The 72,089-nt window shown below is 45.6% G+C and overlaps 1 protein-coding gene across 1 annotated transcript; it reads left to right on the top strand.

The window, feature by feature from the left end:
- The first annotated feature begins 22,201 nt into the window (after positions 1 to 22,201).
- LOC141167591 (olfactory receptor 11L1-like) lies at positions 22,202 to 26,311 on the top strand. Its single transcript, XM_073654980.1, has 2 exons — positions 22,202 to 22,225; positions 25,364 to 26,311. The coding sequence occupies exons 1-2, from the start codon at positions 22,202 to 22,204 to the stop codon at positions 26,309 to 26,311; spliced, it is 972 nt and encodes a 323-aa protein (XP_073511081.1).
- Positions 26,312 to 72,089: the final 45,778 nt, after the last annotated feature.

Genomic DNA, 72,089 nt, shown 5'->3' on the forward strand with positions numbered 1-72,089 from the left:
TTTTCAGAGGTAGATGCAGAAAAAAGTATTTTCAGTTTGCAACCTGATGGAGGTCTGTATAGATGGATTAATAGAACAAGTCCCACACACAGCTAGAAGCCCAATATTTTTTCAGAGGTAGATGCAGAAAAAAATATATTCAGTTTGCAACCTGATGGAGGTCTGTATAGATGGATTAATAGAACAAGTCCCACACACAGCTAGAAGCCCAATATTTTTTCAGAGGTAGATGCAGAAAAAAATATATTCAGTTTGCAACCTGATGGAGGTCTGTATAGATGGATTAATAGAACAAGTCCCACACACAGCTAGAAGCCCAATATTTTTTCAGAGGTAGATGCAGAAAAAAATATATTCAGTTTGCAACCTGATGGAGGTCTGTATAGATGGAATAATAGAACAAGTCCCACACACAGCTAGAAGCCCAATATTTTTTCAGAGGTAGATGCAGAAAAAAATATATTCAGTTTGCAACCTGATGGAGGTCTGTATAGATGGATTAATAGAACAAGTCCCACACACAGGTAGAAGCCCAATATTTTTTCAGAGGTAGATGCAGAAAAAAATATATTCAGTTTGCAACCTGATGGAGGTCTGTATAGATGGATTAATAGAACAAGTCCCACACACAGCTAGAAGCACAATATTTTTTCAGAGGTAGATGCAGAAAAAAATATATTCAGTTTGCAACCTGATGGAGGTCTGTATAGATGGAATAATAGAACAAGTCCCACACACAGCTAGAAGCCAAATATTTTTTCAGAGGTAGATGCAGAAAAAAATATATTCAGTTTGCAACCTGATGGAGGTCTGTATAGATGGATTAATAGAACAAGTCCCACACACAGGTAGAAGCCCAATATTTTTTCAGAGGTAGATGCAGAAAAAAATATATTCAGTTTGCAACCTGATGGAGGTCTGTATAGATGGATTAATAGAACAAGTCCCACACACAGCTAAAAGCCCAATATTTTTTCAGAGGTAGATGCAGAAAAAAATATATTCAGTTTGCAACCTGATGGAGGTCTCTATAGATGGATTAATAGAACAAGTCCCACACACAGCTAGAAGCCCAATATTTTTTCAGAGGTAGATGTAGAAAAAAATATATTCAGTTTGCAACCTGATGGAGGTCTGTATAGATGGATTAATAGAACAAGTCCCACACACAGCTAGAAGCCCAATATTTTTTCAGAGGTAGATGCAGAAAAAAATATATTCAGTTTGCAACCTGATGGAGGTCTATATAGATGGATTAATAGAACAAGTCCCACACACAGCTAGAAGCCCAATATTTTTTCAGAGCTAGATGCAGAAAAAAATTATATTCAATTTGCAACCTGATGGAGGTCAGTTTATATGGACTAATAGAATGATGCTATGCCCAAAAGATTTTACTTCACTAGGTGCAGTAAAAAAATTGGCATTCTATACACAGTTGGTATATCTTGCAACACAGATAGGCTACTCCACTGACTAACACATTCTGCAATAGGCCAAAAAGGATTAGCTTTGCTAGATTCAGCCAAATGCTGTGAAAAAAACTTGCACAGCACTGGCACAGACCTGCCTGGCAAAAACTGATAGGAACTGATGTAACCTAGTCCTGAAAAGGACTCCAATTACAATTAGTCTTTACTCCCGCAATCTATCTATTTAAGAGCACAGACCTGCTTGATAAAAGTCGTAGGAAATGCTGTAACCTAGTCCTTAAAAGGACTGCAATCACAACTATTCCCTACTCCCAAGCTATCTGTAGATTTGTGCGAAAATTGGCTTGAAATTAACAAGGTATAGCGCACACAGCAACAGCGGTGCCGTCTAACACGCAGCTGCAGCAGTGAGAAAATGGTGGCGACGGGGAAAATGGCTTGGTCTTATAGGGCAAGGACATGTGACATACACTGCCAATGACACATGCCCTTGCTTGTGTGAAAAAACGCACTTCGCTCCGTGTGTGCGCTGCTGATAGGCTGACAGATTGCACCTCCCCACTGCAAATGCGGGAAAGAGAAAAAAAAATGGAGATCTTCATTGTTCCTGCAGTGATCCATCCCCTGCCCCTCCCCCCACCCCGCTGTACACTCAAACTGCGTATTAACATTAATTTTCATCATTACTGAGAAAAAATCCAGTTATGATTTTCGTGCACGAACAGTTATCGAACATAACCTCGAACAGCCGAATTTTTCTCAAATTGTTCGTGTTCGCCGAACGGCTCGAACACCGCCCAAAACAGCTCGAATTTGAGATTGGCGAACAGTTCGAGTAGAACAACGCTCATCTCTACCTGTGAGGTATTATAATCCGGGAGGTTGGCACAATCGGGGGCATCATAGTTAGTGGAAACTGTGGAGGCATCATAATGTGTGAAGCAGTTTTGGAACATTATTCTGTGTGTGAGGACATTATATCAAGAAGAAAGCACTTTTGGGTGGATTTAATGTGTGTGTTTGGAGGGCTTCTTTGTTCATCTCAGTGTGTGGAGGGGAATCATTGGATTATCATTCGGTATGGCAAGGCATATAGTAACACTATATTGGGGCCATGAAAGGGGTATTTTTAGGTACATACTATGCTGCTATGGGTCTCATGATATAGGGTAGCCGGTGCTAAGTGGTAATGCGCCCGCCCTTCTCCCCTCGTCTGTAGCCGCAATTTCAAGAGTATAGAATAGAATAATAGAATAGAACAATGCTCCCCGCTGCACCACTCTGCATGTGCATCTGAGTGACTCAGTACAGCATGTGCGATGATGTCATTACTCTGAATCTCCTATGTGGACAGAGCCTCAGTCGGACAATGCCCTGACCAGAGCAGACATAAGAGGATTGCCGGAAGATGAGAAGTTTGTATTTTTTTATTATTATTATTGTGAGTTCTTGTGGGGGCATCATGCTGTGTGTGTGTGGAGGGGCTGCAGGGCTATCAAATTGCTTGTGGGACTCCCCATACTGTCTTGGGGGCTGTGGGGGCACTCATACTAAGAGAGAAGGCTGCAGGGGTCATCATATTTTGCGTGGGTGCTATCATACTGTGTGGGGGCCCTCAAGCTGCAACTATGGGATGTTGGGGAAGTCAAATTGTATGTGAGGATATGGGGGTCCTTTATGTGGTGACATCAAAGTGTGTATGGGGACACAATCATATTGTGTGTAGAGGCCCTCATGCTTTGTGTGGGACTGTGGGTGACATTATCCTGTGTGCCCATGGCCCTATAACTGACTGTGGGATCTGTTGGACATTATTCTTCATGTCGGCGCTATGGAGCCATCATACATTGAGGTGGTCACTTTAGAAGCATCATGCTGGCTGAGGATTTATGCTGTGTTGGGATTTCTGTGGCAGCATCACACTTTTCTGGAAGCATTGTGGTGTCATCATAATATGCATAAGGGTGGGTTGACGAAGTAACTGTGGAGGTATCATGCAGTATTGGAGGGCCATTTTTTAGGACATTATACTCTATAAAGGCCATGAAAGGGGTATAGTAATAGGTGAGAACACTAAGGGGCTTCAGTATTATCATAATCACACTCTCTGATTTTAAAAGTTGGGAGATATTACCCCGCCTGATCAGCCTAACTTTTTTTTTCAGGGTTGTGTGTAGAGGGGGGGAGATGAGGGGGGCCCAATTTGGACTGTTGCTATGGGGCCCCATGCTTTGTATGTACACCACTGGATATTGTAGTGGGTGTGAAGATTAAAGGGCTTCACTAAGATAACTATTTCTGTGTGAGTACACAAAACGGACTGGGCAAATTTAGGGTTGTGGCTTAATGCACAAAAAAATTGAGTTAACTATCAAGCTTGCCTAGAATCTCCAAAGTTGTTAGATGTGACTAATGATATATGTGGCGTTATTGCAACGGGTAAACAATTTTGTTTCAAGCATGTGATGCTTGTTCACATTTACCTGTAGCAAGTAACAATTATGGCAATATGAAAATCACACCATTTGCCAGATAAAAAAAAAAGAGAAGTTTACTCATCTTTGCATTGTGTCTGTGTGTGTCACACTAAGCATGGAGAACAGAAAGAGGAGAAGAAAACTATCTGAGGACTTGAGAACCAAAATTGTTGAGCGATATCAACAATCTCAAAGTTACAACTCCATCTCTAGAGATATTGATGTACTTTTTTCCACGGAGCGCAACATAATCAAGAAGTTTGCAATCCATGGCACTGTAGCTGATTTCCCTGGACATGGACGGCAGAGGAAAATTTATGAAAGGTTGCAAAGTAGGATGGTCTGGATGGTGGCTAAGCAGCACCAATCAAGTTGAAAAGAAATTCAAGCTGTCCTGCAGGCTCAGGGTGCATCAGTGTCAGTGCAAGCTATCCGTCGACATTTGAATGAAACTAAATGCTACGGCAGGAGATCCAGGAGGACTCCACTGCTGATACAAAGACATAAAAAAGTTAGAGTGCAGTTTGCCAAAATGTACGTGAATAAGCCAAAATCCTTCTGAGAAAGTGTCGTGTGGACAGATGAGACCAAGATAAATATTTTTGGTAAAGCACATCATTCTACTGTCTACCAAAAATGGAATGCTCCCTACCAAGAAAAGAACACAGTACCCACAGTAAAATATGGTGGAGGCTCAAAGATATTTTTGGGTTGTTATGCTGCCTCTGGCACTGGGGGCCCTGACTATATGCAAGGCATCATGAAATCAAAGATTACCAAAAGATTTGGGGTCGAAATGTAGTGCCCAGTGTCAGAAAGCTGGGTTTATGTCCTAGGTCATGGGTCCAGTAGGACAATGCCCCCAACATAGTTCATGAAGCACCCAGAAATGGATGGAAACAAAGTGCTGGAGAGTTCCGAAGTGGCCAGAAAAACAGACCGGGCCTAAATCCCATTGGACACATGTAGAGAGATGTTAAAATTGATGTTGGGAGAAGGTGCTTTCACATATGAGAGACCGAGAGCAGTTTGCAAACGAAAATTGGTCCAAAATTCCAGTTGAAAGGTGTAAAAAGCTTGTTGATGATTATAGTAAGTGATTGATTGAGCAGTTATTTATTCCAAAGACTGTGCAACCAAATATTAAGTTGAGGGTGCCAACAATTTTGTCAGGCCCATTTTTGTGATTTTATGTGAAATTATGTCTAATTAGCTTTATTTCAGTTTTTTTTGTGTTGTTCCAATACACACAAAGGAAATAAACATGTATTACTGCAATAAAATTTTCAAAGAGATACTTCATTTTCTAGAACAAATTCAAGGGTGCCAGCACTTTCGATAATGACTGTATATGCTTCTGCCTAGGAAAAATATACAGTGCAATGCTCAGCGAATATTTTCAACTTTATTGAAATCCACAAATTGACAGATCACTGAAGTGATCACACAGCAACCTCGCTGATTCTTCTATGTAGCGCTGACACACTCAATCCTTGAATATGTTCTCTCCTAGTACCATCTCCCTCCTTCAAAGTGAAGTTGATTAAAGAGCTACCATGTTCTACCATGTCACTTGAGTGCCACCTAAATTGTATTCTTCTTTTCAGTTTATGCTTTTGGTGCAAGATCGTTCATGAAAGTCATATTCCATAAAGGGCCATCATTACGAAGGATTAGATGATGATTAGTGATGAGCGAATGTGCTCGCCACTGCTCGGTACTCGCCCGAGCATCACTGTGCTTGACAACATGAGTATTTCAAGGTTGCTCGGAGAACTCACCTCCTTGCATGTTTGGCGCTCTTTAGATAGCCAATGAACATGTAGTGATTGCCTGTCATGCACTGTAATGCCGTAGCCATGTTGGTTGTGGGCATTACAGTGATTGGCTGGCCGCACAGCATCATCAGGTGAATATAAGACGGGGCGCCACCATGCTCGTCACAGTCTACCCCGGAATCAGGCAGAGTAGGGAGAGCTGCTGCTGCGTCAGGCAGAAATTTGCTTGTTTAAAGTTAGTATAGGTATTCCACAAAATATATATATATATATATATATTTATATATATATATACATCTGATCTAACAGTCCTTCTGAGGACTAACCCAGCTGCATATATTCAGTGCTAGGCAGGAAGGCAGTGTATGTGGCAGACTGCAGTGTATGATACAGCACAACAGGGTCCATTGAACGTCCTGTCTGCTGCTGCTGTAATATTTATAGTTCTAGATAGTTCTAGACACAGAAAGGCAAATAATTTTTTGATCTTAATCCTGGTTATTTGCTAAAAAAGCAATCCAGAGTACACCATTTTTCTGCTCCATTTGCTTGTTCTCACAGCAGAATAAAGCCAGATCTGTTCCATATTTCAGCGATAAAAATGCAGAAATTTGAACTGAACGTGGAAAATATTGGCCTCCTTTTCCTTTCTGTTACAGTGTGTCGGTGAAGCTATTCACACTAGGTCTCTGTGTAGAATAATATTAGTAAATCACAGGCCTACTATTTAAAACTGTGGTTCTCTGTCAGACATATCACCTAAAAGACTGTTCAAAAATCATACATTTCTTCCATTTTCATTCCGTTGCAGTGTGTCGGTCAAGCTATTCACACTAGGTCTCTGTGTAGAATAATATTAGTAAATTATAGGCCTACTATTTATAACAGTGGTTCTCTGTCAGATATATCACATATAAGAAGGTTCAAAAACCGCTAGTGTTTTGGCAGTGAGAGTTTTTAGCGCCGCCGGTGGAATTACAACCGATAGGCGCATCTTGCTGTCAACTGAAAATGCTGACAAGCTGACTCTTATAAAAATGAACAAGGGATGGATTGGGCCAGACTTGTCAACACCACCAAATGATAGAAGTGCATGGAAATAGAGTTAGACCTCCCAAAAAAAGACATTGTATTTGAGTTTATGTTACGCTGCTGTCTTCACACCCAGACATGGGTATATGCTTCCAGATTTTGTCTATTTGCCCTTGTCCTCCTCCTTCTCCGCATCCACATCCTCAACCACCATATGTACCATATCAACATTAGTGTTGAGCCACCCCCGTAGTGTTCGAGTTCGGTTCGGTTCGTCGAACACCCGTGTGTTCGCAGAACTGTTCGTCGAACACCGTTAAAACCAATGGCAGGCAAACAAAAACACATAGAAACACATAGAAAATACCTTCAAAGGTGTCCAAAAGCTGACAAACTGCTCAGAAGACATAACTAACACATGGAAAAGTGACAAGTACATATAGTCATGCGAAAAGAAAAGAGGTGGAGGAGTAAAAGGAGGGGGAGACACAGATATAGGCATGTCATGCCCTTCTAAAATCAAAAAAGTGAGAAGCCGACACGGCCAGTCCGCTCCTGCCCGTGCCACCTCCGTGTCGCCGGGTTTGTGCCAGAGCCGCGGTGAACCCTGATGGCCAGCCCCCCTCTCCCAATACTGGTGCCTGTCCGCTAGTGGGTCGAGCGAGCCCCCCTGTGGTGGAGGCAGCTCTAAGCTTTTTAATTTAAATTGTCTCTCTAATTTGAATGAATACACTTTAAATCCATTTACAAGGATCTATTGGAGGGCAAGTCTCATGCCAGCAGCCGCGTAATTCCAGCTCCAGTAGCGTCCACTAAAGCTGCTGCAGTTAAAAAGCTTTTATAAGGATTGAGCTCGGCTGTCCACCGCAAGGCATCCTACTGCCAGTCCCAGCCCCTATGCCTTGGGGTGCCTCCTGATGCTCTTCACTGAGTATCCCGTGGTCCCGAAGCATTTCCTTTGAAAAAATTAAGTGTCCAAACTACAGGTGGTGTAGCTTGCTTAACAGCCGGGATAATCCGCTGACTAGCAGACACTGCTACTAGGCACAAAGTATTTCCTGGGCTAGATGCAGTTAAAAATTTGTAATTAGATACTCTCGTTGGATGCTGAGAAAGCATTCCATAGAGTCTCCTGGCACGCCATATATGATTCTCTTAAAAAGCTTGGGGTAGGGGTCTAGGGGACCCTTTTATAGCCAAAATCACGGCCCTGTATCGCAATACGTCACCTAGGCTGAAGATAAATGGAACTGTAGCACCCTGAGGGCTCGGTTGCTACAGAGGTATTGCACCTCACCCAGAGGTGTGATATCTCACTCTCAGGTAAGGATGTAGTGTGGATCAGGACCCGACACCTGCATGCATTACACCACATTGCCGTGGGGCAGGGCGACCAATATGCCCCTGAGATGGGCACGACAGTCCCTGTCCCTGGCTGGAGTGGGGGGAGGGAACACTGAGGAAGGGGAACCCTGTAGTGCAGGAGCAGGGAGGAAGCAGTTCCTGGGTGCATTGAGAAGGGAGTATAAAAGGTGGGCACCATCTTAGTTCAGTGCAGAGAAGTCTGAGCAGAAGTGGCAGGGAGCAGGGGCTCTGCATGAGCTCTGCTCCGGAGGCGGGCCTAGTAACAGAGGCCCAGGCCTGGAAGAGGGAGAAGGAAGGAAGAGGAGCGGAGAAGGGTTCAGGAACGAGGAACGAAGGGATCCCAGGGGTGCGGACGGGCGAGTCGCCACCGCACGCCCGAATCCACCTGCGTGGAGGGGTCAGGCCAAAGGGGGAGACCGGTCCACGAAACTAGTAGAGGCAGGAAACGACCCTCAGCTAGAAACAGGAGGCTGTGACATTTTATGTGGCGCAGCCCCTCGCTTCACCCGCTAGGAAGGCACCACATAGGGTCAGGGAAACTGGCGCCAAGTTTACCAAGAGGAGGCCCGAGGCAGCCGGACAGAAGGGTTGGTAAGAAAGGCCAGACAAAGGACACACAAAGGGGGTCCTGTGAAGCGCTCCAAAGTTATCTGGGAGTTGTCTGAGCCCCTCACCTGGTGAGCACAGTACAACGTGGGCAGCCGTTACCTCCAGACGTGGTCTGGATAATAAGAACTGTGAGTAAAGTCCCTGGACTGCATCACTGACTCCGTGTCGTTACTGCTGCTGCCCTGCACCATCACCCCCATCCTCCGCATACACTGCCCTGAGGCTATACTCCTCCCGTGGGGAGTTATGCTACGCTCTGCTGCACCCACAACACCAGCCTCAGCGGTCTGCCCTGGAGCGGCGGTTCACTCTGACCGCAATCCACGGGTGGCGTAGTCGGACATTTAAACATCAAAACCACATAAATAGTTCCGCCACTGGTTTGACCGCCCTGAGCCACGGAACCGGGTCGCCGCCACGGAGACTACAACCACCAGCATCCACCAAAAAGGGTCCGGCTCCGGGTGTCCCAAGGCCCAGGGGGCGCGTCAGAACATTTTCATCACCTTTCACAATCACCAATGGGACAAGGCAGGGATGTTCTCTGTCCCCTCTCTTATACATCCTAGTGACGGAGCACCTGCTCTCATCAATTCGCCATAACCCCAATATTAGGTGGATTGAGGTGGGAGGCACTGAGTACAAGTGCTCTCTATTTGCTGATGATGTCCTAGTATATATCACTCAATCACATATATCCATCCATGCTGTTATGGCTGAAATAGATCACTTTGTTACATGGTCAAATTTTAAAATCAATGCAGCGAAATCTGAGGCCCTCGATGTCTCCCTCCCCAAATCCATATAGGATTCCATCCAGTCCAACTTTCCCTTTGCCTGGCCCTCACAGGGTATCAAATACTTAGGAATTCCTATTCATAGAGACCTCTCCCATCTATGTTATCTTAATTTTGGGCCCTTTATTGAACAACTCCATACAGACCACGGTTGGCAAGTTAGAACTGTAAGATTCACTACGTGAACCACTGGTGTTTTGTGGAAAAGCACATGTACACTGTGTTCCAAATTATTATGCAAAAAGTGTTCAGGAGTGATAAGGGAAGAATTTGTTTGTTTGTCAGTTAAACTCATTGATGGTGATGTGTGTCAGGGCTCTTTATATCACTGTAAGCAATTGCAGACACCTGTGCTAATTAGTTTGGCAGGTGTGTCCAATGAAAGGCAAGACTACTTAAGAAGGCTGTCTCACATTATTAAGCAGCCTACATTTTCTGCCAAAATGGGAAAGAAAAAGGATGTGTCGGCTGCTGAGAAGCAACAAATTGTGGAGTGTTTAGGTCAAGGCATGACTACAATCAACATTGTGCGATGATCAGGATGAAGTGTCTTGGCAATCAAGAAGTATGTAGCTGATTCACAGTACACACGTGTGCGTGCTGATAAGGGCAAATTGAGGACTCTTTCCTACAGGCAATTACGTCAGGTTGAAAGAGCAGCGGCAAAAAAGCCTTGTCATAGCAGCAGACAAGTTTTTGAAGCTGCTGGTGCCTCCAACGTCCCCCGAACAACAAGATGCAGGGTCCTTCAGAGGTTTGCAGCTGTGCATACGCCATCCTGTCGACCTCCTCTATCCACTTCACACAAGCAGAAACGGCTCCAGTGGGCCAAACATTACATGAAGACTGATTTCAAAACTGTTTTGTTCACGGATGAGTGCCGTGCAGCGCTCGATGGTCCAGATGGATGGAGTGGAGGATGGCTGGTTGATGGACACCCCACGCAAACACGGCTACAGCGCCAACAAGGAGGAGGTGGAGTAATGTTTTGGGCTGGAATCATGGGGAGAGAGATTGTCGGCCCCTTTAGGATCACTGAAGGCGCTAAAGATGAACTCCATAATGTATGTGGATTTTCTCAAACAGCACTTCCTGCCATGGTTCAAGAAGAAGAACCGTGTATTTCACAGCAAGATCATTTTTCTGCATGATAATGCACCATCTCATGCTGCACATAAAACATCTGCATCTCTGGCTGATATGGGCATAAAAGGGGACAAACTTATGGTGTGACCCCCATGCTCCCCTGACCTCTACCCCATTCAGAACCTTTGGAGCATCATTAAAAGGAGTGTCTATGATGGCGGGAGGCAGTTCACATCTAAGCAACAGCTCTGGGAGGGTATTCTGTCCTCATGCAAAACAATTGAAGCAGAAACCATCCAAAACCTGACAAATTCAATGGACGAGAGAGTTCAGAAGCTCCTTTCGAACAAGGGGTCCTATGTGTAAATGTAACATCACCTAGAATAAAGTTTTGAGTTGAAAACTGTTTGATTTCAGTTTCTAACAACCTGCTAATGCTTATAATTTCAAAAATGACCATATTTTTGGTCTATATTAAAATGAAAAGGTTGATCGAAAAGTTTGGGGGATCTAAGAGTGTGGCAACCCAGTAGTCATGATTACTTCGAATTCTGACAATATGAGGGTCATGCTGCAGGTAATGCAGCAAGAAGGCACTTATGTGTCTTGCGCATCTCGGAGCCCCAAAATTATTTTCCGGGCTAGATGCAGCTAAAAATTATTATTAATTTTAAATCTGGTGAAGCTTTAGTATAGATGGCCTAATAGGATAGGTGCTGCACACTGCTACAAAGCCCAAATTATTTTCCAGTCAAGATACAGATAAACATGATTAGTAATTTTAAATCTGGTGGAGCTTATTATAGATGGCCTAACAGAATCAGTGCTGCACACTGCTACAAAGCCCAAATTATTTTCCAGCCAAGATACAGATAAACATGATTAGTAATTTGAAAGCTTAAAACGGTTGGTAGGGTGATTTTAACCAATCATCAAGCTTTTACTCTCCCCAGGATGACACAGGGGTAGAAAAGTCGTTTCGGATCCATGATTTGTTCATCTTTATGAACGTGAGTCTGTCTACATTATCAGTGGAGAGCAGCGTGCGCTTATCTGTCAGCACACCACCAGCAGCGCTGAACACAGGTTCAGACAGAACGCTGGCTGAGGGGCATGACAAGATCTCCAAGGCGTAAGTGGCTAGCTCCGGCCATTTATCCAGATTGGAAGCCCAAAAAGAGCAAGGGTCCAGTGACACAGTCATGGCTTCAATGTTTACTTGGAGATACTCCTGTACCATCGTCTCTAGGCGTTGACTATGTGTCAGACTTCTTGTCTCCTGTGGCCTTGCAAAGGATGGGCTAAAAAAGTGGTGAAATGATTCCGCAAAATTGATGTTACCAGCAGATACTGTGGTTCTGTTATGGTTTGAGTGCTGAACACTTGACGGTCCCATGGTTGGCAAGTTGGAACTGTGAGATTCACTACGTGCACCACTGGTATTTTGTGGAAAAGCACATGTAAGATTCTGCAACAGTCTCTGCTGATACTCCTGCATGCGTGCATCCCTTTCTATGGCAGGAATAATTTCTTCAAATTTACTTTTGTACCGGGGATCTAACAGTGTGGCAACCCAGTAGTCAGGATTATTTCTAACTCTCACAATTCGAGGGTCATGTTGCAGGTAGTGCAGCAAGAAGGCACTCATGTGTGTTGCGCATCCAGGAGCACCAAGTCCCTGTTGTGTTGGTGGCGAGGTAACAATCATGCTTCCTTCCTCTGTCCTCTCCCCCCAACCTCGCACAACAGAAATGTGATCAAGGTCTCCCTCATCTGATGAGTCTTCCATCAGTTCGTCCTCCACTTCTTCCTGGGCTCCTGCACCTTCCTCACTAGTTTGGCTGCTACCATGCGCCCTGGTAAAACCATCTCCCCACCCTCACATGCCTGCCGCCTTGGTGCTGCCGACCGTCTGGACCTTGCAGATGTTAGCCCTTCCGCATACAACTCCTCCTCCTCTACTTCCTCCACCTCCTCTTGTGCCACCACCTGACTCCGAATTCTGTTTAACATGTGCTCCAGCATGTAAATCACTGGAATAGTCATGCTGATAATGGCATCGTCAGCACTAAACATCTTCGTCGCCATTTCAAAACTGTGCAGAAGGGTGCATAGGTCCCTGATCTGAGACCACTCCTCCAGCGTGATTTGCCCCACCTCTGGATCTCGTTGGCCCAGGCTATATGTCAGAACGTATTGCACCAGGGCTTGTCGGTGCTGCCACAGTCGCTGAAACATGTGCAGAGTTGAATTCCACCGGGTAGGCACATTGCATTTTAGCCGGTGAAGTGGCAGTCCCAACGACTTCTGTAGAGATGTAAGTCGCTGAGCTGCGGGATGCGAACGGCGGAAGTGAGCACACAGCGACCGTGCCCTCTGCAGAAGGCCATCTAGTCTGGGATAGTGGGCTAAAAATTGCTGGACAACCAGGTTCAACACGTGAGCCATACAAGGCACGTGTGTGACATTGCCCCGGCGAAGGGCCGCACCCAGGTTTGCAGCATTGTCGCACATGGCCTTCCCTGGTTTCAGGTCCAGTGGAGACAACCATTCATGAAATTGGTTCTCCAGAGCTGACCACAACTCCTCAGCTGTGTGACTCACATTTCCCAGACATTTCAATGTAAAAACCGCCTGATGACGTTGAGCCCTACTGCCAGCATAGTAAGGAGGTGTGCAGGATCCCTTCTGCGCAGTTAGAAAGTTTGTGGCATGACCAGACAGGCTTTGGGTGCAGGTGGAAGACCGAGAGGAGGTTGAGGAGGCAGAAGCAGTGGAGGAACTTTGACATAAAGAGGATTGACGCACAACTCGTGGGGACGGCAAGACTTGGACAGCAGCCCCTTGTCCTGCTGTCACCATAGTTACCCAGTGCCCAGTCAGCGACATGTAACGCCCCTGTCCATGCCTACTCGTCCAAGTGTCTGTGGTGAAATGCACCCTGTCACACACAGAGTTTCTCAAAGAAGCGGTGATGTTGTGTGCGACATGCTGGTGGAGCGCAGGCACACCTTTCTTTGAGAAGTAGTGCCGACTGGGCATCTGGTACTGGGGCACTGCGACGGACATAAGGTCTCGAAAATCCTCTGTGTCCACCAGGCGGAAAGGCAGCATTTCTGTAGCCAAGAGCTTGCAGATGGTGAAATTCAACCTCTTAGCTTTCTCATGGCTGGGAAGAAATGGTCTTTTACTTGTCCACATCTGAGGGACCGAGGGCTGGCTATTGTGCTTAGACGGGGTTGATAAGGGTGCCCCCGGCAAACTTCCGATCTGTGAGGAAGATGCAGGCGGACATGTTAGGTTGCCTTGATCCAAAGGTGGTGCTATCGATGTCGGACAGCGCTCAACACCAGCTGGTGTTCCCACCTCCAAAGAAAATGATGACCTGCCAATCACGCTGGCTGTTGCGGGTAAAGAGGTGGCAGGTCTGCGCCCCAAAACAGGTGTGACTGCTGTCCCCCCAGTCACAGAGGATGAAGAGGCCGCGGATGCACAAGATATGGCAGACGGTGGTTGGCCCGGCCGGCTAGGCCGCATTGTAGCACACTGAGCTTCCCACTGCAACTTATGCTTCATGTCCATGTGCCGGTTCATTCATGAAGTACTCAAACTATGTATTTTTTGGCCTCTACTTAGCTTTTGCTGACAAATGTTACAGATAACACGAGTTGGGTCATCTTTATCGATCTGAAAAAATGCCCAGGCTATGCAAGGCTTAGCACCCATGCGACCTGAAGAGCCACCACGACTTGTGGTGAGAGGCAGAGTTGTGTTTGAGGATGCAGTTGTTGACGTGCTTCCAGTACTACGTCTCTGTCCAGGAAGGCGCAACCTGACCTCGTCGTCACTAGCATCTTCCTCCACCTCCTCTGCTGACCTCATCTCTTGGCTGACTGTGGGTTGACAGTAAGTGGGATCTCCGACCTCATCATCATCACCCTGTGCGTTATCACACCCGTCGTCCTCAGAGCCAACCTGCCCTGACAAAAAACTAAAGTTGTCGCTCCAATCAGGTATTTGAGTCTTTTCATCTTCTTCCTCATTGTCTCCACCAACAGGAGTTACAGTTTGGGAATGAGGGTCTACATTATGGTCAGAACCTTCTGCGTCTGGTCCTGGATCCGACTCATAAAGATTCTGGGCATCAGTGCAGATCATTTCCTCGTCTGGATTCACAGAAGCGCTGGAGTCGACCTCTGATTCCCAGGCTATAGTATGAGTAAACAGCTCTGCAGACTCAACCATCTGTTCTAACTCATACTCAGATGGGCAGCTGGAGATTTGGGAGCTGTGAGGAAGCAAGTGCGATTGGGGTGACACCTTTGAGGACTGGAGTATTTGTAATGTTGAAGTTGATGTGGATTAGAGCCCACTTAAAGGAGCACTTGATATCCGTTGAAGCACCTGCTGTTTTTGTGCCTCATCTGGAATTTGTAGCGATTGGTGTGGCCGTAAGAAAGGGATCTTATCACATTGTCCGCTAAAAGAAGTAGACATTTTAGTTTGGCTGGAAGATGGTCTTTCTTCTGCAGATGTTACTGTTGCTTTAACACCTACCCCACGGACACAACCTTTTTTCCCCTTCCCAACACGCCTATTCCCCTTTCCACCAGCAGCAGGCCTTTTTTCACTCATTTTGGTGGTTAACTAATTCACAACTCTGGAGTTGTTTGCACAAAAAAACAATAGATGGGAACCGAGCAGAGCTGAGTGGCCAAACTGTGGTATTAAGCCAAAACTATTGGCTGGGTTAGATGCAGAAAAAAATTATATTCAATTTGCAACCTGATGGAGGTCAGTATAGATGGACTAATAGAACAAGTCCCACACACAGCTAGAAGCCCAAATATTTTTTCAGAGGTAGATGCAGAAAAATTTTTTATTCAGTTTGCAACCTGATGGAGGTCTGTATAGATGGATTAATAGAACAAGTCCCACACACAGCTACAAGCCCAATATTTTTTCAGAGGTAGATGCAGAAAAAAAATATATTCAGTTTGCAACCTGATGGAGGTCAGTATAGATGGACTAATAGAGAAAGTCAAACACACTGCTAGAGGGCCAAATATTTTTTCAGAGGTAGATGCAGACAAAAAATTATTTTGAATTTGCAACCTGATGGAGGTCAGTATAGGTGGACTAATAGAACAAGTCCCACACACTGCTAGAAGGAAAAATATTTCTTCAGAGCTAGATGCAGAAAAAAATTATATTCCGTTTGCAACCTGATGGAGGTCTGTATAGATGGATTAATAGAACAAGTCCCACACACACCTAGAAGCCCAAATATTTTTTCAGAGGTAGATGCAGATAAAAATTATTTTTAATTTGCAACCTGATGGAGGTCAGTATAGATGGACTAATAGAGAAAGTCCCACACACTGCTAGAAGGCCAAATATTTTTTCAGAGCTAGATGCAGATAAAAATTATATTCAATTTGCAACCTGATGGAGGTCAGTATAGATGGACTAATAGAACAAGTCCCACACACAGCTAGAAGCCCAAATATTTTTTCAGAGGTACTGTAGATGCAGATAAAAATTATTTTTAATTTGCAACCTGATGGAGGTCAGTATAGATGGACTAATACAACAAGTCCCACACACAGCTAGAAGCCCAATATTTTTTCAGAGGTAGATGCAGAAAAAAATATATTCAGTTTGCAACCTGATGGAGGTCAGTATAGATGGAGTAATAGAACAAGTCCCACACACAGCTAGAAGCCCAAATATTTTTTCAGAGGTAGATGCAGATAAAAATTATTTTTAATTTGCAACCTGATGGAGGTCAGTATAGATGGACTAATAGAGAAAGTCCCACACACTGCTAGAAGGCCAAACATTTTTTCAGAGCTAGATGCAGATAAAAATTATATTCAATTTGCAACCTGATGGAGGTCAGTATAGATGGACTAATAGAACAAGTCCCACACACAGCTAGAAGCCCAAATATTTTTTCAGAGGTACTGTAGATGCAGATAAAAATTATTTTTAATTTGCAACCTGATGGAGGTCAGTATAGATGGACTAATAGAGAAAGTCCCACACACTGCTAGAAGGCCACATATTTTTTCAGAGGTAGATGCAGAAAAAAATATATTCAGTTTGCAACCTGATGGAGGTCTGTATAGATGGATTAATAAATAGAACAAGTCCCACACACAGCTAGAAGCCCAATATTTTTTCAGAGGTAGATGCAGAAAAACATATATTCAGTTTGCAACCTGATGGAGGTCAGTATATATGGACTAATACAACAAGTCCCACACACAGCTAGAAGCCCAATATTTTTTCAGATGTAGATGCAGAAAAAAATATATTCAGTTTGCAACCTGATGGAGGTCTGTATAGATGGACTAATAGAACAAGTCCCACACACAGCTAGAAGCCCAATATTTTTTCAGAGGAAGATGCAGAAAACAATATATTCAGTTTGCAACCTGATGGAGGTCAGTATAGATGAACTAATACAACAAGTCCCACACACAGCTAGAAGCCCAATATTTTTTCAGAGCTAGATGCAGAAAAAAATATATTCAATTTGCAACCTGATGGAGGTCAGTATAGATGGACTAATAGAATGATGCTATGCCCAAAAGATTTTACTTCACTAGGTGCAGTAAAAAAATTGGTATTCTATACACAGGTGGTATATCTTGCAACACAGATAGGCTACTCCACTGACTAACACACTCTGCAATAGGCCAAAAAGGATTAGCTTTGCTGGATTCAGCCAAATGCTGTGATAAAAACTTGCACAGCACTGGCACAGACCTGCCTGGCAAAAACTGATAGGAACTGATGTAACCTAGTCCTGAAAAGGACTCCAATTACAATTAGTCTTTACTCCCACAATCTATCTATTTAAGAGCACAGACCTGCCTGATAAAAGTCGTAGGAAATGCTGTAACCTAGTCCTTAAAAGGACTGCAATCACTACTATTCCCTACTCCCAAGCTATCTGTAGATTTGTGCGAAAATTGGCTTGAAATTAACAAGGTATAGCGCACACAGCAACCATCTAATACGCAGCTGCAGCAGTGAGAAAATGGTGGCGACGGGGAAAATGGCTTGGTCTTATAGGGCAAGGACATGTGACATACACTGCCAATGATACATGCCCTTGCTTGTGTGAAAAAAAGCACTTCGCTCCGTGTGTGCGCTGCTGATAGGCTGACAGATTGCACCTCCCCACTGTAAATGCGGGAAAGAGAAAAAAAAAATGGAGATCTTCATTGTTCCTGCAGAGATCCATCCCCTGCCCCTCCCCCCACCCCGCTGTACACTCAAACTGCGTATTAACATTAATTTTCATCATTACTGAGAAAAAATCCAGTTATGATTTTGGTGCACGAACAGTTATCGAACATAACCTCGAACAGCCGAATTTTTCTCAAATTGTTCGTGTTCGCCGAACGGCTCGAACACCGCCCAAAACAGCTCGAATTTGAGATTGGCGAACAGTTCGAGTAGAACAACGCTCATCTCTAATCAACATATCAACATCTCTTGGAGTTCCTCCAAATTTTTGCCAGCCAGTGCTTCACTGCATAGGCGAACAGTATGGGAGACAAAATTCCTAATAATCGGAGAATTTTTTGAAGGAGGTCCTCCGACCTCTACGTCTCTTACAAGCAACATTGGAGCTCCTCCAAATTTTGACAGCCTTTGCTTCACTGCACAGGCAAACAGTATGGGAGACACAGTTCCTAATAATGGGAGCATTTTTTGTAGTAGACCCCCGACCTCTAGGTCTCTTACAAGGGGTATTGGAATTTCTCCAATTTTTGTGCAGCTGTTGCAGTCACTGCATAATCAATAACAGTATAGGAGACCCACTTGATAATAATGGGAATAACAAAGCATAGCCGGCTGATGGCTCTCTAACAATAGCGAGTGCCGACTGCTGGCCCTTTGAGAATAGTAAGGGCCACCTGATGGCCATATAAAAATAGGCTTCGTGACTTTCAGAGTCCCTCCATCATAAATAGAACAGGATGTGTCTGATGATGTGTCACACACCACATGGCCAGATAAGGTTGTAAAATGTTAAAATTACATTTCCTGGTGAATGCATTTGTCTTGGTTGAAAGCAATGCAAAAGTTCAAAAATGCATCAAAACTGCTACGTGTGAACATAGCCCAAGGTGTGAAGGAGCATTTTTGTTTTTGTATATTTATTTTGCCTTATTTACAAGTCATTAGCCTGGAAAGGATGTCCCTTAACATATTTCCCAGGAAAATCCATTTTGGTTTTGTTTTTGTATGTTTTTTTGTGAGTCCATAAAAGTGGTGTAATACCTCTGACAACGTTGTTGACAGCAGTGACCTGGGAATCAGAAATGCTTCCAGGGGTCTTCCCCATGCTGTTCCCATGTCATTTCAGCACTGTTCCCATCAATTTGGGCAATTTTTAGGCCCTCTGCAGACCGCCAGTGGGAGCCACCGGAAAAATGCTTGAGTTTCCCATAGACTTACATTGGGATCATTGTTCGGGTCGAGCACTTGAGCATTCCAATTTGCTTGACTCGAACAACGAGTACACGAGCATTTTAGTGCTCGCTCATCACTAGTAATGATATGAGGCCACAGAGAAATATTTTGCTCTTATCAAGCCAGGAGACAGTGATGGCATAAATTAAAAGTCCATAGATAGACCAAGTGACTAACTTGTCTCCTGAAAACAATGTTCCCATTATTAGAAACTGTTTCTCCCATACAGTTTGCCTATGCAGTGAAGCAACGGCTGCCAAACTTTTGGAGGAACTCCAATTTCCCTTGGAAGAGACCTAGAGGTCAGAGGGACTCCTGAAAACCATGTTTCCATTATTAGGAAGTGGGTCTCCCATACTGTTTGCCTATGCAATGAAGTAATGCCTGACAAAAATTTGGAGGAACTGCAAAGCCCCTTGCAAGAGATGTGGGGGTCGGAGGGCCTCCTGCAAAAAATGCTCCCATTATTAGGAAGTGTGTCTACCATACTGTTTGCCTATGAAGTGAAGCAACGACTGCCAAAATATTTGGAGGAACTCCAATGCCCCTTGCAAGAGACTTAGAGGTCGGGGGGCCTCCTAAAAACAATGTTTCCATTATTAGGAAGTGTGTCTTCCATACTGTTTGCCTATGCAGTGAAGTAGGCTGCCAAAAATTTGGAGTAACGCCAATGCCCCTTGCAGCAGTCGTAGATATGTCGATTTGGTACATATGGTAGGAGGAGGACAAGAGAAAATATACAAAATCAGGAAGAATATACCCATGTCTGGGTGTGAAGACAGAGGTGCATAGAGTTATACCTCTCCAAAAAAACACTGTATTTGAGTTTATGTTATGCTGCTATCATTCGGTGGTGTTGAGAAGTCTGGCCCAATCCAGCCCTTGTTCATTTTTATTAGAGTCAACCTGTCAGCATTTTCAGTTGACAGCCGGATGCACCTATCGGTTATAATTTCACCAGCGGAACTAAAATTCCACTCTGAAAAAACACTAGCGGCAGAGCAGGCCAGGACCTACAAGGCGTAGAGAGCCAGTTCATGCCACGCGTCCATCTTGGATACTCAGTAATTATAAGGCACAGAGGAATGATGGAGGATGTTAGTGCGGTTGGCAAGGTACTCCCTCACCATCTTCCGAAACTTTGCACTCCTTGGGAGAGTATTCTGTGCCTCAGGGTCTGTGCAATGGGAGGGTCTGAGAAAACTGTCCCAGAACTTTGACACTGTTCCCCTGCTTCTGCAGGATTGCATTTGTGGCTCTCTCACTGTACTCCTTGGCTGTCCAACTTGACCTCTGCTGCCAGAGTTTTCAGATGGGAATTTTTTTAATAACTCCGCAACAAGGGCCTTCTCATACTGCACCATTTTAATAGGCCTGTCCTGCAAGGGAATAAGAAACAGAAAGTTCTCCCTGTAGCGTGGGTCCAGAAGCATCACCAACCAGTAATGACTGTCACCCAAAATTTGGACAATGCGAGGGTCACGGGAAAGGCAGCGTAACATAAACCCAGCCATGTGTGCCAGACTGCAAAGAGGCAAGACTTTCATGTCCTCACCAAGAGGATGACTGACCATGCTCTCCTTCTCATCCTCCTCCTCTTTCTTCTCCTCCCTTTCCTCAGACCATCCACGCTGAACTGACGGTATGACAGTTGGGCAGGTAGTACCGTCTATAGAGCAGAAAACTATCTCCTCTTCTTCCTCCTCCTCTTCCTCATTGTCACCTAATCCACGTTGGGATGAGATGAGGCTTGGCTGTGTGTTACCACCCTGTATGCTTTCTTGTTCCATCTCATCATGCTGCGCCTGCAATTCATCCTCTTTTATTGAGAGAAGAAAGCGATCAGAAGACTGAGAAGCGGGAGGGATGGTGAAGCTAATTATGTCATCATCGCTGCTCACCATCTTGGTGGAGTCCTCAAAGTTTTGGAGGATGGTACAGATGCCTGACATCATGTCAACTACTGATGTTTTATGTGTGGAGTCTGACCTGAATACTGACGGCATTGTTGATGCTGGTAGTCAACAACTGCCCTCTTCTGCTCACAAATCCTTCCCAACATCTGCAGTGTAGAGTTACAATGCATGGAGACATCGCAGATCAGTCAGTGAGATGGAAGCTGCAAACGCGGCTGAAACACGACAAGGGACAAGCAAATCTGACAGATTCAGCTAGGTTTTGAGAAATCGCTGAACCATGAGGTTATGCACATAGGCCAGGCATGGTACGTGTGTGAGCTCGCCTCAGAGCCGCCACCACATTCCAGCCATTGTCACACATGACCATGCCTGGCTATAGGGTCAGAGGTATCAGCCACAGATCACTCTGCTTTTTCAGAGCTGTCCACAACTCTTCAGCGTTTTGTGGTTTGTCACCTAAGCATTTTAGCTTCAGCACAGCCTGTTTCCGTTTGGCAGAGGCAGTGCTGCAGTGCTTCCAGCTTTCGACTGATGTGGTCATTTCAGAGATGGATGTTGAAAAGGAGGAGGTGCAGGAGCTGTAGAATGTGGGAGGCAACCTGATTGACCCAGGGCCTGCAATCTTCGGCGTCGGGAGGACGTGTTATGTTCCACGGTCCTACTGGCTCCTGGCCTCCACTATATTTACCCAGTGTTCATTCAACGAGATGTACCATACCTGCCCTCAAGCTCTTGTCTACGTGTCCGTGGTTAGGTGGCCGTACACAGTAACTGCGTTGTTGAGGGTATGCCTAATATTGTGGGACACGTGCTTGTGTAATGCAGGTATGGCACATCGGGAGAAATAGTGGCGGCTGGGGAACAAGTACCGAGGGACGGCCACCGCCATCAGGTTGCGGAAAGCTTCCGTCTCCACGAGCCTAAAAGGCAACATTTCGAGCGGAAGCATTCACGAAATGTGTGAATTTAGTAGTTTGTCCTGTGGGGCGTTGGCTGTGTATTTGCACTTGCGTTCCAAGGACTTGGGTAGTGGCAACTGACCGCTGCACTGGGACAAGGACATGGACGTCCTTCCTGATGTGCTTCTTGAGAGTGTTCAACGACAGGTGCAGGGCAGGAGGCATCTTGGCATGCAATATGGACAGGGGATTGGCGTGGATGCACAACAGCGGAACAAGCAGTGGTGTCACCCACAGACACTGTTGTTGGACAATGGAGTTCAGCCCACTTAGTCGGGTGCTTTGCTGCCATGTGCCTGTTCATGCTGGTGGTGGTCAACCTGCTAATTTTACTACCCCTGTTGATGCTGGCCTGGCAGGTGGTGCAAATGGTGTTTTTGGGGTTATCTGCAGAGTCTTTAAAAAATAACCAGACTCGGGAAGACATAACAGTTGCACTGGCAACTTCCGTTTTGTTGGCATTACAAGGAACAACTTTCTTGCCTTGTGTCTGCGGCCCCCACAATGCTTATTCCTGCCAGTTGTTCTGCTCTGCCTCCCTCCCCTTGTGTGCTGCTGTCATCGCTCTGTATGTCCCCCTGTCAAGTTGGTTCAGTTACTATATCATCCACTATATCGTCCTCCACTTCCGCACCCTGGGCCTCCTCCTGACTTTTTGGCAATTGCGTCTCATCATCATCATCCACCTCTTGGGACAGCAATTGCACTTTACCACCATCGCCTTCGTGTGACCGTGGCTGCTCCAATATTTGGGCATTGCTACACGAGTTCTCGTCCACTTCCCCATCCCTTGCCACGAACCTTGCACATTTTAAATGGAGGACAATATTTTCCACGTTCACGAGAAATGGCTTATTTTGGAATGCAGTTATATGTGATACGTCTGAAAGAGAACCAAGATATAAAATGGCAGGCCTGTAATTTACTAATATTATTCTACAAGGAGATGTAGTGTGAATAGCTTCAACGACACACTGCAACGCAATGAAAATGGAAGAAATGTATGATTTTTGAATAGTCTTTTCGGTGATATGTCTGACAGAGAACCCCGGCTTTGAATTGTAGGCCTGTAATTTACTGAAATTATTCTACACGGAGAAGTAGTGTGAATAGCTTCACCAACACACTGCAACAGAATGAAAATGGAAGAAATGTATGATTTTTGAACAGTGTTTTAGGTGATATGTCTGACAGATAACCATGGCTTAAATTGTAGGCCTGTAATTTACTAATATTATTCAACAAGGAGAAGTAATGTGGATAGTTTCACCAACACACTGCAACGGAATGAAAATGGAAGAAATGTATGATTTTTGAACAGTCTTTTAGATGATATGTCTGACAGAGAACCACGGCTTTAAATTGCAGGCCTGTAACTGACTAATATTATTCTACACGGAGAAGTAGTGTGAATAGCTTCACCGACACACTGCAACAGGATTAAAATGGAAGAAATGTATGATTTTTTGACAGTTTTTTCGGTGTTATGTCTGACAGAGAACAACGGCTTTAAATTGTAGGCCTGTAATTTACTAATATTATTCTACACGGAGACCTAGTGTGAATAGCTTCACTGACACACTGCAACGGAATGAAAATGGAAGAAATGTATGATTTTTGAACAGTTTTTATGGTGATATGTCTGACAGAGAACCATGGTTTTAAATTGTAGGCCTGTAATATACTAATATTATTCTACACAAAAAAGTAGTCTGAATAGCTTCACCGACACACTGCAACGGAATGAAAATGGAAGAAATGTATGATTTTTGAACAGTTTTTTAGGTGATATGTCTGACAGAGAACAACGGCTTTAAATTGTAGGCCTGTAATTTACTAATATTATTCTACACGGAGACCTAATGTGAATAGCTTCACCGACACAATGCAACAGAATGGAAAAAGAGGCCAATATTTTCCACGATCAGTTCAAATTTCGGGATTTTTATCGCTGAAATATAGAACTGGCTTTATTCTGCAGTGAGCAGAAAAATTATGGACACTGGATTGCTTTTTAAGCAACTAACCAGGATTAAGATAAAAAAAAATCCTTTCTATGTCTTGAAATATCTGTAAGTATTAGAGCAGCAGCAGTACATTCAATGGACCCTCTTGTGTTGTATCATACACTGCAGTCTGCCACATACACTGCCTGCCTGCCTAGCACTGATTATATGCAGCTGGATTAGTCCTCAGAAGGACTGTTAGTTCAGATGGATATAAATATGTTGTGGAATACCTATACTAACTACAAACAAGCAAATCTCTCCCTGATGAAGCAGCACCTCTCCCTACTCTGCCTGATTCCGGGTTACACTGTGACGAGCATGGTGGTGCCAGGTCTTATATAGACCTAATGATGCTGTGCAGCCAACCAATCACTGTAATGCCCACAACCAACATGGCTACGTCATTACAGTGCATGGCAGGCAATCCCTGCAAGTTCATTGGCTCTCTAAAGAGCGCCAAACATGCAGGGAGGGGACCCGAGTTTCCGCCCCAACAACCTGGAAATACTCGTCGAGTGCCCGAGCTTGTCGAGCACCGTGATGCTCAGGTGAGTACTGAGCAGTGGCGAGCACATTCGCTCATCACTAATCATTACTCTTCCGCCAGTCCACTCTAACTTCACTGACTAAATATTCAGTGGTGGAATTTGAAGCTTGTGGGCTCCATTGCACTCCATAAACTTTTTCGAAAAACTAGTATTGAAACTCTGCTTGTTTTTTTGTTTTCATAAGAGGTGGTTTCTAGAAGTTGTTGAGGACTTCACCAGTGTTACTTAATCCCTAATAACCTTTTACTTTGAAGAAAAAATCCAGGAAGTTTTCTTTTTTCATTTTTCTGTTTCATATTCTTATATTCATAAAGACTGTTCACAGCAGAGACAATTAGTGAAATCTCCCCGGATTTCTTATGGCACTCTTATAATATTTTGTGTATATAAGGCATGCCAATAACAACCATATTTCAGATACTTTTTCTCAGAAAGGAAGAAATAAAGCTGCTAAACACAGAAACAGGATGATTATCTTCAGCTTCTTTCATCATCTACGTACTGAGAATTCTATGTTTTAAAAAGTAATGTTTTTAATATTAATTACATTTATAAAGCTCACAGCATTAGTCTTCTTAGGGGTCATTCAGGGACCATCATGATCTGTCATACCACCGGCTTTGGACTGAGGTGAGACAATGTATATATTACATTATGTAACTGTGCGTCATTCTACGTTTTATATACAAAATGACTATTGTTAGTGATATTTCTCTTCTTAAAGATCTGATAAATAAATTACATAATTCAATGTTATTTTGTACAGATGTTTTTCATCAGAATTTCCCTTTTAAAGAAGAAACCACATCAAGGTGAGAGACAAATTACCTCCTTGTTTTTGAAAAAATAATCTTCCAGAATATGCAATACAATAATTCCAACATGGTGACTGAATTTCTGCTTTTGGGATTTCAAAATTTACAAAGTTTTAAAATTTGTTTCTATCTTCTCCTCCTGGTGATCTACTGTGTGACTGTATGTGGAAACCTCCTGATCATTCTGGTGGTGTCCTCCAGCCGATCGCTCCACTCTCCCATGTACTTCTTCCTCACACAACTCTCCTTCTCAGATATTCTAATCTCCACCACCATCGTACCCAACATGCTCCACATTGTGTTATATGAAGGAAGTTCTTTGTCTTTTATCAGATGTTTGATGCAATTTTACTTTTTCTCAGCCTCAGAATCTCTAGAATGTTTTATCCTGAGTGTCATGTCTTATGACCGGTATCAGGCCATCTGTAATCCTCTACATTACTCCTCTGTCATGACTATCACATTTTGTCTAAAAGCTGTTCTCCTGTGTTGGGTGTTAATGTTTGCTGTAACGTTAAATCTACCAGTATCAATCAGTAGATTACAGTTCTGTGGCCCAAACCCAAACATCATTGACCATTTCTTCTGTGACTTAGACCCCATTCTTCAACTTTCCTGCTCAAGCACATTTTTTATTAAAATTGAAGACATGATATTGGCTGTACCTACAGTAATTTGTCCATTTCTTGTGATTGTGGTCTCATATGTCTGCATTATCATCACCATATTGAAGATTCCCTCTGTGACTGGACGTCAGAAGACCTTCTCCACCTGCAGCTCCCACCTGACCGTGGTGTCTTTATTCTACGTATCCATTATTTGTATTTATTTATTTCCAAATATGGAAAATATAAAGAAAACTATTTCTGTGTTCTACACTGTTATCACTCCACTTCTTAATCCTCTCATATATAGTCTACAGAACAGAGCTATTAAGCAAGCCTTCAAAAAACTGAAGAGAAAATCGTCTGCCGTCCTTCAGATGAGTTGATCTATGTGTCTATTATAAAGGGTTTAATACACATAGCAGCATGTGATATATAGAGTTATGTTGTTTTATTTACCTCTTTTAATATATAACATACAGTTAGGTCCAGAAATATTCGGCCACTGAGGAATCATCGTGATTTCAGCTCTGCAGGCCACTGTTTTCTATGTAAAAGAGATGCAATTGAAGTAAAGAATTTTCAGGTTTAATTAAAGGGGTTGAAAAAAATATCCTGTGAAAAGTTTAAGAATTGCAACCATTTTTCTTCAAAGCCTTCTTATTTCCATTGCTCAAAAGTAGTTGGACAAATTCTTTTTCTCATAAATAAAATGTTCATGTTCAATACTTTGTAGATAATCATTTACAAGCAATGACAACCTGAAGACTGGAAGCCATGGACTTCACCAAACATTCGGTTTTCTCCTTGTGAGGTTTTGCCGCCTATACTGCAGCTAACCTCAGTGGTTGCTTGTTTTTGGGTCTTCCTAACTTAAATATTGTTGTAAACCTATGAAATGTGGCTGAATGGGGTGAGAACTAGCGTTGACTCGGAAATGGCAGAACATTCCTCTTCTTCGCCTTAAACTCCTGAGTTGCATTCACAGTATGTTTTGTGTCAGTGTGATGGAGGTCATTCAAAATACTAGATGTAGTAGTTTTTGATGTGGGTGTACTCATTTTTGCATCAATTAACCTAAGTAACACTGAAAATTTTGCAATAAAAGTTATATTATTAACCATACTTTCATGGTATGAGTTAACAAAATGTGCTGTGAAATTGAGTCTTGTCAAAATTTAGGAAATAGTTCTTGCATTCAAAGTGACTTTTATTCCTATATAATGCTAAAGATTGATTTAATGATGGATAAATATATTTTTTTGTTAAAGAAAAACAACTTCTTCCTGAAGTCTAGCAGAGTTTTTACATGGATGCCGGAGTCATACTAAAAATGCGATCTCGGAAGCTGCTGACTTCCTTGAGGGCCAGCTCAGAGACAAAAGTCTATTACTCATTTTTGACAAAAGGCTCTGAATTCCAATAAATGAATAAAGCTGGTAAGTAGAGATGAGCGTTGTTCTACTCGAACTGTTCGCCAATCTCAAATTCGAGCTGTTTTGGGCGGTGTTCGAGCCGTTCGGCGAACACGAACAATTTGAGAAAAATTCGGCTGTTCGAGGTTATGTTCGATAACTGTTCGTGCACCAAAATCATAACTGGATTTTTTCTCAGTAATGATGAAAATTAATGTTAATACGCAGTTTGAGTGTACAGCGGGGTGGGGGGAGGGGCAGGGGATGGATCTCTGCAGGAACAATGAAGATCTCCATTTTTTTTTCTCTTTCCCGCATTTACAGTGGGGAGGTGCAATCTGTCAGCCTATCAGCAGCGCACACACGGAGCGAAGTGCTTTTTTTCACACAAGCAAGGGCATGTGTCATTGGCAGTGTATGTCACATGTCCTTGCCCTATAAGACCAAGCCATTTTCCCCGTCGCCACCATTTTCTCACTGCTGCAGCTGCGTGTTAGACGGCACCGCTGTTGCTGTGTGCGCTATACCTTGTTAATTTCAAGCCAATTTTCGCACAAATATACAGATAGCTTGGGAGTAGGGAATAGTTGTGATTGCAGTCCTTTTAAGGACTAGGTTACAGCATTTCCTACGACTTTTATCAGGCAGGTCTGTGCTCTTAAATAGATAGGTTGTGGGAGTAAAGACTAATTGTAATTGGAGTCCTTTTCAGGACTAGGTTACATCAGTTCCTATCAGTTTTTGCCAGGCAGGTCTGTGCCAGTGCTGTGCAAGTTTTTTTCACAGCATTTGGCTGAATCTAGCAAAGCTAATCCTTTTTGGCCTATTGCAGAGTGTGTTAGCCAGTGGAGTAGCCTATCTGTGTTGCAAGATATACCACCTGTGTACAGAATACTAATTTTTTTACTGCACCTAGTGAAGTAAAATCTTTTGGGCATAGCATCATTCTATTAGTCCATCTATACTGACCTCCATCAGGTTGCAAACTGAATCTAATTTTTTTCTGCATCTAGCTCTGAAAAAATATTGGGCTTCTAGCTGTGTGTGGGTCTTGTTCTATTAATCCATCTATACTGACCTCCATCAGGTTGCAAACTGAATATAATTTTTTTCTGCATCTAGCTCTGAAAAAATATTGGGCTTCTAGCTGTGTGTGGGTCTTGTTCTATTAATCCATCTATACTGACCTCCATCAGGTTGCAAACTGAATATAATTTTTTTCTGCATCTAGCTCTGAAAAAATATTGGGCTTCTAGCTGTGTGTGGGTCTTGTTCTATTAATCCATCTATACTGACCTCCATCAGGTTGCAAACTGAATATAATTTTTTTCTGCATCTAGCTCTGAAAAAATATTTGGCGTTCTAGCAGTGTGTGGGACTTGTTCTATTAGTCCACCTATACTGACCTCCATCAGGTTGCAAACTGAATATATTTTTTTCTGCATCTACCTCTGAAAAAATATTGGGCTTCTAGCTGTGTGTGGGACTTGTTGTATTAGTCCATCTATACTGACCTCCATCAGGTTGCAAACTGAATATATTTTTTTCTGCATCTAGCTCTGAAAAAATATTGGGCTTCTAGCTGTGTGTGGGTCTTGTTCTATTAATCCATCTATACTGACCTCCATCAGGTTGCAAACTGAATATAATTTTTTTCTGCATCTAGCTCTGAAAAAATATTGGGCTTGTAGCTGTGTGTGGGTCTTGTTCTATTAATCCATCTATACTGACCTCCATCAGGTTGCAAACTGAATATAATTTTTTTCTGCATCTAGCTCTGAAAAAATATTGGGCTTCTAGCTGTGTGTGGGTCTTGTTCTATTAATCCATCTATACTGACCTCCATCAGGTTGCAAACTGAATATAATTTTTTTCTGCATCTAGCTCTGAAAAAATATTTGGCCTTCTAGCAGTGTGTGGGACTTGTTCTATTAGTCCACCTATACTGACCTCCATCAGGTTGCAAACTGAATATATTTTTTTCTGCATCTACCTCTGAAAAAATATTGGGCTTCTAGCTGTGTGTGGGACTTGTTGTATTAGTCCATCTATACTGACCTCCATCAGGTTGCAAACTGAATATATTTTTTTCTGCATCTACCTCTGAAAAAATATTGGGCTTCTAGCTGTGTGTGGGTCTTGTTCTATTAATCCATATATACTGACCTCCATCAGGTTGCAAACTGAATATAATTTTTTTCTGCATCTAGCTCTGAAAAAATATTGGGCTTCTAGCTGTGTGTGGGTCTTGTTCTATTAATACATCTATACTGACCTCCATCAGGTTGCAAACTGAATATAATTTTTTTCTGCATCTAGCTCTGAAAAAATATTGGGCTTCTAGCTGTGTGTGGGTCTTGTTCTATTAATCCATCTATACTGACCTCCATCAGGTTGCAAACTGAATATAATTTTTTTCTGCATCTAACCCAGCCAATAGTTTTGGCCTAATACCACAGTTTGGCCACTCAGCTCTGCTCGGTTACCATCCATTGTTTTTTTGTGCAAACAACTCCAGAGTTGTGAATTAGTTAACCACCAAAATGAGTGGAAAAAGGCCTGCTGCTGGTGGAAAGGGGAATAGGCGTGTTGGGAAGGGGAAAAAAGGTTGTGTCCGTGGGGTAGGTGTTAAAGCAACAATAACATCTGCAGAAGAAAGACCATCTTCCAGCCAAACTAAAATGTCTACTTCTTTTAGCGGACAATGTGATAAGATCCTTTCTTACGGCCACGCCAATCGCTACAAATTCCAGATGAGGCACAAAAACAGCAGGTGCTTCAACGGATATCAAGTGCTCCTTTAAGTGGGCTCTCCTCCACATCAACTTCAACATCACAAATACTCCAGTCCTCAAAGGTGTCACCCAAATCGCACTTGCTTCCTCACAGCTCCCAAATCTCCAGCTGCCCGTCTGAGTATGAGGTAGAACAGATGGTTGAGTCTGCAGAGCTGTTTACTCATACTATAGCCTGGGAATCAGAGGTCGACTCCAGCGCTTCTGTGAATCCAGACGAGGAAATGATCTGCACTGATGCCCAGAATCTTTATGAGTCGGATCCAGGACCAGACGCAGAGGGTTCTGACCATAATGTAGACCCTCATTCCCAAACTGTAACTCCTGTTGGTGGAGACAATGAGGAAGACGATGATAAGACTCAAATACCTGATTGGAGCGACAACTTTAGTTTTTTGTCAGGGCAGGAACAGGTTGGCTCTGAGGACGACGGGTGTGATAACACACAGGGTGATGATGATGAGGTTGGAGATCCCACTTACTGTCAACCCACAGTCAGCCAAGAGATGAGGTCAGCAGAGGAGGTGGAGGAAGATGCTAGTGACGACGAGGTCAGGTTGCGCCTTCCTGGACAGAGACGTAGTACTGGAAGCACGTCAACAACTGCATCCTCAAACACAACTCTGCCTCTCACCACAAGTCGTGGTGGCTCTTCAGGTCGCATGGGTGCTAAGCCTTGCATAGCCTGGGCATTTTTTCAGATCGATAAAGATGACCCAACACGTGTTATCTGTAACATTTGTCAGCAAAAGCTAAGTAGAGGCCAAAAAATACATAGTTTGAGTACTTCATGCATGAACCGGCACATGGACATGAAGCATAAGTTGCAGTGGGAAGCTCAGTGTGCTACAATGCGGCCTAGCCGGCCGGGCCAACCACCGTCTGCCATATCTTGTGCATCCGCGGCCTCTTCATCCTCTGTGACTGGGGGGACAGCAGTCACACCTGTTTTGGGGCGCAGACCTGCCACCTCTTTACCCGCAACAGCCAGCGTGATTGGCAGGTCATCATTTTCTTTGGAGGTGGGAACACCAGCTGGTGTTGAGCGCTGTCCGACATCGATAGCACCACCTTTGGATCAAGGCAACCTAACATGTCCGCCTGCATCTTCCTCACAGACCGGCAGTTTGCCGGGGACACCCTTATCAACCCCGTCTAAGCACAATAGCCAGCCCTCGGTCCCTCAGATGTGGACAAGTAAAAGACCATTTCCTCCTAGCCATGAGAAAGCTAAGAGGTTGAATTTCACCATCTGCAAGCTCTTGGCTACAGAAATGCTGCCTTTCCGCCTGGTGGACACAGAGGATTTTCGAGACCTTATGTCCGTCGCAGTGCCCCAGTACCAGATGCCCAGTCGGCACTACTTCTCAAAGAAAGGTGTGCCTGTGCTCCACCAGCATGTCGCACACAACATCACCGCTTCTTTGAGAAACTCTGTGTGTGACAGGGTGCATTTCACCACAGACACTTGGACGAGTAGGCATGGACAGGGGCGTTACATGTCGCTGACTGGGCACTGGGTAACTATGGTGACAGCAGGACAAGGGGCTGCTGTCCAAGTCTTGCCGACCCCACGAGTTGTGCGTCAATCCTCTTTATGTCAAAGTTCCTCCACTGCTTCTGCCTCATCAACCTCCTCTCGGTCTTCCACCTGCTCCCAAAGCCTGTCTGTTCATGCCACAAGCTTTCTAACTGCGCAGAAGGGATCCTGCACACCTCCTTACTATGCTGGCAGTAGGGCTCAACGTCATCTGGCGGTTTTTACATTGAAATGTCTGGGAAATGTGAGTCACACAGCTGAGGAGTTGTGGTCAGCTCTGGAGAACCAATTTCATGAATGGTTGTCTCCACTGGACCTGAAACCAGGGAAGGCCGTGTGCGACAATGCTGCAAACCTGGGTGCGGCCCTTCGCCGGGGCAATGTCACACACGTGCCTTGTATGGCTCACGTGTTGAACCTGGTTGTCCAGCAATTTTTAGCCCACTATCCCAGACTAGATGGCCTTCTGCAGAGGGCACGGTCGCTGTGTGCTCACTTCCGCCGTTCGCATCCCGCAGCTCAGCGACTTACATCTCTACAGAAGTCGTTGGGCCTGCCACATCACCGGCTAAAATGCGATGTGCCTACCCGGTGGAATTCAACTCTGCACATGTTGCAGCGACTGTGGCAGCACCGACAAGCCCTGGTGCAATACGTTCTGACGTATAGCCTGGGCCAACGAGATTCAGAGGTGGGGCAAATCACGCTGGAGGAGTGGTCTCAGATCAGGGACCTATGCACCCTTCTGCACAGTTTTGAAATGGCGACGAAGATGTTTAGTGCTGACGATGCCATTATCAGCATGACTATTCCGGTGATTTACATGCTGAAGCACATGTTAAACAGAATTCGGAGTCAGGTGGTGGCACAAGAGGAGGTGGAGGAAGTAGAGGAGGAGGAGTTGTATGCGGAAGGGCTAACATCTGCAAGGTCCAGACGGTCGGCAGCACCAAGGCGGCAGGCATGTGAGGGTGGGGGAGATGGTTTTACCAGGGCACATGGTAGCAGCCAAACTAGTGAGGAAGGTGCAGGAGCCCAGGAAGAAGTGGAGGACGAACTGATGGAAGACTCATCAGATGAGGGAGACCTTGATCACATTTCTGTTGTGCGAGATTGGGGGGAGAGGACAGAGGAAGGAAGCATGATTGTTACCTTGCCACCAACACAACAGGGACTTGGTGCTCCTGGATGCGCAACACACATGAGTGCCTTCTTGCTGCACTACCTGCAACATGACCCTCGAATTGTGAGAATTAGAAATAATCCTGACTACTGGGTTGCCACACTGTTAGATCCCCGGTACAAAAGTAAATTTGCAGAAATTATTCCTGCCATAGAAAGGGATGCACGCATGCAGGAGTATCAGCAGAGTCTGTTGCAGAATCTTACATGTGCTTTTCCACAAAATACCAGTGGTGCACGTAGTGAATCTCACAGTTCCAACTTGCCAACCGTGGGACCGTCAAGTGTTCAGCACTCAAACCATAACAGAACCACAGTATCTGCTGGTAACATCAATTTTGCGGAATCATTTCACCACTTTTTTAGCCCATCCTTTGCAAGGCCACAGGAGACAAGAAGTCTGACACATAGTCAACGCCTAGAGACGATGGTACAGGAGTATCTCCAAGTAAACATTGAAGCCACGACTGTGTCACTGGACCCTTGCTCTTTTGGGCTTCCAATCTGGATAAATGGCCGGAGCTAGCCACTTACGCCTTGGAGATCTTGTCATGCCCCGCAGCCAGCGTTCTGTCTGAACGTGTGTTCAGCGCTGCTGGTGGTGTGCTGACAGATAAGCGCACGCGGCTCTCCACTGATAATGTAGACAGACTCACGTTCATAAAGATGAACAAATCATGGATCCGAAACGACTTTTCTACCCCTGTGTCATCCTGGGGAGAGTAAAAGCTTGATGATTGGTTAAAATCACCCTACCAACCGTTTTAAACTTTCAAATTACTAATCATGTTTATCTGTATCTTGACTGGAAAATAATTTGGGCTTTGTAGCAGTGTGCAGCACTGATCCTATTAGGCCATCTATACTAAACCTTCACCAGATTTAAAATTTAAAATAATTTTTAGCTGCATCTAGCCCGGAAAATAATTTTGGGGCTCCGAGATGCGCAAGACACATAAGTGCCTTCTTGCTGCACTACCTGCAGCATGACCCTCATATTGTCAGAATTCGAAGTAATCATGACTACTGGGTTGCCACACTCTTAGATCCCCCAAACTTTTCGATCAACCTTTTCATTTTAATAAAGACCAAAAAAATGGTCATTTTTGAAATTATAAGCATTAGCAGGTTGTTAGAAACTGAAATCAAACAGTTTTCAACTCAAAACTTTATTCTAGGTGATGTTACATTTTCACATAGGACCCCTTGTTCGAAAGGAGCTTCTGAACTCTCTCGTCCATTGAATTTGTCAGGTTTTGGATGGTTTCTGCTTCAATTGTTTTGCATGAGGACAGAATACCCTCCCAGAGCTGTTGCTTAGATGTGAACTGCCTCCCGCCATCATAGACACTCCTTTTAATGATGCTCCAAAGGTTCTGAATGGGGTAGAGGTCAGGGGAGTATGGGGGTCACACCATAAGTTTGTCCCCTTTTATGCCCATATCAGCCAGAGATGCAGATGTTTTATGTGCAGCATGAGATGGTGCATTATCATGCAGAAAAATGATCTTGCTGTGAAATACACGGTTCGTCTTCTTGAACCATGGCAGGAAGTGCTGTTTGAGAAAATCCACATACATTATGGAGTTCATCTTTAGCGCCTTCAGGGATCCTAAAGGGCCGACAATCTCTCTCCCCATGATTCCAGCCCAAAACATTACTCCCCCTCCTCCTTGTTGGTGCTGTAGCCGTGTTTGCGTGGGGTGTCCATCAACCAGCCATCCTCCACTCCATCCATCTGGACCATCGAGCGCTGCACGGCACTCATCCGTGAACAAAACTGTTTTGAAATCAGTCTTCATGTAATGTTTGGCCCACTGGAGCCGTTTCTGCTTGCGTGAAGTGGATAGAGGAGGTCGACAGGATGGCGTATGCACAGCTGCAAACCTCTGAAGGACCCTGCATCTTGTTGTTCGGGGGACGTTGGAGGCACAAGCAGCTTCAAAAATTTGTCTGCTGCTATGACAAGGCTTTTTGGCCGCTGCTCTTTCAACCTGACGTAATTGCCTGTAGGAAAGAGTCCTCAATTTGCCCTTATCAGCACGCACACGTGTGTACTGTGAATCAGCTACATACTTCTTGATTGCCAAGACACTTCATCCTGATCATCGCACAATGTTGATTGTAGTCATGCCTTGACCTAAACACTCCACAATTTGTTGCTTCTCAGCAGCCGACACATCCTTTTACTTTCCCATTTTGGCAGAAAATGTAGGCTGCTTAATAATGTGAGAGAGCCTTCTTAAGTAGTCTTGCCTTTCATTGGACACACCTGCCAAACTAATTAGCACAGGTGTCTGCAATTGCTTACAGTGATATAAAGAGCCCTGACACACATCACCATAAATGAGTTTAACTGACAAACAAATTCTTCCCTTATCACTCCTAAACACTTTTTGCATAATAATTTGGAACGCAGTGTACATGTGCTTTTCCACAAAACACCACCGGTTCACGTAGTGAATCTTACAGTTCTAACTTGCCAACCGTGGTCTGTATGGAGTTGTTCAATAAAGGGCCCAAAATTAAGATAACATAGATGGGAGAGGTCTCTATGAATAGGAATTCCTATGTATTTGATACCCTGTGAGGGACAGGCAAAGGGAAAGTTGGACTGGATGGAATCCTATATGGATTTGGGGAGGGAGACATCGAGGGCCTCAGACTTCGCTGCATTGATTTTAAAATTTGACCATGTAACAAAGTGATCTATTTCAGCCATAACAGCAGGGATGGATATATGTGATTGAGTGATATATACTAGGACATCATCAGCAAATAGAGAGCACTTGTACTCGGTGCCTCCCACCTCAATCCACCTAATATTGGGGTTATGGCGAATTGATGAGAGCAGGTGCTCAGTCACTAGGATGTATAAGAGAGGGGACAGAGAACATCCCTGCCTTGTCCCATTGGTGATTGTGAAAGGTGATGAAAATGTTCTGACGCGACCCCTGGGCCTTGGGACACCCGGAGCCGGACAGTTTTTGGTGGATGCTGATGGTTGTAGTCTCCGTGGCGGCAACCCGGTTCCGTGGCTCAGGGCGGTCAAACCAGTGGCGGAACTATTTATGTGGTATTGATGTTTAAATGTCCGACTACGCTCCCGTGGATTGCGGTCAGAGTGAACCGACGCTCCAGGGCAGACCGCTGAGGCTGGTGTTGTGGGTGCAGCAGAGCGTAGCATAACTCCCCACGGGAGGAGTATAGCCTCAGGGCAGTGTATGCGGAGGATGGGGGTGATGGTGCAGGGCAGCAGCAGTAACGACACGGAGTCAGTGATGCAGTCCAGGGCCTTTACTCACAGTTCTTATTATCCAGACCACGTCTGCAGGTAACGGCTGCCCACGTCGTACTGTGCTCACCAGGTGAGGGGCTCAGACAACTCCCAGATAACTTTGGAGCACTTCACAGGACCCCGTTTGTGTGTCCTTTGTCTGGCCTTTCTTACCAACACTTCTGTCCGGCTGCCTCGGGCCTCCTCTTGGTAAACTTGGCGCCAGTTTCCCTGACCCTATGTGGTGCCTTCCTAGCGGGTGTAGCGAGGGGCTGCGCCACATAAAATGTCAGAGCCTCCGGTTTCTAGCTGAGGGTCGTTTCCTGCCTCCACTGGTTCGGGGACCGGTCTCCCCCTTTGGCCTGACCCCTCCACGCAGGTGGATTCGGGCGTGCGGTGGCGACTCACCCGTCCGCACCCCTGGGATCCCTTCATTCCTCGTTCCTGGAGCCTTCTCCGCTCCTCTTCCTTCCTTCTCCCTCTTCCAGGCCTGGGCCTCTGTTACTAGGCCCGCCTCCGGAGCAAAGCTCATGCAGAGCCCCTGCTCCCTGCCACTTCTGCTCATACTTCTCTGCACTGAACTAAGATGGTGCCCACCTTTTATACTCCCTTCTCAATGCACCCAGGAACTGCTTCCTCCCTGCTCCTGCACTACAGGGTTCCCCTTCCTCAGTGTTCCCTCCCCCCACTCCAGCCAGGGACAGGGACTGTCGTGCCCATCTCAGGGGCATATTGGTCGCCCTGCCCCACGGCAACGTGGTGTAATGCATGCAGGTGTCGGGTCCTGATCCACACTCCATCCTTACCTGAGAGTGAGATATCACACCTCTGGGTGAGGTGCAATACGTCTGTAGCAACCGAGCCCTCAGGGTGCTACAGTTCCATTTATCTTCAGCCTAGGTGACGTATTGCGATACAGGGCCGTGATTTTGGCTATAAAAGGGTCCCCTAGACCCCTACCCCAAGCTTTTTAAGAGAATCATATCTGGCGTGCCAGGAGACTCTATGGAATGCTTTCTCAGCATCCAACGAGAGTATCTAATTACAAATTTTTAACTGCATCTAGCCCAGGAAATACTTTGTGCCTAGTAGCAGTGTCTGCTAGTCAGCGGATTATCCCGGCTGTTAAGCAAGCTACACCACCTGTAGCTTAGACACTTAATTTTTTCAAAGTAAATGCTTCGGGACCATGGGATACTCAGTGAAGAGCATCAGGAGGCACCCCAAGGCATAGGGGCTGGGACTGGCATTAGGATGCCTTGCGGTGGACAGCCGAGCTCGATCCTTATAAAAGCTTTTTAACTGCAGCAGCTTTAGTGGACGCTACTGGAGCTGGAATTACGCGGCTGCTGGCATGAGACTTGCCCTCCAATAGATCTTTGTAAATGGATTTAAAGTGTATTCATTCAAATTAGAGAGACAATTTAAATTAAAAAGCTTAGAGCTGCCTCCACCACAGGGGGGCTCGCTCGACCCACCAGCGGACAGGCACCAGTATTGGGAGAGGGGGGCTGGCCGTCAGGGTTCACCACGGCTCTGGCACAAACCCGGCGACACGGAGGTGGCACGGGCAGGAGCGGACTGGCCGTGTCGGCTTCTCACTTTTTGGATTTTAGAAGGGCATGACATGCCTATATCTGTGTCTCCCCCTCCTTTTACTCCTCCACCTCTTTTATTTTCGCATGACTATATGTACTTGTCACTTTTCCATGTGTTAGTTATGTCTTCTGAGCAGTTTGTCAGCTTTTGGACACCTTTGAAGGTGTTTTCTATGTGTTTCTATGTGTTTTTGTTTGCCTGCCATTGTTTTTAACGGTGTTCGAAGGTGTTCGACAAACAGTTCGACGAACAGTTCGGCAAACACACGGGTGTTCGACGAACCGAACCGAACTCGAACACTACGGGGGTGGCTCAACACTACTGGTAAGCACTTTCCTCCACTTAATACTACTTCTGATAGTTGACCTGTGAGCATGGCCGGCCTTAGCTATGAGCGACCAGTGCGGTCGCACCGGGCGCTGGCTGACAGACAGCAGAGGGGGCGCTCGCAGGGAGACAGCACTTTGATTTGCTGCTCCTGCTCCCCTCAATGCTCATTTACTCACTGTCTGCCCTCTCACTCTTTCTCGCTGCTGGCAGGACAGGATTGTGTGGGGAGGAAACACCGTCCTCTGACATGCTGTGGCCCGGTTGTACTGCTGCAGATGCAGTTTGCAGATTCCGCCTGCTGAGGCTGTGATTGTGCATGAGTGACACAGGCTACAATAGAAGGCCTCTAGGAGGTCAGATGTGTGATTATAAGCACACTGCTCAGTTGTGTGAAAGGTCACTAAGAAATAATAGGGGAGGGATGTGAGGGGTGTACAGGGGTTTCTTTACTCTCCAGGTAACAAGATGTGCACTTGTTACTAAGGGGTAGGAAATAACTGAGTATTCTTATACATGAACGGGGGAAAGAGGGGCATTTTACTTTAAGGGGTGCATATAATTATGTCCCTCATGTGAGAGGTGTGCATGAATCACATACATAGGAGTCACATAGCAGTATAATCACATATACCCATTGTTGTAAAATGACAGTCCCCTTAACCCTTATGTCATATGTTGTTTCCTTGCCGCTGATATGGGCTTATACGCTGAGCCCGCATCTTTCTCCACACAAGACGGCTCATTTAATCATGTGCCTTTAACAGCCAAGGATGGAGCAGTGCTCTGTCCACAACTGTTAAATAGGAAGATCTCGCTGTCAATCACTGACAGCAGGATTTATCATGCGCTGGTGCATTATTCCACACTCCCAAAAGCATGCCTGTGACATGTTCGCGGAGCCCTGATGGGTTGTAGTGGCAGCCTGTAATGATCATCCTCCTGTGAATGCCGGCTCGTTACCGGCATTCATAGGTGATTGTCATTTCGGACAGTGCTGATGCTCTGCTATACATAGCACAGGAGATTGGATGACCGCAGTGTCAAGTCTCCTAAAGCGACCATTAATTAAAGTTAAAAGTAAAAAAAAGTTTTGAATAATATGAAAAAAAAATAAAAAAAAACACCAAATTTCAAATCACCTCCCTTTTGCTCAATTGAAAATGAAACAATTAAAAAAACAACGACACATATTTGGTGTTGATGCATTCAGGAATGTCAGATATATCAAAATATAAAGTAACTTAATATGATTGGTAAATGGAGTAACGAGTAAAAAAATCAAAACCAAAATTGCATTTTTTTTACCTGCTCAACATTGCAATAAAATGCAATAAGAGGTGAAAAAACATTGAATGTACCCCAAAATGATATCAATAAAAATGTCAGCTCAGGGCACAAATAATAAGGTGTAGCGGTATATTACGGGCCTCAAAAAATGGCGGCTAAAGCAAAATCTTTTTTCCTTACGAATTTTGGAATTTTTTTCACCACTTAAATAAAAATAAACTATAGATGTTTGATATCTGCATACTCAAACTGACCTGGGGAATAATATTGCCAGCTCAATTTTAACGTGTAATGAACATAGTAAATAAAATAAAAGAATTGTTTAATTGCACTTTTTTTGCAATTTCACCGCAATTGGATTTTTTTTTTCCTTTTTCCAGTACATTATATGGTAACATTAATGGTGTAATTCAAAAGTACAAATCATCCTGCAAAATATAAGGGGTCTAGAATTATTTCACATGTATGGTTTATAGAATGTGGGTGATACTTGTTACGGACATTGTATTGAATAATGCTTGTTTCACATAGCGGAGAGCTGAGGGTTTAAGCAGACAGAATTGTTCTTCATTTTACGGTTGACACCGAACTCTTATTCTTATTAGAAGTTTTTTATTTTGCATGTTCTCATCCATAGCATGTAGTAATCAAGGAGTCTAAAGGGGTATTCTCATTTCATATGTTTTTGGCATATCCACAGGATAAACCAGAAATGTACAGTAAGTGCTGTTCTAGCAATACGATCTGCATCACTAGAACAATAGGGCCTCTATTATTTCAATGGAAATTCCATCCAACACCTCACTGACGTGTGACTGGTCGCTGACCTGTCTGGTGGGCTCCTTGGTTTTCATGATGCTATTTGATCCCTAATCTTCTCAAGCAAACCTCTTCCCAGTTAAACAAATCTCCTCCCAGATAAGCAGTTGGGGAGCTTATAATAGACCGGCGGACCCCTCATCATATGTTGATATTGAGAGACGTCTCCTGGATTCCGCTCTTAAATATTACCTATGGACTACTTTTCATCTCTCCTTCCTCCAAAGAGATATAAATCCCATTTTCAAGGGTACAATACTTGCCAACAGTACAAAACTTTCCTTCCAACACCTGCCAAGACACTTCTCCCGTCAGGCTCCCGTAAACATTATAAGAGCACTCCTCTATGCCTCTCACAGCTTAAAATTATTTTCTTTTCATTTAAAGAAGACCTTTCCCTCTTTTTTGCCTTTTAAAGCTTACATACCTGCACATAGTAGCAGAAATGTAATTATCATAGAAAAATGTAAATCCATAAAACATCTCCAGAAAGAATAAGGGCTGACAATTCAAACTTCTTTTAGAAGCAGGACCTCCCATTGAACATATAGGGAAGTGAGAACAACTAATTAAAACACAGTAAATGCAAGCTACAAGCTCCTTTCAAAGCAGCGGCCCCCTGTAGTGTCCAGGTAATTAAACATGTAAAAAAATTTTTTAGGAACCAGATATCAAAACGAGAGGTAACTTTGTTGTTATCAAAGCATATTTTGTAGACACTCTGTCTCCGGGATCCAGATAGGAATATTGGGGTTTGTGTCTATCCGATATTTATAGGATATAGATTTTCAGCGTCGTAGTGAAGGGATGAAAAGTAAGAATCTGGCACTCACAATTTCAGTGAAAAGATTTCAAAAACAATTTTTTATTATCATGATTCATTAGAGTTATCGTTTCGGCCTCATTTTGCCTTCATCAGAACTGTGAATACAATTGACAAGAAATACATATGAGTATAAATTCCATGTTTCAACATATGTAACAGACAGTTAATACATATATGAATCAAGTTTTAAAGGAAATAGTTACAAAGACAATATACCGAAAACAGAAAACAGAGAAATAATTAATCAAAACTAGTTCTTTGTATAGAGCGTAGGGGCTGCATTCAGTGATAGTGATTCACAGGCATAGAGTAAAGCAATAGACATTGCAGACAAACTAATAATAATGTATAGGACATTGGTTACCCAGGATCTGCCCAATGGATACAGGGGGAGTCAACCAGTGGCTGCAAGAAACAGAGTAAGATAACAAATTTCATTATACATGTATAAACAATCATATTGTAGTACTTCTATGCAGCCTCTGGAGCCAGGCATTACTCACCAGGGTTGTATGGAAGAGAAAAAAATATTGATGCTCAGCAAAAGCGCTTAGGGAAAATCACTACCGTGCTGTGTGTGATGCGCTATATGACCCAGGTGTCGGCTGTGTATATATACTCTCCCACACTTCCGGGATGCGGCGTTGATCCTGCATCGCGGGGTCACGTGGTGTATTGCAATCCGCATCACCGGAAGTCACGTGGTGTATTGCAATGCACGTCACCGGAAGTGACGCGTCAAGAGGAAACTGTCGCCGTGCGGCGCCATATTGGTGGGCTGTTAATCAGATCACATGATCTGAAATACGATACCTCCTCCGCAATACAGGGATGGATAGTGTATTGAGCAGAATGACAGGGAATATACACTATTGTATTAGTTTAAGGGATAATAACGGAATATGTACGCATTAACTACATAAAGGATTTTGTATAGAGAGCTTATTAGGTCGGGGATATATGAAAAGATGAGTATATAGAGAAATGCTATGCATGACGGATGGAGAGAAATATAACAACAGAAATAAAGAAAAAAATAGAGAAAAAAATAGAGGAGAAATTATGAAGAAAAACTGAGTACAAAAAAAGGGGGGGGAGGGCGGAAAAGGAAGAATAGGGAAAATAGAAATAAAAATAAAAATAAATAAAAATAAAAATGAAAAAAAAAATAAAAATAAAAATAAAAAATAATAATAAAAATAAAGTAAAAATAAAAAATAAAAAATTATTTTTAATCTTTCTGGATACACAAATTAGATACCTTAGAACCAAGGGGATTGAATAGGGATTATGACATTTTCAGCTTTATCTAACCCTTTTTCTTTGTTTCATTTTTACAACAAAGCCGTTTAAACTGAGCTCCATCATCAAACTGGTTGGTATGATGACGTCATAGATCTATAAGGGAAATTTTTATTTTTATTTATATTTATTTTTATTTATTTTTATTCTTATATTCTTTTTCATTTTCGTTTTCATTTTCATTTTTTTCTTAATTTTTTTATTTTTTGTTTTCACTTTATTTTTATTATTATTTTTTATTTTTTTTCATTTTTATTTTTATTTTTATTTATTTTTATTTTTATTTTTATTTTCCCTATTCTTCCTTTTCCCCCCTCCCCCCCTTTTTTGTACTCAGTTTTACTTCATAATTTCTCCTATATTTTTTTCTCTATTTTTTTCTTTATTTCTGTTGTTATATTTCTCTCCATCCGTCATGCATAGCATTTCTCTATATACTCATCTTTTCATATATCCCCGACCTAATCAGCTCTCTATACAAAATCCTTTATGTAGTTAATGCGTACATATTCCGTTATTATCCCTTAAACTAATACAATACTGTATATTCCCTGTCATTCTGCTCAATACACTATCCTTCCCTGTATTGCGGAGGAGGTATCGTATTTCAGATCATGTGATCTGACTAACAGCTCACCAATAAGGCACTGCACGGCGACAGTTTCCTCTTGACGCGTCACTTCCGGTGACGCGCATTGCAATACACCACGTGACCCCACGATGCAGGATCAACGCCGCATCCCGGAAGTGTGGGAGAGTATATATACACAGCCGACACCTGGGTCATATAGCGCATCACACACAGCACGGTAGTGATTTTCCCTAAGCGCTTTTGCTGAGTATCAATATTTTTTTCTCTTCCATACAACCCTGGTGAGTAATGCCTGGCTCCAGAGGCTGCATAGAAGTACTACAATATGATTGTTTATACATGTATAATGAAATTTGTTATCTTACTCTGTTTCTTGCAGCCACTGGTTGACTCCCCTTGTATCCATTGGGCAGATCCTGGGTAACCAATGTCCTATACATTATTATTAGTTTGTCTGCAATGTCTATTGCTTTACTCTATGCCTTTGAATCACTATCACTCAATGCAGCCCCTGCGCTCTATACTAAGAACTAGTTTTGATAAATTATTTCTCTGTTTTCTGTTTTCCGTATATTGTCTTTGTAACTATTTCCTTTAAAACTTGATTCATATATGTATTAACTGTCTGCTACATATGTTGAAGCATGGAATTTATACTCATATGTATTTCTTGTCAATTGTATTCACAGTTCTGATGAAAGCCGAATGAGGCCGAAACGATAACTCTAATGAATCATGATAATAAAAAATTGTTTTTGAAATATTTTCACTGAAATTGGGAGAGCCAGATTCTTACTTTTCATTAATTGGAGTGGAATCCTATCTGAGCACCCATAAGATTAAGGAGGGCCATGTATCCCTCTTTTTTGTAGTGAAGGGATGAACATAATGCACTTAATCACTGTAGCGCCGGCGTCCCTGCCCTCTGCTAGGCAGGGACGCTGTTCCCCTCACCTCCCTGCTCCGTGCCCGGCGTCCTCCTCCCGCTCTGCTGGCAGCGCGCGCCCCTTCCCGGCCACTGTGCTTAGGGCGCGCGCGCGCGCTCTCCCTCCCTCTTAAATGGGCCGCGCGCGCCGTCCTAAGGAGTCCCCGGCCAATGGCCGGAGGACTTCACCATATATAAGGCACCTCCTCCAAAATGGAGGTGCCCGAGCAATGTTGTTGCACTGTTCACTACTCTGCTTCAGCCCTCAGGTCCCGTTGCCAGTTACCTGCCAGATACCTGCCAGATTCCTGCCAGCTTGCTGTCTTATTCCTGCCTGATATTCCGCTACCTGCCTGCTAGCCTGAGGTCCGACGGTCTGCCTTACAACTCCTGTCAGTCTGTCTAAAGACCAGCTTGCCCGCTCACCTGGAAGCGCACTTCAGCTACCTGCCTGCTTGCCTGAGGTCCGACGGTCTGCCTTCCAACTCCTGTCAGTCTGTCTATGGACCAGCTTGCCCGCTCACCTGGGAGCGCACATCTGCTACCTGTCTGCTAGCCTACCTGGAGGCTCTGCCGTCACGTGCTGTGACCACCCGCTTATCCAGAGACTCTCGCCCGCTCACCTGGGAGCGCTCATCTGCTGCCTGTCTGTTGGTCTTCCTGGAGGCTCTGCCGTCACATGCTGTGACCACCCGTTTATCCAGAGACTCTCGCCTGCTCACCTGGGAGCTCAAGTCTACCATCAGCCGCCACAGGTCGTACCTACCCTTTACCCAGAGACTGCCTCGGTCACTTGCCGTGACCATCTGCCCGTTCTTCCAGAGACTGTCCCGGTCACTTGCCGTGACCATCTGCCCGTTCACCCAGAGACTGCCCCAGTCACTTGCCGTGATCTCCTGCCCGTTCTTCCAGAGACTGTCCCGGTCACTTGCCGTGACCATCTGCCCGTTCACCCAGAGACTGCCCCAGTCACTTGCCGTGATCTCCTGCCCGTTCTTCCAGAGACTGTCCCAGTCACCTGCTGTGACTGCCTGCCTGGTCGCCACCTGCTCCCTTACAAGGACCGCCCCCTTGTATAGTAGCTCAGAAGTTCCGCCTCCCAGACCCGTTACAGTTTGCTCGGGCCATGGAACCCGGTGGCACCCAAGCTCCCTCGCTCTCGGACCTCTGTCATGAACTGTCCCGTCAGAGGTCCCAACAGGAGTCCATCCTTGGTCACCTGCGGAATGTCAATTCTCGCCTGGACACTCTGACTGCTCCACCAGAAACCACCGCCAGTGCCATGACTCGCAACCCGGCTGCTCCGCTGCCCACCAATACCATGGTATCCTACCCCGGACCCCGGCTTTCTGCACCTCCCCGCTTCGGAGGCGACTCCGCCCAGGCTCGGGGCTTCATAAATCAGTGCACCCTGCACTTTGAACTATTGTCCCATCAGTTTAACTCCGATCGGGCCAAAATTACCTTCATCATGTCCCATCTCACCGGGGAGGCCCTGGCCTGGCTAAATCCTCTATGGGAGAGAGGAGACCCCCTGGTGTCCGACTTGCCTGCCTTCCTCACGGCTTTCCGGAAAGTCTTCGATGAACCCGGACGGAAGACCTCATCCGCATCTTCTCTGCTACGCCTCCGTCAGGGAGGTCTCACCGTGGGCCAATATGCCATACGGTTCCGTACCCTTGCCTCGGAGCTGGCCTGGGATAACGACGCTCTGGTAGCCGTCTTCTGGGAGGGTCTGTCCGGCCGTATTAAAGATGAACTCGCCGGTCGGGACATTCCTACCACTCTCGATGACCTAATTACTCTTGCCACCCGGATTGACCTACGGTTCCAGGAGCGTGCCAAAGAGGTCACCCGTGAGAGGAGGTTTCCACGTCTAGCTCCTACTTTTCAGAAACCCGTCACTCCCTCCGTCTCACCCAAGGTACACTCTCCTGAGCCTATGCAGGTCGACCAGACCAAGATGGTCAAAACCCGTCAGGACTTACGCCGTGCCGAGGGGAGCTGCTTCTACTGTGGCAGTAAGGAGCACCGGATCCGTGCCTGCCCAGAGAGGTCGGGAAACGCCTGTGTCTAGGTTCGCTCAGAGAGGTCGACCTAGACAAGAATAAATCCTCTCCATCTCTGCTGCTGTCAGTTTCAATCGTCTGCGGGGAGAACCGTTATTTCGAACTAGCCGAACTGGACTCTGGAGCAGCCGGGAATCTTATTTCACAGTCCCTGGTAGAGAAATACCGCATCCCCACCAAACCTCTGGCTGTACCCTTGTCTGTTGCTGCCGTGGATGGGGGTCTCTTACCACGCCTCATCCAACTCATCACCGAATCCATTACTCTGCAGGTGGGAATGCAGCATTCTGAGAGTATCTCCTTTCATGTTCTGCCTGGACTCTCTCACGACCTCTTGTTAGGTCTACCTTGGCTCCAGAGACATGCACCCGTGCTTGACTGGCAGACCGGAGAAGTCCTTCGCTGGGGACAGGACTGCCATAAGACCTGTCTGGTTCCCGTCCATCCCGTCCGTCCTTCTCCTACCCCAGCTAATCTACCTGGACTTCCGATTCCTTATTGGTCTTATGCTGATGTCTTTAATAAAAAGGAAGCAGAGACACTACCCCCTCATAGACCATACGACTGCCCTATCGACTTGTTACCCGGTACTACTCCTCCCCGTGGGCGTATTTATCCATTATCCGCTGCTGAGACCCGGTCGATGTCCGAATATATTGAGGAGAATCTGGCCAGGGGATTCATCCGGAAATCTACCTCCCCGGCGGGAGCAGGCTTCTTCTTCGTAAAAAAGAAGGACGGCTCTCTCCGTCCCTGTATAGACTATAGAGGCCTTAACCAGATCACGGTGAAGAATAAGTACCCCATTCCGCTCATTCCGGAGTTATTTGATCGTCTGAGAGGGGCTAGAATCTTCACCAAACTGGATCTCCGTGGGGCGTACAACCTGGTTCGTATCCGTCAGGGGGATGAATGGAAGACGGCATTCAACACCCGGGACGGCCACTATGAATATCTGGTAATGCCCTTTGGTCTCTGTAACGCTCCTGCCGTCTTTCAAGAGTTGGTCAATGACATCTTCCGGGACCTTCTCTACTCCTGCGTAGTGGTGTACCTGGACGACATCTTGGTCTTCTCTCCGGATCTCCAGACTCACCGGAGGGACGTTCGTCAGGTCCTGCTCAGGCTCAGGCAGAATCACCTCTTCGCTAAATACGAGAAGTGCCTCTTTGAGCAGACCTCGCTTCCGTTTTTGGGCTACATTATTTCTCAGACCGACCTACGAATGGATCCAGAGAAACTGTCTGCCATCGAGAAATGGCCTCGACCGGAGGGATTGAAGGCCATTCAGCGGTTCCTGGGCTTCGCCAACTACTACCGCCTCTTCATACCACACTTCTCTTCCCGGACTGCCCCAATTTCCGCGCTCACCCGTAAGGGTACTAATCCCAAAGAGTGGCCGCCCGAAGCTGAGGAGGCCTTTCTTTCCTTAAAACAGGCCTTCTCTTCCGCCCCGGTGCTGCATCGCCCGGACGGCAACGAGCAGTTCTTCCTGGAAGTTGACGCCTCCTCCTCTGGAGCCGGAGCGGTACTTACTCAAAAATCATCTTCCGGGATGATGGTAACTTGCGGCTTCTTCTCTAAACTCTTCTCCTCCTCAGAGCGCAATTATTCCATAGGAGACCGAGAGTTATTGGCCATCATATGGCATTGGAGGAGTGGCGTTACCTGCTCGAGGGGGCTCTTCACCCGGTAATAATTTACACTGACCACAAGAACTTGGCTTACCTCCAGCATGCCCAGAGACTTAACCCGCGCCAAGCCCGGTGGTCCTTGTTTTTTGCTCGCTTTGATTTTGTTCTTCATTTTCGCCCGGCTGACAAAAACGTCAAGGCGGACGCCTTGTCTCGATCCTTTCTGGTGTCTGATCTCGAGGAAGATCCGAAACACATCATCGATCCCGCCAGAGTAATGCAGGTGGCTTCCGTGAGTCTAAATCGTCTCCCTCCCGGAAAGACGTTCGTATCAGTACCTGATCGGGAGAAGATCCTTCACTGGGGTCACTCGTCTAAACTGGCTGGCCATGCCGGTCAGAAAAAGACCCTCCAGCTTATTACCCAGCACTACTGGTGGCCTACCCTGCACAAGGAGGTAATAGACTTTGTTTCTGCCTGTGTGTCCTGCGCCCGCAACAAGGTTCCGAGACATCTGCCAGCCGGTCGCCTCCTTCCGCTCCCAGTACCTGCTGGCCCCTGGCAGCATATAGCAATGGACTTTATAACAGACCTCCCAGTCTCTGCCGGTTGTACGGTCATTTGGGTGGTCGCTGACCGCTTCTCCTAGATGGCTCATTTCGTTCCCCTGCCAGGCCTCCCGTCTGCACCCGAGCTAGCTAAAGACTTTATTCGTCACATCTTCCATCTTCATGGCCTGCCCCTCCACATCGTGTCGGATCGTGGGGTACAGTTCACCTCACGCTTCTGGAGAGCCACTTGTAAACTGCTAGACGTCACCCTGGACTTCTCTTCCGCTTACCACCCACAGTCCAATGGTCAAGTGGAGCGGATCAATCAGAACCTGACCAGTTACCTCCAGCACTTCGTTAATGCCCATCATTCAGACTGGGGGGATCTCCTACCATGGGCCGAGTTCTCTTATAACAATCACGAGAGCGAATCCTCCTCCAAATCCCCGTTTTTTGTAGTCTTCGGTCAGCATCCTCGGATTCCTTTTCCTGTCTCCACCTCTGTGGACAACCCGGCTGCGGAATCTCTCGTTAGCAAATTTTCCTCCATTTGGGAGAGTACCCGATCCGCACTCCTTCAGTCGTCCGAACGGATGAAAAGACACGCTGACAAAAAACGCCTGGAACCTCCACAATTTCGTCCCGGAGATAAAGTCTGGCTCTCATCTAAATATGTCCGACTCAAGATACCTTCTTACAAGTTAGGGCCTCGGTTCATCGGTCCTCTGGAGGTCATCAGACAGATCAACCGGTGGCCTATAAATTGAAACTCCCGGCCAACTTACGGATCCCTAACTCCTTCCATGTATCTCTCCTCAAACCTGTGGTACTTAACTCTTTTTCCAAGTCTACAGGTACGCCTCCTGCTCCGGTTTCTGCTGAGGACGAGTTTGAGGTAGAGAACATTCTTGCCACCAAAAGGGTAAGAGGAAAGACCTTTTTTCTAGTAGATTGGAAGGGGTTTGGTCCTGAGGAGAGAACGTGGGAGCCCCGGGAGAACATCCATGCCCCTCTTATCCTTGCTAAATTTCTGTCTGGCCTAAAAAAGGGGGGGCCTAAAGGGGGGGGTACTGTAGCGCCGGCGTCCCTGCCCTCTGCTAGGCAGGGACGCTGTTCCCCTCACCTCCCTGCTCCGTGCCCGGCGTCCTCCTCCCGCTCTGCTGGCAGCGCGCGCTCCTTCCCGGCCACTGTGCTTAGGGCGCGCGCGCGCGCTCTCCCTCCCTCGTAAAGGGGCCGCGCGCGCAGTCCTAAGGAGTCCCCGGCCAATGGCCGGAGGACTTCACCATATATAAGGCACCTCCTCCAAAATGGAGGTGCCCGAGCAATGTTGTTGCACTGTTCACTACTCTGCTTCAGCCCTCAGGTCCCGTTGCCAGTTACCTGCCAGATACCTGCCAGATTCCTGCCAGCTTGCTGTCTTATTCCTGCCTGATATTCCGCTACCTGCCTGCTAGCCTGAGGTACAACTCCTGTCAGTCTGTCTAAAGACCAGCTTGCCCCCTCACCTGGGAGCGCACTTCAGCTACCTGCCTGCTTGCCTGAGGTCCGACGGTCTGCCTTCCAACTCCTGTCAGTCTGTCTATGGACCAGCTTGCCCGCTCACCTGGGAGCGCACATCTGCTACCTGTCTGCTAGCCTACCTGGAGGCTCTGCCATCACGTGCTGTGACCACCCGCTTATCCAGAGACTCTCGCCCGCTCACCTGGGAGCGCTCATCTGCCGCCTGTCTGTTGGTCTTCCTGGAGGCTCCGCCGTCACATGCTGTGACCACCCGTTTATCCAGAGACTCTCGCCTGCTCACCTGGGAGCTCAAGTCTACCATCAGCCGCCACAGGTCGTACCTACCCTTTAACCAGAGACTGCCCCGGTCACTTGCCGTGACCATCTGCCCGTTCTTCCAGAGACTGTCCCGGTCACTTGCCGTGACCATCTGCCCGTTCACCCAGAGACTGCCCCAGTCACTTGCCGTGATCTCCTGCCCGTTCTTCCAGAGACTGTCCCGGTCACTTGCCGTGACCATCTGCCCGTTCACCCAGAGACTGCCCCAGTCACTTGCCGTGATCTCCTGCCCGTTCTTCCAGAGACTGTCCCGGTCACCTGCTGTGACTGCCTGCCTGGTCGCCACCTGCTCCCTTACAAGGACCGCCCCCTTGTATAGTAGCTCAGAGGTTCCGCCTCCCAGACCCGTTACAATCACATTATCGCGGGGCCTCTATAGCTTCTGCAACTTAATATTGGTCCTATAGATAATGTGAACTAGGTCATATTTGTTCTATATGTAAAGGTAAAATCACGATAGAAAATATAACGTCAATATCTAGAGCCTGGGACCTTCAAAGGCAAAAATATCTTGTAAGTTGGTGATCTGTTAAATATTAATTATGGATATTCATTTTATTCTTAATTCTGAGTTCTGTACCATACATACATAAGATTGCATCAGCCATCGCTTTTAGCTGACATGCGCTATTTGTGTATTTTTGGTTCAGCACCATAATTAGAAGAACAGGTGCCATATGACCGGCCTATAAATGCCCTTTTTAGAGACAGGGGGGTTTCTTGCCATTCCACAGGACACAGGATGACGGTCTGTGTGTAAACCAGCTGCTGATGTAGGCCCAAGGAAACACGTTCTTTACCCGGACACATGGTGTCATCCGAACACACATGCTGAACACAGACAGACGAAATCTACCATCCAGGATCCCAGGGAAAGATGGGTGAATCTCAACAATTAAGTTAATTATGGACAAATGGACTATCACTTTGTAACTAATTATTGTATGTACATTCTGCAATAATTCTTTTTAATGAACAACCCGAGAATAAATAGATACATTTTTTTATAAGAATATCTCGATATTGATACTTTGAGAAGTCCTCGATAGTGAAAAAATACAGAAAGAAGTATTTTTTTACATTGGCGAGCCTTAGCCAGTCCTGATTTTTCGTGTTTTTAAGTGAATTTCCTTCTTGAACAAAGGGGGGAGAGAAGAGACGAGACAAACTGAACAGCTGTTGTTCACATGTCAGGAAATCCACTAACTTTGTCCCAAGAATCAGAAAGAACCTACAGATTGAGGACTGATCTATTCTACAGATGGACTAACAGGCATCAGAGGTACGACAAGGATCAGATCAGATGTACTGAGGATAGTACGTGATGATCATCAGAAGCTAAGAAATCTGAAGGTAAGCAAAATATGGATATAATTTCTTCTTTTGCTAAACAAAGTAAGATTAACTTCAGAGTTAATGAAGGAAATGACTTAGATGTTTTGTGGCTTAGTTTATATAGAGAATGTTAATTGCAGAATTTACAGTTAACTTCTAAATTGGTAAATAGAGACAAACACAAATTGAGGAATATTCTACATTTGATACATGTATTTCATCGTCTTGTGATAAAGAGGTCTAAGCAGAACAACAGTGTAGAAATAGAGTCAAATGGTGATACTGATTCTGACTGTAATGTGGAAATTGAGCAAGAAGTAAGACTTGTCTGTAACTGAAGGTGACCTTGGGTCTGACGAAGAGACGGACATACAAAAAACTGACATGGGAGGAGACATGATTGACATACGAGAAACTGACATATTAGGTGGTATGGGCAGAGACATGAGTGACGTAGGAGGAGCTGAAGTACAAGGGCCACTAAAAATAGCAGAAAATTAAGGAACTACCGAGGCCCAACTTCAAATTAAAATGAGGAAAACTTTGCTAAAATTATACAAAATCATGCCAAAATATGATGTCAAAATCCATGTCTGTAGAAATTCAGAGATATTTCAGAGCTTTTCTGATAAGTTTGATCTATCCAATGAGGAGAGGAATCAATTATTTAAAATGTGGATTCCTGTGACATTTTCCAGACGTTTAAATTTAATGTCCTGTGAAAATGACTCTCCTAATGAATGGATAAATGATTCGGACAGATTAAAATATTTGATTCTTTGTGCCACAAAGAATTTACCCAACGTAGATGATCTACAAAAATTAAGGATTGGTAGGGAAGCATGTACATTTATGCACGAGCATTCATGCATATAGCATTTATGCATACTTTATCGAAGTGCCATAGTTTATCAAAGTGTCTCGGCAGTTAGATATGGCAGTACTAATATTCATCTCTCTTCTCTTCTTACAGGTATATATATCTCACTCCTCTGCTCTGGGTTATCTCTTCTGAAATCTACATTGTATCTCCATGTTACTTTCAATGCTCTGCAACTAATCACTGGTATATATATCTCACTCCTCTGGTCCGTGTTATCTCTTCTGAAATCTACATTGTATCTCCATATTACTTGCAATGCTCTGCAACTAATCACTGGTATATATATCTCACTCCTCTGCTCCGTGTTATCTCTTCTGAAATCTACATTGTATCTCCATGTTACTTGCAATGCTCTGCAACGAATCACTGGTATATATATCTCACTCCTCTGCTCAGTGTTATCTCTTCTGAAATCTACATTGTATCTCCATGTTACTTGCATTGCTCTGCAACTAATCACTGGTATATATATCTCATTCATCTACGTTGTTTAATCCATGATACTTTAAGGTCATCACACTTACTTTAACAGTTTATGATTAATGTTGAGCATGCTCGACACTGCTCAGTACTCGCCTGAGCATCTCACTACTCGGCATGTTCGGCGAGCACCGAGCATTTCCGCGTTACTCGGACGGGAGCTCGGGTCTCCGCCCTGCACGTTTGGCGCTCTTTACAGTGGTTTTGCAGTTCCACGGTTCAAATCTATTTATTATCCAGCTTTTTGCTTTTTTCCTTAAAAAAAAACAGTAATAGTGTCTCCCTGACTGTTCAGAAACAAATATATCTGTTTAAAAGATTCTGGTGTAGGCCAGATAACTAGAACTGTGGTTTTGAAGTACCACGGTTCAAATCTCTGTATTATCCAGCTTTTGGCCTTTTTTCCGTAAAAAAAAAAAACAGTAATAGTCTTTCCTTGACTGTTCAGACACAAATATATTTGTTAAAAAGATTCTGGTGTAGGCCAGATAACTAGAACTGTGGTTTTGCGGTTCCATGGTTCAAATCTCAGTATAATCCAGCTTTTGGCCTTTTTTCTGTATAGAAAAACAGTAATATTGTCTCGCTGAATGTTCAGACACAAATATATCTGTTTAAAATATTCTGGTGTAGGCCAGAGAACTAGAACAATGGTTTTGCAGTTCCACAGTTCAAATCTCAGTATTATCCAGCTTTTGGCCATTTTTCCGTAAAAAAGACAGTAATAGTGTCTCCCTGACTGTTCAGACACAAATATATCTGTTTAAAATAATCTGGTGTAGGCTAGATAACTATAACTGTGGTTTTGCAGTTCCACGGTTCAAATCTCTGTATTATCCACCTTTTTGCCATTTTTACATAAAAAAAAAAAAAAAATTGAGTGTCTCGCTCAGTGTTCAGACACAAATATATCTGTTTGAAAGATTCTAGTGTAGGCCAGAGAAATAGAACTGTGGTTTTCCTCTTCGACGGTTCTAATCTCCTTTTATTACCCATTTCCCATTGATAGTGCGAGTGTAAGCTATTTTACTTCATTTACAATGGGCCAGGGAAGTGGAACTGGACGTTCTGGTGATGGTGCGTGTAGAGGACGGGGCCGTGGCCAAGGTGAAAATGTGCCACAACCAACAGCAACATCTTGTCGCTCCCACTTCTTGACTGAATTACTAGGGAAGCACACAACAACACCAGTATTGCTAACTGATCAATGTGAACAGGTTATTAATTGGATAGCAGATAATACTTCCAGTTACCTGGCACCACCACCTCCGGTCTGTCTTCCAGACGGTCAAGTTTTAGTAGCCATGAGTCTCAACCGCATACTCCTCCTCACCCTGATGCTCCTTCCTCCCACCATTCAGAGTGTCGTCAGACAGCAACTGATCCCACACTTGGACACTCTGAAGAGCTGTTCACTGGTCCATTCCCATATTTGCGCCCCTCGCCTGCTCCGCTTGACGTGGTGGAAGAGGAGATCCGATGCAGCGATGGCCAAATACTTGAAAAGCCACAGCCACAGGAAGTCGACGCTGGCAATTTGTCACAAGTGGTGGACGATGACGAGACACAATTGCCACAAAGTGAGGAGGAGGATCGTGGTGCGCAAGTGGAAGAGGAGGAGGTGGTGGATGATCTAGTAACTGGCCCAACGTGACAGGAGGACACGCAGAGCGAGGCCAGCAGCACACAGGGGGAGGGAGGCAGAGTACCCCAACAGGCAGGAAGAAGCAGTGTGGTGGCCGCACACAGAAGGCGGGCAAGAGTTCCCCGTAACACCGACATGAGGGACATAGCCAGTAGAATCGGTAAGTCTTCCAGAGTCTGGAATTTTTTGAAAGACTCTGCTGATAAGCACAAAAAGGCCATTTGTACCACCTGCCATGCCACATCAGCAGGGGTGACAAAACTACCAGCCTAACCACCACCAGCATGATCAGGCACATGTCAGCAAAGCACCCGACTTTGTGGGGCGAACCCCAGAGTCCACGACCAGTGTCACCACTGCTTCTTCTGCTGTTGTGCATGTAAGAGTACACCCTGTTGTGCATGCAAGGCAATCCCCTGTCCATACTGCATGAAAAGATGCCCCCTCCTCTCAGTCTTCACTTGTTATAGCAGTTTCTCAAGAAACAGCATCAACATCCACGTCCCACCGCAGCGTTCAATTGTCCATATCCCAGACCTTTGAGCGAAAGCGCAAATTTGCAGCCAACGCCCCAGAGGCCACAGTCCTAAATTCGCACATTTCACGACTGCTTGCGTTAGAAATGCTGCCTTTTAGGCTGGTGGAGACGGAATCCTTCCGCAACCTTATGGCGGTTGCAGTCCCTAGTTACTCGATCCCCAGCCTACACTATTTTGCCTGGTGTGCCATCCCTGTACTACACAAGCATGTGTCCCAAAACATCTGCCGTGCCCTCAACAATGCAGTTACTTGGAGAGTCCACCTGACAACGGACACGAGGACAAGTGCTTGTGGCCAGGGACGGTACATCTCCCTGATGGCACACTGGGTAAACATAGTGGAAGCCGGGACCCTGTCGGACCTTGGGACGGAACACATCATCCCCACACAGAGGATTTCGGGCCCTATGTCAGTCAGAGTTGCCCCCACAGTGTACAGCTCCTGCGCATCATCCTCCTCCTCATGCTCAGCCTCCATCTCAGATATCACCACATCAGTTACAAGCTGGAAGCACTGCAGTACTGCCTCAGCCAAGCGGCAACAGGCTGTGCTGAAACTCAAAAGCTTAGGTGATAAACCTCACACTGCTTGTGAGTTGTGGACAGCTGTGAAAGAGCAGGCAGATCTGTGGCTGTGACCGCTGAACCTAGATCCCGGCATGGTCATGTGTGACAATGGCTGGAACCTGGTGGCGGCTCTGAGGTTAGGCAAGATCACACACGTACCATGCCTGGCTCATGTGCTTAACCTCGTGGTTCAGTGGTTTCTTAAATCATACCCCAAGTTGCCAGATCTGCTCGTCAAAGTACGCCGCCTGTCAGCTCATTTTCGGAAATCGGATACAGCTTCCGCCGCCCTTGCTGTGTTGCAGCAGTGTTTGCAGCTTCTTGCACACCGACTGGTGTTTGATGTCCCCACACATTGGAACTCTACCCTCCACATGTTGCAAAGGATTTGCAGAAGAGAGCAGTTGTGGAGTACCAGCTGCAACAAGGCCGTCGATATTTAGATCAGACTCCACACATAAGACCTCAGGAGTGGAACTGGATGTCTGACATATGTACTATCTTGACAAACTTTGAGGAGTCCACCAAGATGGTGAGTGGTGATGACGCCATCATTATTGTCAGCATCCCACTTGTCTGTCTTTTGCAACGGTCTCTGTAGAGAATTAAAGAGGAGGCATTGCAGCCAGAGTATAATGAGATGGATCAAGAAGCCGTAACGGGCGATAAAACACAGCCCAGCCTCATCTCATCCCAACATGCATTGGGGGACAATGAGGGAGAGGAGGAGGAGGAGGAAGAACAGGAGCTTGTATCTTGTGCTGTAGACGGTAGAACCTGTACAACTGTCGTACTGTCGGTTCAGCGTGGGTGGCCTGAGGACAGGGCCGAGGAGGACGAGAGCATGGTCAGTCGTCATCTTGGTGAGGACACGGAAGTCTTGCCCGTTACCAGTCTAGCACGCATGGCTGACTTTATGTTACGCTGCCTTAACCATGACCCTCGCATTGTCAAAATGTTGGGTGACAGTCATTACTGGTTAGTGACACTTTTAGACACTCACTACAAGGAGAACTTTCACTCTCTTATTCCTGAGGTGGAGAGGTCTACAAAAATGGGGCAGTACCAGAAGGCCCTTGCTGCAGAACTGTTAAAAAAATTCCCATCTGAACACTCTAGTGGCAGAGGTCACAGTTCGTTGCCCATCCAAGGAGAGATGCAACTCCAATCCAGCAGAGGCAGGGGAACATTGTCAACGTTCTGGGAAAGTTTTCTGAGACCTACTCAGCTTACAGGCCCAGAGGAGCGGGGTACTCTCACAAGGAGTGGAAAGATTCAAAAGATGGTGAGGGAGTACTTTACCGACGGTACCAGCATCCTCCGTGATTCTTCTTTGCCTTTTAATTATTGGGTATCCAAGCTGGACAATTGGAATGAACTCGCTCTGTATGCCTTGGAGGTCCTGTCCTGCCCTGACGCTAGTGTGTTATCGGAGCGTGTTTTAAGTGCCGCTGGGGGAATTATAACTTATAAGCGCACTCGCCTGTCAACTGACAATGCTGACAAGCTGACCCTTATCAATATGAACAAGGGATGGATTGGGCCAGACTTCTCATCACCGCCAAATGACAGGAGAGTAACATAAAGTCAAATCCACTGTGTTATTTCGGGAGGTGTATTCCCATGCACCGCTTCACACCCACCCATGGGTATACGCTTCCTCATTTCGACTGTATTTTGCTCTTCTCCTTATCCTCAGCCTCTACCTCCACTATACCACCAGGGTGACCGTGGTCCGTGTTGCCAGCATTGCAAGTTCCACCGTCCTAATTTTTGGCAGCTTTTGCTTGGAAGGCATATGCAAAAACTATGGGAGACCCACTCCCCAATAATGGAAATAATGTTTTTAATATGCTGTACTGCATGGCTCTTGAAAGGGGCGTGAAAACAGTCTTTTTAAACCTCTCTGAACTCCACAGCTCTTCCAAGGGGCATTAGAACCATCTTGTTAAGCTACTGTGACCTCCACCACTCTTCCACGGGGCATTAAAACCGTCTAGTTTTGCTACTGTGACCTCCACCACTCTTCCAAGGGGAATTGAAATTGTCTTTTTATTCCACTGCGACCTCCACCACTCTTCCAAGGGGCATTAAAACTGTCTTGTTAAGCTACAGTGAACTCCACGTCTCTTCCAAGTGGCATTAAAACTGTCTTGTTAAGCTACTGTGACCTCCACCACTCTTCCAAGGGGCATTGATATTGTCTTTTTATTCCACTGCGACCCCCACCACTCTTCCAAAGGGCATTTAAACCGTCTTGTTAAGCTACTGTGACCTCCATGTCTCTTCCAAGGGGCATTAAAACCGTCTTGTTAAGCTACTGTGACCTCCACCACTCTTCCAAGGGGCATTAAAACCTGTTAGGCGTCGGTCTGTGGCTGGATTCTAAATGGGTTCAGTACCTTCTGTGGCCTCACATTTCGGTCCAGCCGGGTCTGATGCTGCTCAGCATCGTCACCAGCCCCATCGCTAGCTGGTCCACGAGAGGTACAGATTGTCCCCCGTGTATTGGTACCTAGCAATGTTAAGCATGGGTTGCAGAGGGAGACAGGGCGTTTGGAGTCTTAGTCCAGGTTTCGCCGCACTGAGCATGCCCTTGACCTGGCGGATCATGATTGGTGGTTTGGCACCCACCTGACTCGGTGACCTGGCACCGCCTGATTGGTCCACAGGTGGCGTCACCAATGTAGCGTCGGTGGGCAGGGCTTAGTCTTTAAAAGGCCCGCCCCCAAACATGGCGGCGCGCTCTGATCATTGAGCAAGTGTGGCTGTGTGTGGACGACTGTGATCCACGTAGTTTCTGTCAGGCAGGCTAGTTCCATAGAGGCAGGCTAGTTCCATAGAGGCAGGTAGTTTTGTCTAGCAGTCTGGCTCTGCAAAAGGGGTCGCTTAACACCCCGAGCAGCCTGCAGACGTCCTATCCACGGATAGCGCCTGTCAGCCACGTAGAATTTTACACTTCAGTCCATTAGCACACAGGGCTGGAGGCACATGTACACGTCGGCGTAGACGCACACGTAATCTAGCGCCGTCACTGTGATCCCAGTGCTGTAACAGGACTACAGATAGTTTTTCTCTGCCTATCACTTGTACTGCTAAAGGAGATAGTGCGATTTGCCATACCTGTTCCAGTGTGCAGAAACACGGAAGGGTTTTACATTTAAGTTGGTTGCTTTCCTTTCCACCCGGAAAGTGTTCGGCAGCAGTCCACAAGGCTGCATCGCGGATCCCGGGGTCGGTTGCGTTCCATTATATCAAAGTTGTCTGCAACCGCCCTTCTAACAAAAACATTTTTGTTAAGCTACTGTGACCTCCACCAATCTTCCAAGGGGCATTGATATTGCCATTTTATTCCACTGCGACCTCCCCCACTGTTCCAAGGGGCATTGATATTGTCTTTTTTTTCCACTGCGACCTCCTCGACTCTTCCAAGGGGCACGAAAACTGGCTTGTTAAGCTACTGTGACCTCCACGTCTGTTCCAAGGGGCATTGAAACCATCTTAATAAGCTACTGTGACCTCAACTACACTTCCAAGGGGCATTGATATTGTCTTTTTATTCCACAGCGACCTCCTCCACTCTTCCAAGGGGCATTAAAACCGTCTTGTTAAACCACTCTGAACTCCATAGCTCTTCCAAGGGGCATTAAAACCGGCTTGTTAAGCTACTGTGACCTCCACCACTCTTCCAAGGGGCATTGATATTGTCTTTTTATTCCACTGCGACCTCCACCACTCTTCCAAGGGGCATTAAAACTATCTTGCTAAGCTACTGTGACCTCCACGTCTCTTCCAGGGGGCATTAAAACCATCTTGTTAAGCTACTGTGACCTCCACCACTCTTCCAAGGGGCATTAAACCGTCTTTTTAAGCTACTGTGACCTCCACCAAAATTCCAAGGGGTATTCATATTGTCTTTTTATTCCACTGCGACCCCCACCACTCTTCCAAGGTGCATTAAAACTGTCTTCTTAAGCTACTGTGACCTACACGTCTCTTCCAAGGGTCATTAAAACCTTCTTGTTAAGCTACTGGGACCTCCATTATTCTACCAAGGGGCATTAAAACTGTCTTATTAAGCTACTGTGACCTCCACCACTCTTCCAAGGGGCATTGATATGGTATTTTTATTCCACTGCAACCTCCACCACTCTTCCAAGGGGCATTAAAACTGTCTTGTTAAGCTACTGTGACCTCCACGTCTCTTCCAAGGGGCATTAAAACCGTCTTGTTAAGCTACTGTGACCTCCACCACTCTTCCAAGGGGCATTGATATTGTCTTTTTATTCCACTGCGACCTCCACCACTCTTCCAAGGGGCATTAAAACTTTCTTGTTAAACTACTGTGACCTCCACATCTCTTCCAGGGGGCGTTAAAACCGTCTTGTTAAGCTACTGTGACGTCCACCACTCTTCCAAGGAGCATTAAACCGTCTTTTTAAGCTAATGTTACCTCCACCACTATTCCAAGGGGTATTCATATTGTCTTTTTATTCCACTGCGACCTCCACCACTCTTCCAAGGTGCATTAAAACTGTCTTCTTAAGCTACTGTGACCTCCACGTCTCTTCCAAGGGGCATTAAAACCTTCTTGATAAGCTACTGTGACCTCCATGACTCTATCAAGGGGCATTAATACTGTCTTATTAAGCTGCTGTGACCTCCACCACTCTTCCAAGGGGTATTGATATTGTATTTTTATTCCACTGCAACCTCCACCACTCTTCCAAGGGGCATTAAAACTGTCTTGTTAAGCTACTGTGACCTCCACATCTCTTCCAAGGGGCATTAAATCTATTATGTTAAGCTACTGTGTCCTCCACCACTCTTCCAAGGGGCATTAAAACCGTCTTGTTAAGCTACTGTGACCTTCACCACTCTTCCAAGGGGCATTGATATTGTCTTTTTATTCCACTGCGACCTCCACCACTCTTCCGAGGGGCATTAAAACTTTCTTGTTAAACTACTGTGACCTCCACGTCTCTTCCAGGGGGCGTTAAAACCGTCTTGTTAAGCTACTGTGACGTCCACCTCTCTTCCAAGGGGCATTAAACCGTCTTTTTAAGCTAATGTTACCTCCACCACTATTCCAAGGGGTATTCATATTGTCTTTTTATTCTACTGCGACCTCCACCACTCTTCCAAGGTGCATTAAAACTGTCTTCTTAAGCTACTGTGACCTCCACGTCTCTTCCAAGGGGCATTAAAACCTTCTTGATAAGCTACTGTGACCTCCATGACTCTACCAAGGGGCATTAAAACTGTCTTATTAAGCTTCTGTGAACTCCACCACTCTTCCAAGAGGCATTGATATTGTATTTTTATTCCACTGCAACCTCCACGTCTCTTCCAAGGGGCATTAAAACTGTCTTTTTAAGCTACTGTGACCTCCACATCTCTTTCAAGGGGCATTAAAACTATGGTGTTGATCTACTGTGTCCTCCACCAATCTTTCAAGGGGCATTAAAACCGTCTTTTTAAGCTACTGTGTCCTCCACCACTCTTACAAGGTGCATTGATATTGTCTTTTTATTCCACTGCGACCTCCACCACTCTTCCAAGGGGCATTAAAACCGTCTTGTTAAGCTACTGTGACCTCCACGTCTCTTCCAAGGTGCATTAAAACCGTCTTGTCAAGCTACTGTGACCTCCACCACTATTCCAAGGGGCATTAAACCATCTTTTTAAGCTACTGTGACCTCCACCACTCTTCTAAGGGGTATTCATATTGTCTTATTATTCCACTGCGACCTCCACCACTCTTCCAAGGGGCATTAAAACGGTCTTCTTAAGCTACTGTGACCTCCACGTCTCTTCCAAGGGGAATTAAAACCGTCTTGTTAAGCTACTGTGTCCTCAATTACTCTACAAAGGGGCATTAAAACTGTCTTATTAAGCTACTGTGACCTCCACCACTCTTCCAAGGGGCATTGATATTGTATTTTTATTCCACTGCAACCTCCACCACTCTTCCAAGGGGCAATAAAACTGTCTTATTAAGCTACTGTGACCTCCACCACTCTTCCAAGGGGCATTGATATTGTATTTTTATTCCACTGCAACCTCCACCACTCTTCCAAGGGGCAATAAAACTGTCTTATTAAGCTACTGTGACCTCCACGTCTCTTCCAAGGGGCATTAAAACCATCGTGTTATGCTACTGTGTCCTCCACCGCTCTTCCAAGGGGCATTAAAACCGTCGTTTTAAGCTACTGTGACCTCCACCCCTCTTTCAGGGGCATTGATATTGTCTTTTTAGTCCACTGTGACCTCTACCACTCTTCCAAGGGATATTAAAACTGTCTTGTTAAGCTACTGTGACCTCCACGTCTCTTCCAAGGGGCATTAAAACCATCTTGTTAAGCAACTGTGACCTTCACCACTCTTCCAAGATGCATTGATATTGTCTTTTTATTCCACTGCGACCTCCACCACTCTTCCAAGGGGCATTAAAACTGTCTTGTTAAGCTATTGTGACTAGAGATGAGCGTTGTTCTACTCGAACTGTTCGCCAATCTCAAATTCGAGCTGTTTTGGGCGGTGTTCGAGCCGGTCGGCGAACACGAACAATTTGAGAAAAATTCGGCTGTTCGAGGTTATGTTCGATAACTGTTCGTGCACCAAAATCATAACTGGATTTTTTCTCAGTAATGATGAAAATTAATGTTAATACGCAGTTTGAGTGTACAGCGGGGCGGGGGGAGGGGCAGGGGATGGATCTCTGCAGGAACAATGAAGATCTCCATTTTTTTTTCTCTTTCCCGCATTTGCAGTGGGGAGGTGCAATCTGTCAGCCTATCAGCAGCGCACACACGGAGCGAAGTGCTTTTTTTCACACAAGCAAGGGCATGTGTGATTGGCAGTGTATGTCACATGTCCTTGCCCTATAAGACCAAGCCATTTTCCCCGTCGCCACCATTTTCTCACTGCTGCAGCTGCGTTTTAGACGGCACCGCTGTTGCTGTGTGCGCTATACCTTGTTAATTTCAAGCCAATTTTCGCACAAATATACAGATAGCTTGGGAGTAGGGAATAGTTGTGATTGCAGTCCTTTTAAGGACTAGGTTACAGCATTTCCTACGACTTTTATCAGGCAGGTCTGTGCTCTTAAATAGATAGATTGTGGGAGTAAAGACTAATTGTAATTGGAGTCCTTTTCAGGACTAGGTTACATCAGTTCCTATCAGTTTTTGCCAGGCAGGTCTGTGCCAGTGCTGTGCAAGTTTTTTTCACAGCATTTGGCTGAATCTAGCAAAGCTAATCCTTTTTGGCCTATTGCAGAGTGTGTTAGTCAGTGGAGTAGCCTATCTGTGTTGCAAGATATACCACCTGTGTATAGAATACCAATTTTTTTACTGCACCTAGTGAAGTAAAATCTTTTGGGCATAGCATCATTCTATTAGTCCATCTATACTGACCTCCATCAGGTTGCAAATTAAAAATAATTTTTTTCTGCATCTAGCTCTGAAAAAATATTTGGGCTTCTAGCAGTGTGTGGGACTTGGTCTATTAGTCCATCTATACTGACCTCCATCAGGTTGCAAATTAAAAATAATTTTTTTCTTCATTTATCTCTGAAAAAATATTTGGGCTTCTAGCAGCGTGTGGGACTTGTTCTATTAGTCCATCTATACTGACCTCCATCAGGTTGCAAATTAAAAATAATTTTTTTCTGCATCTAGCTCTGAAAAAATATTTGGGCTTCTAGCAGTGTGTGGGACTTGGTCTAATAGTCCATCTATACTGACCTCCATCAGGTTGCAAATTAAAAATAATTTTTTTCTGCATCTAGCTCTGAAAAAATATTTGGGCTTCTAGCAGTGTGTGGGACTTGGTCTATTAGTCCATCTATACTGACCTCCATCAGGTTGCAAATTAAAAATAATTTTTTTCTGCATGTAGCTCTGAAAAAATATTTGGGCTTCTAGCAGTGTGTGGGACTTGGTCTATTAGTCCATCTATACTGACCTCCATCAGGTTGCAAATTAAAAATAATTTTTTTCTGCATCTAGCTCTGAAAAAATATTTGGGCTTCTAGCAGTGTGTGGGACTTGGTCTATTAGTCCATCTATACTGACCTCCATCAGGTTGCAAATTGGATAAAAAAAATTTCTGCATCTAGCTCTGAAAAAATATTTGGGCTTCTAGCAGTGTGTGGGACTTGGTCTATTAGTCCATCTATACTGACCTCCATCAGGTTGCAAATTAAAAATAATTTTTTTCTGCATGTAGCTCTGAAAAAATATTTGGGCTTCTAGCAGTGTGTGGGACTTGGTCTATTAGTCCATCTATACTGACCTCCATCAGGTTGCAAATTGAATAAAAAAAATTTCTGCATCTAGCTCTGAAAAAATATTTGGGCTTCTAGCGGTGTGTGGGACTTGGTCTATTAGTCCATCTATACTGACCTCCATCAGGTTGCAAATTAAAAATATTTTTTTTCTGCATCTAGCTCTGAAAAAATATTTGGGCTTCTAGCAGTGTGTGGGACTTGGTCTATTAGTCCATCTATACTGACCTCCATCAGGTTGCAAATTAAAAATAATTTTTTTCTTCATTTATCTCTGAAAAAATATTTGGGCTTCTAGCAGCGTGTGGGACTTGTTCTATTAGTCCATCTATACTGACCTCCATCAGGTTGCAAATTAAAAATAATTTTTTTCTGCATCTAGCCCAGCCAATAGTTTTGGCCTAATACCACAGTTTGGCCACTCAGCTCTGCTCGGTTACCATCCATTGTTTTTTTGTGCAAACAACTCCAGAGTTGTGAATTATTTAACCACCAAAATGAGTGGAAAAAGGCCTGCTGCTGGTGGAAAGGGGAATAGGCGTGTTGGGAAGGGGAAAAAAGGTTGTGTCCGTGGGGTAGGTGCAGAAGAAAGACCATCTTCCAGCCAAACTAAAATGTCTACTTCTTTTAGCGGACAATGTGATAAGATCCCTTTCTTACGGCCACGCCAATCGCTACAAATTCCAGATGAGGCACAAAAACAGCAGGTGCTTCAACGGATATCAAGTGCTCCATTAAGTGGGCTCTCCTCCACATCAACTTCAACATCACAAATACTCCAGTCCTCAAAGGTGTCACCCAAATCGCACATGCTTCCTCACAGCTCCCAAATCTCCAGCTGCCCGTCTGAGTATGAGGTAAAACAGATGGTTGAGTCTGCAGAGCTGTTTACTCATACTATAGCCTGGGAATCAGAGGTCGACTCCAGCGCTTCTGTGAATCCAGACGAGGAAATGATCTGCACTGATGCCCAGAATCTTTATGAGTCGGATCCAGGACCAGACGCAGAAGGTTCTGACCATAATGTAGACCCTCATTCCCAAACTGTAACTCCTGTTGGTGGAGACAATGAGGAAGACGATGATAAGACTCAAATACCTGATTGGAGCGACAACTTTAGTTTTTTGTCAGGGCAGGAACAGGTTGGCTCTGAGGACGACGGGTGTGATAACGCACAGGGTGATGATGATGAGTTCGGAGATCCCACTTACTGTCAACCCACAGTCAGCCAAGAGATGAGGTCAGCAGAGGAGGTGGAGGAAGATGCTAGTGACGACGAGGTCAGGTTGCGCCTTCCTGGACAGAGACGTAGTACTGGAAGCACGTCAACAACTGCATCCTCAAACACAACTCTGCCTCTCACCACAAGTCGTGGTGGCTCTTCAGGTCGCATGGGTGCTAAGCCTTGCATAGCCTGGGCATTTTTTCAGATCGATAAAGATGACCCAACTCGTGTTATCTGTAACATTTGTCAGCAAAAGCTAAGTAGAGGCCAAAAAATACATAGTTTGAGTACTTCATGCATGAACCGGCACATGGACATGAAGCATAAGTTGCAGTGGGAAGCTCAGTGTGCTACAATGCGGCCTAGCCGGCCGGGCCAATCACCGTCTGCCATATCTTGTGCATTCGCGGCCTCTTCATCCTCTGTGACTGGGGGGACAGCAGTCACACCTGTTTTGGGGCGCAGACCTGCCACCTCTTTACCCGCAACAGCCAGCGTGATTGGCAGGTCATCATTTTCTTTGGAGGTGGTAACACCAGCTGGTGTTGAGCGCTGTCCGACATCGATAGCACCACCTTTGGATCAAGGCAACCTAACATGTCCGCCTGCATCTTCCTCACAGACCGGCAGTTTGCCGGGGACACCCTTATCAACCCCGTCTAAGCACAATAGCCAGCCCTCGGTCCCTCAGATGTGGACAAGTAAAAGACCATTTCCTCCTAGCCATGAGAAAGCTAAGAGGTTGAATTTCACCATCTGCAAGCTCTTGGCTACAGAAATGCTGCCTTTCCGCCTGGTGGACACAGAGGATTTTCGAGACCTTATGTCCGTCGCAGTGCCCCAGTACCAGATGCCCAGTCGGCACTACTTCTCAAAGAAAGGTGTGCCTGCGCTCCACCAGCATGTCGCACACAACATCACCGCTTCTTTGAGAAACTCTGTGTGTGACAGGGTGCATTTCACCACAGACACTTGGACGAGTAGGCATGGACAGGGGCGTTACATGTCGCTGACTGGGCACTGGGTAACTATGGTGACAGCAGGACAAGGGGCTGCTGTCCAAGTCTTGCCGTCCCCACGAGTTGTGCGTCAGTCCTCTTTATGTCAAAGTTCCTCCACTGCTTCTGCCTCCTCAACCTCCTCTCGGTCTTCCACCTGCACCCAAAGCCTGTCTGGTCATGCCACAAGCTTTCTAACTGCGCAGAAGGGATCCTGCACACCTCCTTACTATGCTGGCAGTAGGGCTCAACGTCATCAGGCGGTTTTTACATTGAAATGTCTGGGAAATGTGAGTCACACAGCTGAGGAGTTGTGGTCAGCTCTGGAGAACCAACTTCATGAATGGTTGTCTCCACTGGACCTGAAACCAGGGAAGGCCGTGTGCGACAATGCTGCAAACCTGGGTGTGGCCCTTCGCCGGGGCAATGTCACACACGTGCCTTGTATGGCTCACGTGTTGAACCTGGTTGTCCAGCAATTTTTAGCCCACTATCCCAGACTAGATGGCCTTCTGCAGAGGGCACGGTCGCTGTGTGCTCACTTCCGCCGACAAGCCCTGGTGCAAAACGTTCTGACGTATAGCCTCGGCCAACGAGATTCAGAGGTGGGGCAAATCACGCTGGAGGAGTGGTCTCAGATCAGGAACCTATGCACCCTTCTGCACAGTTTTGAAATGGCGACGAAGATGTTTAGTGCTGACGATACCATTATCAGCATGACTATTCCGGTGATTTACATGCTGGAGCACATGTTAAACAGAATTCGGAGTCAGGTGGTGGCACAAGAGGAGGTGGAGGAAGTAGAGGAGGAGGAGATGTATGCGGAAGGGCTAACATCTGCAAGGTCCAGACGGTCGGCAGCACCAAGGCGGCAGGCATGTGAGGGTGGGGGAGATGGTTTTACCAGGGCGCATGGTAGCAGCCAAACTAGTGAGGAAGGTGCAGGAGCCCAGGAAAAAGTGGAGGACGAACTGATGGAAGACTCATCAGATGAGGGAGACCTTGATCACATTTCTGTTGTGCGAGGTTGGGGGGAGAGGACAGAGGAAGGAAGCATGATTGTTACCTCGCCACCAACACAACAGGGACTTGGTGCTCCTGGATGCGCAACACACATGAGTGCCTTCTTGCTGCACTACCTGCAACATGACCCTCGAATTGTGAGAATTAGAAATAATCCTGACTACTGGGTTGCCACACTGTTAGATCCCCGGTACAAAAGTAAATTTGCAGAAATTATTCCTGCCATAGAAAGGGATGCACGCATGCAGGAGTATCAGCAGAGACTGTTGCAGAATCTTACATGTGCTTTTCCACAAAATACCAGTGGTGCACATAGTGAATCTCACAGTTCCAACTTGCCAACCGTGGGACCGTCAAGTGTTCAGCACTCAAACCGTAACAGAACCACAGTATCTGCTGGTAACATCAATTTTGCGGAATCATTTCACCACTTTTTTAGCCCATCCTTTGCAAGGCCACAGGAGACAAGAAGTCTGACACATAGTCAACGCCTAGAGACGATGGTACAGGAGTATCTCCAAGTAAACATTGAAGCCACGACTGTGTCACTGGACCCTTGCTCTTTTTGGGCTTCCAATCTGGATAAATGGCCGGAGCTAGCCACTTACGCCTTGGAGATCTTGTCATGCCCTGCAGCCAGCGTTCTGTCTGAACGTGTGTTCAGCGCTGCTGGTGGTGTGCTGACAGATAAGCGCACGCGGCTCTCCACTGATAATGTAGACAGACTCACGTTCATAAAGATGAACAAATCATGGATCCGAAACGACTTTTCTACCCCTGTGTCATCCTGGGGAGAGTAAAAGCTTGATGATTGGTTAAAATCACCCTACCAACCGTTTTAAGCTTTCAAATTACTAATCATGTTTATCTGTATCTTGACTGGAAAATAATTTGGGCTTTGTAGCAGTGTGCAGCACTGATCCTATTAGGCCATCTATAATAAGCTTCACCAGATTTAAAATTAAAAATAATTTTTAGCTGCATCTAGCCCGGAAAATAATTTTGGGGCTCCGAGATGCGCAAGACACATAAGTGCCTTCTTGCTGCACTACCTGCAGCATGACCCTCATATTGTCAGAATTCGAAGTAATCATGACTACTGGGTTGCCACACTCTTAGATCCCCCAAACTTTTCGATCAACCTTTTCATTTTAATAAAGACCAAAAAAATGGTCATTTTTGAAATTATAAGCATCAGCAGGTTGTTAGAAACTGAAATCAAACAGTTTTCAACTCAAAACTTTATTCTAGGTGATGTTACATTTTCACATAGGAGCCCTTGTTCGAAAGGAGCTTCTGAACTCTCTCGTCCATTGAATTTGTCAGGTTTTGGATGGTTTCTGCTTCAATTGTTTTGCATGAGGACAGAATACCCTCCCAGAGCTGTTGCTTAGATGTGAACTGCCTCCCGCCATCATAGACACTCCTTTTAATGATGCTCCAAAGGTTCTGAATGGGGTAGAGGTCAGGGGAGCATGGGGGTCACACCATAAGTTTGTCCCCTTTTATGCCCATATCAGCCAGAGATGCAGATGTTTTATGTGCAGCATGAGATGGTGCATTATCATGCAGAAAAATGATCTTGCTGTGAAATACACGGTTCTTCTTCTTGAACCATGGCAGGAAGTGCTGTTTGAGAAAATCCACATACATTATGGAGTTCATCTTTAGCGCCTTCAGGGATCCTAAAGGGGCCGACAATCTCTCTCCCCATGATTCCAGCCCAAAACATTACTCCACCTCCTCCTTGTTGGCGCTGTAGCCGTGTTTGCGTGGGGTGTCCATCAACCAGCCATCCTCCACTCCATTCATCTGGACCATCGAGCGCTGCACGGCACTCATCCGTGAACAAAACAGTTTTGAAATCAGTCTTCATGTAATGTTTGGCCCACTGGAGCCGTTTCTGCTTGTGTGAAGTGAATAGAGGAGGTCGACAGGATGGCATATGCACAGCTGCAAACCTCTGAAGGACCCTGCATCTTGTTGTTCGGGGGACGTTGGAGGCACAAGCAGCTTCAAAAACTTGTCTGCTGCTATGACAAGGCTTTTTTGCCGCTGCTGTTTCAACCTGACGTAATTGCCTGTAGGAAAGAGTCCTCAATTTGCCCTTATCAGCACGCACACGTGTGTACTGTGAATCAGCTACATACTTCTTGATTGCCAAGACACTTCATCCTGATCATCGCACAATGTTGATTGTAGTCATGCCTTGACCTAAACACTCCACAATTTGTTGCTTCTCAGCAGCCGACACATCCTTTTTCTTTCCCATTTTGGCAGAAAATGTAGGCTGCTTAATAATGTGAGAGAGCCTTCTTAAGTAGTCTTGCCTTTCATTGGACACACCTGCCAAACTAATTAGCACAGGTGTCTGCAATTGCTTACAGTGATATAAAGAGCCCTGACACACATCACCATCAATGAGTTTAACTGACAAACAAACAAATTCTTCCCTTATCACTCATAAACACTTTTTGCATAATAATTTGGAACGCGGTGTACATGTGCTTTTCCACAAAACACCAGTGGTTCACGTAGTGAATCTTACAGTTCTAACTTGCCAACCGTGGTCTGTATGGAATTGTTCAATAAAGGGCCCAAAATTAAGATAACATAGATGGGAGAGGTCTCTATGAATAGGAATTCCTAAGTTTTTGATACCCTGTGAGGGCCAGGCAAAGGGAAAGTTGGACTGGATGGAATCCTATATGGATTTAGGGAGGGAGACATCGAGGGCCTCAGACTTCGCTGCATTGATTTTAAAATTTTACCATGTAACAAAGTGATCTATTTCAGCCATAACAGCAGGGATGGATATATGTGATTGAGTGATATATACTAGGACATCATCAGCAAATAGAGAGCACTTGTACTCGGTGCCTCCCACCTCAATCCACCTAATATTGGGGTTATGGCGAATTGATGAGAGCAGGTGCTCCGTCACTAGGATGTATAAGAGAGGGGACAGAGGACATCCCTGCCTTGTCCCATTGGTGATTGTGAAAGGTGATGAAAATGTTCTGACGCACCCCCTGGGCCTTGGGACACCCGGAGCCGGACACTTTTTGGTGGATGCTGGTGGTTGTTGTCTTCGTGGCGGCGATCCGGTTCCGTGGCTCAGGGCGGTCAAACCAGTGGCGGAACTATTTATGTGGTTTTGATGTTTAAATGTCCGACTACGCCACCCGTGGATTGCGGTCAGAGTGAACCGCCGCTACAGGGCAGACCGCTAAGGCTGGTGTTGTGGGTGCAGCAGAGCGTAGCATAACTCCCCACGGGAGGAGTATAGCCTCAGGGCAGTGTATGCGGAGGATGGGGGTGATGGTGCAGGGCAGCAGCAGTAACGACACGGAGTCAGTGATGCAGTTCAGGGCCTTTACTCACAGTTCTTATTATCCAGACCACGTCTGCAGGTAACGGCTGCCCACGTCGTACTGTGCTCACCAGGTGAGGGGCTCAGACAACTCCCAGATAACTTTGGAGCGCTTCACAGGACCCCCTTTGTGTGTCCTTTGTCTGGCCTTTCTTACCAACACTTCTGTCTGGCTGCCTCGGGCCTCCTCTTGGTAAACTTGGCGCCAGTTTCCCTGACCCTATGTGGTGCCTTCCTAGCGGGTGGAGCAATGGGCTGCGCCACATAAAATGTCAGAGCCTCCGGTTTCTAGCTGAGGGTCGTTTCCTGCCTCCACTACTTCGGGGACCGGTCTCCCCCTTTGGCCTGACCCCTCCACGCAGGTGGATTCGGGCGTGCGGTGGCGACTCGCCCGTCCGCACCCCTGGGATCCCTTCATTCCTCGTTCCTGGAGCCTTCTCCGCTCCTCTTCCTTCCTTCTCCCTCTTGCAGGCCTGGGCCTCTGTTACTAGGCCCGCCTCCGGAGCAGAGCTCATGCAGAGCCCCTGCTCCCTGCCACTTCTGCTCAGACTTCTCTGCACTGAACTAAGATGGTGCCCACCTTTTATACTCCCTTCTCAATGCACCCAGGAACTGCTTCCTCCCTGCTCCTGCACTGCAGGGTTCCCCTTCCTCAGTGTTCCCTCCCCCCACTCCAGCCAGGGACAGGGACTGTCGTGCCCATCTCAGGGGCATATTGGTCGCCCTGCCCCACGGCAATGTGGTGTAATGCATGCAGGTGTCGGGTCCTGATCCACACTCCATCCTTATCTGAGAGTGAGATATCACACCTCTGGGTGAGGTGCAATACGTCTGTAGCAACCGAGCCCTCGGTGCTACAGTTCCATTTATCTTCAGCCTAGGTGACGTATTGTGATACAGGGCCGTGATTTTGGCTATAAAAGGGTCCCCTAGACCCCTACCCCAAGCTTTTTAAGAGAATCATATATGGCGTGCCAGGAGACTCTATGGAATGCTTTCTCAGCATCCAACGAGAGTATCTACTTACAAATTTTTAACTGCATCTAGCCCAGGAAATACTTTGTGCCTAGTAGCAGTGTCTGCTAGTCAGCGGATTATCCCGGCTGTTAAGCAAGCTACACCACCTGTAGTTTGGACACTTAATTTTTTCAAAGGAAATGCTTCGGGACCACGGGATACTTAGTGAAGAGCATCAGGAGGCACCCCAAGGCATAGGGGCTGGGACTGGCACTAGTATGCCTTGTGGTGGACAGCCGAGCTCGATCCTTATAAAAGCTTTTTAACTGCAGCAGCTTTAGTGGACGCTACTGGAGCTGGAATTACGCGGCTGCTGGCATGAGACTTGCCCTCCAATAGATCCTTGTAAATGGATTTAAAGTGTATTCATTCAAATTAGAGGGACAATTTAAATTAAAAAGCTTAGAGCTGCCTCCACCACAGGGGGGCTCTCTCGACCCACCAGCGGACAGGCACCAGTATTGGGAGAGGGGGGCTGGCCGTCAGGGTTCACCGCGGCTCTGGCACAAACCCGGCGACACGGAGGTGGCACGGGCAGGAGCGGACTGGCCGTCTCGGCTTCTCACTTTTTGGATTTTAGAAGGGCATGACATGCCTATATCTGTGTCTCCCCCTCCTTTTACTCCTCCACCTCTTTTCTTTTCGCATGACTATATGTACTTGTCACTTTTCCATGTGTTAGTTGTGTCTTCTGAGCAGTTTGTCAGCTTTTGGACACCTTTGAAGGTGTTTTCTATGTGTTTCTATGTGTTTTTGTTTGCCTGCCATTGGTTTTAACGGTGTTCGAAGGTGTTCGACGAACAGTTC

This window comes from Phyllobates terribilis, unplaced genomic scaffold (assembly GCF_046119375.1).
Source record: "Phyllobates terribilis strain yellow unplaced genomic scaffold, ASM4611937v1 Scaffold_11__3_contigs__length_659146591, whole genome shotgun sequence".
Taxonomy (NCBI): Eukaryota; Metazoa; Chordata; class Amphibia; order Anura; family Dendrobatidae; genus Phyllobates; species Phyllobates terribilis.

Bases quoted from the DNA above. Each gene is read 5' to 3' on its own strand.
- LOC141167591 (XM_073654980.1), top strand. From the start codon at position 22,202: ATGGAGTTCAGCCCACTTAGTCGG. The intron at 22,226-25,363 runs GTGCTTTGCTGC...ATAATCTTCCAG, and splicing joins AGTTCAGCCCACTTAGTCGG to AATATGCAATACAATAATTC.